The sequence below is a fragment of the Andrographis paniculata genome, unplaced genomic scaffold, assembly GCF_009805555.1.
Source record: "Andrographis paniculata isolate CXL003 unplaced genomic scaffold, ASM980555v1 Contig77END, whole genome shotgun sequence".
Taxonomy (NCBI): Eukaryota; Viridiplantae; Streptophyta; class Magnoliopsida; order Lamiales; family Acanthaceae; genus Andrographis; species Andrographis paniculata.
The window spans coordinates 3654778-3726402 of record NW_026137614.1 but is presented as its reverse complement, the minus strand read 5'-3'; the positions used below and the strand labels follow the sequence as shown (position 1 = coordinate 3726402).

General features: G+C 30.6%; 8 protein-coding genes across 11 annotated transcripts in view; 4 read left to right on the top strand and 4 right to left on the bottom strand.

Moving 5' to 3' along the window:
• Positions 1 to 14387: 14387 nt before the first annotated feature.
• Positions 14388 to 19764, top strand: LOC127239320 (homeobox-leucine zipper protein REVOLUTA-like). 2 transcript variants are annotated; one of them, XM_051257415.1, is made up of 19 exons: positions 14388 to 15009; positions 15276 to 15521; positions 15712 to 15871; positions 16096 to 16181; positions 16308 to 16398; positions 16494 to 16589; positions 16691 to 16804; positions 16892 to 16975; positions 17075 to 17230; positions 17315 to 17389; positions 17478 to 17584; positions 17683 to 17857; positions 17944 to 18129; positions 18238 to 18318; positions 18396 to 18530; positions 18621 to 18946; positions 19023 to 19131; positions 19229 to 19378; positions 19448 to 19764. In XM_051257415.1, the coding sequence occupies exons 2-19, from the start codon at positions 15292 to 15294 to the stop codon at positions 19598 to 19600; spliced, it is 2514 nt and encodes an 837-aa protein (XP_051113372.1). In that variant the 5' UTR covers positions 14388 to 15009; positions 15276 to 15291; the 3' UTR covers positions 19601 to 19764. The 2 variants fall into 2 exon arrangements, with proteins under 2 accessions (XP_051113372.1, XP_051113371.1); XM_051257414.1 differs by having other exon boundaries at positions 15220 to 15521.
• A 2471-nt stretch (positions 19765 to 22235) lies between these two features.
• On the bottom strand, positions 22236 to 26107 carry LOC127266663 (auxin response factor 16-like). Of its 2 annotated transcripts, XM_051297004.1 has the most exons (6): positions 25929 to 26107; positions 24386 to 25483; positions 23269 to 23713; positions 23001 to 23180; positions 22732 to 22772; positions 22236 to 22471 (listed from the first exon to the last, which is right to left on the bottom strand). In XM_051297004.1, exons 2-5 carry the CDS (start codon positions 25466 to 25468, stop codon positions 22762 to 22764), a joined length of 1719 nt encoding a protein of 572 aa, XP_051152961.1. In that variant the 5' UTR covers positions 25469 to 25483; positions 25929 to 26107; the 3' UTR covers positions 22236 to 22471; positions 22732 to 22761. The 2 variants fall into 2 exon arrangements, with proteins under 2 accessions (XP_051152961.1, XP_051152960.1); XM_051297003.1 differs by having other exon boundaries at positions 23001 to 23713.
• Positions 26108 to 30774: 4667 nt separating this feature from the next.
• LOC127239442 (cinnamoyl-CoA reductase 1) lies at positions 30775 to 34444 on the bottom strand. 2 transcript variants are annotated; one of them, XM_051257597.1, is made up of 6 exons: positions 34257 to 34444; positions 34000 to 34172; positions 33729 to 33914; positions 32343 to 32511; positions 31961 to 32147; positions 30775 to 31092 (listed from the first exon to the last, which is right to left on the bottom strand). In XM_051257597.1, the coding sequence occupies exons 1-6, from the start codon at positions 34375 to 34377 to the stop codon at positions 30948 to 30950; spliced, it is 981 nt and encodes a 326-aa protein (XP_051113554.1). In that variant the 5' UTR covers positions 34378 to 34444; the 3' UTR covers positions 30775 to 30947. The 2 variants fall into 2 exon arrangements, with proteins under 2 accessions (XP_051113554.1, XP_051113555.1); XM_051257598.1 differs by having other exon boundaries at positions 32349 to 32511.
• A 2152-nt stretch (positions 34445 to 36596) lies between these two features.
• Positions 36597 to 42088, top strand: LOC127239247 (protein CNGC15b). The gene is made up of 7 exons (XM_051257317.1): positions 36597 to 36767; positions 37423 to 37954; positions 39171 to 39383; positions 39493 to 39785; positions 39850 to 39961; positions 40733 to 40969; positions 41287 to 42088. The coding sequence occupies exons 1-7, from the start codon at positions 36730 to 36732 to the stop codon at positions 41956 to 41958; spliced, it is 2097 nt and encodes a 698-aa protein (XP_051113274.1). The 5' UTR covers positions 36597 to 36729; the 3' UTR covers positions 41959 to 42088.
• Positions 42089 to 43749: 1661 nt separating this feature from the next.
• LOC127239249 (uncharacterized) lies at positions 43750 to 53346 on the bottom strand. The gene is made up of 7 exons (XM_051257319.1): positions 53249 to 53346; positions 53019 to 53072; positions 46345 to 46400; positions 45699 to 45791; positions 44937 to 45059; positions 44143 to 44361; positions 43750 to 44045 (listed from the first exon to the last, which is right to left on the bottom strand). The coding sequence occupies exons 3-7, from the start codon at positions 46387 to 46389 to the stop codon at positions 43944 to 43946; spliced, it is 582 nt and encodes a 193-aa protein (XP_051113276.1). The 5' UTR covers positions 46390 to 46400; positions 53019 to 53072; positions 53249 to 53346; the 3' UTR covers positions 43750 to 43943.
• A 4443-nt stretch (positions 53347 to 57789) lies between these two features.
• On the top strand, positions 57790 to 60622 carry LOC127239248 (proteasome subunit beta type-1). The gene is made up of 7 exons (XM_051257318.1): positions 57790 to 57957; positions 58048 to 58155; positions 58981 to 59062; positions 59256 to 59385; positions 59488 to 59630; positions 59703 to 59789; positions 60308 to 60622. The coding sequence occupies exons 1-7, from the start codon at positions 57911 to 57913 to the stop codon at positions 60380 to 60382; spliced, it is 672 nt and encodes a 223-aa protein (XP_051113275.1). The 5' UTR covers positions 57790 to 57910; the 3' UTR covers positions 60383 to 60622.
• A 2277-nt stretch (positions 60623 to 62899) lies between these two features.
• LOC127239447 (50S ribosomal protein L9, chloroplastic) lies at positions 62900 to 66135 on the top strand. The gene is made up of 6 exons (XM_051257605.1): positions 62900 to 63136; positions 63218 to 63345; positions 64817 to 64862; positions 65314 to 65411; positions 65491 to 65538; positions 65704 to 66135. Exons 1-6 carry the CDS (start codon positions 62999 to 63001, stop codon positions 65822 to 65824), a joined length of 579 nt encoding a protein of 192 aa, XP_051113562.1. The 5' UTR covers positions 62900 to 62998; the 3' UTR covers positions 65825 to 66135.
• Positions 66136 to 71374: 5239 nt separating this feature from the next.
• The window catches only part of LOC127266681 (zinc finger protein ZAT5-like), a 1483-nt gene continuing 1232 nt past the window's right edge, over positions 71375 to 71625 (bottom strand). The window contains exon 1 of the mRNA XM_051297025.1: positions 71375 to 71625. This exon is cut by the window's right edge and continues 1232 nt beyond it. Coding sequence (XP_051152982.1) covers positions 71608 to 71625 — 18 coding nt within the window. The 3' untranslated portion in view covers positions 71375 to 71607.

The following is a 71625-nucleotide window of genomic DNA, read 5'->3' as shown; positions in this document are numbered from 1 at the left end:
TTTAATCCACATAAATAAAATATAAATATAAATTTTCAAATTATATCTAAAACTCTAATTTTCTATTCTACCAAAATACACTACGAATCTCACTCTACCGCTCAACCCCCATTTGTTCAGCCACCGACGCCAGTTGTTGTTCCAGCCGTGCCGTTCATCACTCACTAGACTGCCGCCACGACGTTCTTCATTTTCCTTTTTCCATCGTCGTTCCAACTTTGTGAGATTTTTTTTATTTTTTTAGCTTATTATTTAATTTCTTAGCGCAAATAGCCTTTTCTGCAGAGCAAATCCAAACCGGCCAGAGGAATACATTTTATCTGCTAGGAAGCCGCTGCTGACAATCCGGCATTGCATTCAGATCGCGGTTTGTTATATTTTTTGTTAAAACAGTATTGGTTTTTTTTTTCATTTCTTTTAAGATATAGAAATGCTATTAGTGTTTTTCTCTATCTCTTTTTTTTTTTTAATATAATTGTGCTATGGTTGTTTATTTGCGTTGTGAATAGGCTAATAAGGTGGTGTAATTTTTTAGTTTTTTTTTTTCCTTTCATTGCTATGGTGATTGTTGTTATGTTTTTTTTTTCCCAATAATTGTTGATTTTTTTATTGAACTAAATCAAAGATGGACTCTGTTGATGTGTGATTTTTTAATATAGAAATCAGAACTCTATACTTTATGTATATCTATATTATGAATTTATATCCAACTTATGTTCGAAGAATACATACATATAACATGATACATACATACATATAACATATTGACCTAATGCGTGCATTATCTTTTATGGTTGTGGTTACCTTATTTTCTGTATTTCAATTTTCAATATACTTAGTATAAACTGAGACATTGAAGATATATAATTCAACTTAGGTATGTTGTATATAGTATTAGATTGATATCAACTAAAATTATTAACAGTTATACGTGCATTCTCTTTTATGGTTGTGGTCGGCGTTTATTAAAAAAAAAATAATAATTTAGACAATGTGATTTTTTTAAAAAAAAAAATTCTTTTAAATATTTTTACATTTACCAATGGAATCAGAATCTTCTGCTGACTCCATCTGAAACACCAAAGATAATGGATATTGAAACAAATGATGATTCTACAGGTCGAAAATGACCCCGAATGGATGCGAAACGAAAGCCTCCCCAACATCCAAAACAGATAAATTCATATTGGGAGCACTGCGAGCTGTACTGACTAGTGTGAACGTAGCTATAAACAAGGTACAAAAAACATAGATAAAGCAAGGAAAGACGAAAAAGTCAATTCCATAAGTCAGTGTATAGAGTGTCCAAAAAGTTGAAAAATGAGACTATTCAACAGCTGGCGGTGTGTAAGTACTGTAAATCAAGTATATTATATAAAAAGGGTAGAGTAGAAAAATATCAAATTACATGAACAACTCAGATTATGAGACCGGTAAGCTCTCTAATTTAACATACCTTTAATCAAAAGCGTTGTGAATTGAAGCTTACCGAATTTGTGATTGCTAATGAAATGACTTTTCGAATTGTTGAGGGAAAAGAATTTAAAGGTTTTGTGAAAGAACTTTAACCAAAGTTTAGAATACCATATAGAAAAAAAAAAAGTTGCTGGTATGATTTATGAATTATTTTTAACTAAAAAAGCCAAGATAAAAAGTGTAATTAGTGGTCAAAGAGTAAGTATCACAACTGATACTTCGACATCTATCCAAAATATCAACTATATGGTTATAACAGTCCACTTTTTAGATAGTGATTGAAAATTACATAAAAAAATAATTAATTTCATATAAAAACTAGTTATGTGGGTGAAGAAATTGGTAAGGCAGTTGAGATTTGTCTACGAAAGTGGAGAATAAATAAAGTTTTTTCAATTGTTATTGATATTGCTTCTTCAAATGATACTGCAATTGATTATTTGAATAAAATGATGAAAAGTGAAGATACTTTGTTGTTCGAAGGAAAATATTTGCATTTAAGGTGCATGTCATATTCTTAACTTAATTGTTAAAGATGTTTGAATGAGCTAAATGATTTTATCAAAGTCACAAGGAATGCAGTTATTTTCATTCATTCCTCTTCCTCCAGGTTGAATAAATTTCAGGAGTTTGTTGTTCTAGCAAAGTTTTTTTGGTACGTCAATGGTACCATTGATGTAAAAACTAGGTAGAATTCTACTTACAAAATCTTTGATGTTGCTTTGACATATAGAAGGATGTTTGAAAGGATTTGTAAAGAATAATATCCTTTTATGAATTATTTTCATGAAAATAATAGTAAGGATTAAAAAAAAAAATAGGGCCTCCAAGTGATGAAGATTTGGAGAATGCAAAAGCATTTGTTCATTTTATGAAAAAATTATATGATGCTACTTTAGAGTTAAATGCATCAAAGACTCCTACATCTCAATTGATTTATCAAAGCAATTATTGCCATACAAATTGAGATTGAAAAAAATGTCAATGATTTTTCGGATTTGACACTTCAAAATGTAGCAAGTTCGATGAAGTTGAAGTTTACCAAGTATTGGGGAGATATAAATAATATGAATCATTTGATTTTAATAGCGAATATTTTGAGTGCGAGAAACAAGTTTTAAATTATCAAAGTTGCATAAAAAAAAAAAAAATTGGAAGGCACTAGCAATGAGATTCAAGAACTTATTGATAATGTCAACAGGAACTTGATAAGTTTGTAGTTAGAATACAAATCAATAAATGATGTCTTGCAAATTGAGAAGCAAAATGTGGGTGATTTTGATGAGCAGGATGAGACTACTAAGTTTGGCGGTGGCCTTTATGACAAATTATTCAATAAGGCGTATATTCAAAATGAAGTTGAGCAATTGCAAGTGATATTTAATGAAGTAAAAAAATATTTTTCCAATGAGATGGAAAAAAGATTTAATCAATATTTTTCTCTTTTTGGAATGGTGGAATGAAAGTGAAACAAGGTATCCGATCCTTTCACTTATTGCCAAAGATGTATTTGCAATACCAAGGTCAACCGTTATTAGTGACTCGGCTTTTAGTTTCGACAAAAGGGTTATTGATCCTTTTAGAAGTAATCTAAGTTCGAAAATGGTGGAGGCGTTGGTAGCACTAATGATTTATTTAAAACGGAGGAATTCAACATTTATAAGGATCCACTTAAAAATGACATTACTTTATATAAGGAGATTGAAGAAATTGAGAATTGTAAGTTATTATTATTATTATTATTATTAAGTATAAATTTACAATAATTTATTTTTATTTTTTTGTTAATAATTGATACACTTATACCGATATCGTTCAAATTTTGGTATTTCAGTATAATACAGTATATGCCAATACCGATTAAATTTCGGTATTTCGGTATAATACGGTATATATCAATACCGTTTAAGTTTCAATATTTCGATATAATACGGTACATATCGATACCGTTTAAATTTCGGTATAAATCGGTATCTACCGATATACAGATAGTTTGGCATACAAAATAATCGGTACAGTACAGTATAACATATAAGTCATACCTAATTTTCAGCATATTGATTCTCGATTAGGCAACGGTATGATAAATTACCAATACTTTCAATACGATATACGAGATATCCGACATAAGTTTCGATATACCGTATCGACCCAGCCCTACACATTATTAGATGAAGCCATCCACTGAAATGACGTAATGGGTACGTCTGCAGCCCGTTCAGGCCGTCCAATAATTGATTTGGTTCCGCGACCCGTCCGGACAAACTTTATTTTCTTAAAATAATGAAAAGATTTAAAATAAATAAATAAATAGTGAGTGAATATTCTAATATAAAGTAAAAACAATATTGAGTTATTATATTTTAATAAAATAATCAATCATTGCACTGCCCTTCATCAAAAAGATACATTTTAACTTCACACACCTTTGGTTTTTTGCCTCTTACGAAAAAAATATTTTATTTAATTTGACATTCTTAAAGTGATCTCTGATTATATTAATTATTGCCGATTTATGTTTCCTTTATTGCTTCAAGAAAAGATAAGCAATGTCGTGACTTATTTAATTATTCTGTGTCTTATCATAAAAGCATAATAATGTATTTATTTATTCAATTCAATAGTGTCTCTGGGGCATGTGGACTGAAGCACCTTTTTTATTTTATTTTATTTTTTTTAGTTTAAAAAAGAAAAAGAAAAAGAAAATCCTTGTGCCATTTTGTAATTTGATTAATAAAAAAATTTATGTATGATTGGTACATTATCAATTATTTTCTTGATTATTTAAAATAAAAGAGTGAATTGATTAGGGGAAAGAGTGTGTTTGCCTTATAGAGTGCATTCAATTTATAGCATTTATAAATTTTTATTGAATTTTTAAATTTTAGGTCTATTTAATTTAATTCCTTTAAGAATTTGCGGATATTCAATATTAATTTTAAGTGGTAAAATATTTTTTATTGTATATATTACGTGAAATTTTTTAATAAAAATATAAAATATTTCAATTTAATATAATAAATTTGACATAATAAATAAAAGGAAAAAAATCATTTTTGGTCTCAATATAATCAAAATTCATCAATTTTGCCAAAATTTATTATTTTTGTTCCAATATAAATTTTTTATCAATTTTAGTCTCAATATAATCAAAACTCATCATTTTTTGTCTCAATATAATCAAATTTTATCTTTTTTTTGTCCCACCATTAACAAACCGACGAAAAATGCTGACGTGGACTTGCAAGATTATGCAATTTCTTCAAATATAAATATAAGGTTTGATTTCTTTTCACATCAGCATTTTCCGTTGATTTGTTAACGGTTGGACAAAAAAAAAGATAAAGTTTGATTATATTTAAAATTGATAAAAATTTTATATTGAGACAAAAAAACGATGAATTTTGCTTATATTGTGACCAAAATTGATGAATTTTGATTATATTTACCAAAAATAATTTTTTTCCTAAATAAAATAAATAAAAAAATTGCATATTTTTATTAATGTTATAAGTATAATTTATATTTAAAAAATATAATACATTTTGTTAAAAATATAAATCCCAAAATACCAAATACACCTGTATATAAAACGAAGCCGTCAATCGAATTGGGACGATTAAATTTTGTGTGTCGTGGTAGCACGTGACGCCTCTTTTCACGCATGCACGAAAGTACAGTGCCATTCTATTCCATTCCATATCATTTATTTATCAATTAAATATAATTTAATATAATATTCTCTCCTTCCAAATTTATAACTATCTGATTAGAATTTTTTTATATTAAAATTATTTACTGTATTATTAATAAATAATTAAAATGTATATTAAAAAAATATTGTATAATATAAATAATTAAATAGTATAATTAATATTAAAACAACTATAAATTATAAAATATAAAATATGATTACAGTTAATTATTTAAAGAATATATATATATACATTTTATGTTATACGAAGAAATATATCTCAATAAAAATGTAATAATAATAACCTTATCCTTTCATAATACAAAAATAGTACACTTTAAATCTCACATATTTTACAATATTTTCTATTTTGATTTGTCTTACATATTTATTAATTTTTCTAAACGAAAAAAATACTTAACAATATTTATTTTATTACATCACTCAAATAAATTATCATATCATTTTATTTTAAATTTATCATACTTAATTCTATCCACCTAATTTTTGTACCAAAAATAAAAAATATTATTATTTTATTTTTTATTTTTTTTTTATGACAACTCTAAAAAAAAAATAATTAGAAATTTTGACGAAAGTATATGCTCTCTCACACACATACGAGTTACGACACATGCGTACATACAGATTCCATAGACGGCCGAGCACTATGGTGCGCCGCGCCGCGCCGCGCCGGAAAGAACCGTTCAGCGTTTTTGTTCATTAGTTTAAACCAGCCAGCCCGGCCCACTAACATGCGCATTTCTCGTTTTAAGAATGGTCCCCCCCACCTCCCACCCCCCACCCCACCCCTCTTTATACATACACTATACATATATATATATAGAGAGAGAGAGATAGAGAGAGAGAAAGCCAGTCTGAATTTATTCTGATCTGATCTGATGTGCAAATACATAGATAGGTCGCCTCCATTGAATGACATTACCATCAAAATAAAAATCACCTAATTATTTAATTTAATTAAACTCAATTAAGCCAAATAAATAAATAAATAAATAAATTTTGGCACAAAAGAAGAAGCCTACGAAGCTATTGAAAAATTTTAACCATTTCTGCAAAATCCTCTATCTGCACACAATGATACTTGCAGTTAACGCAGCTACTTCAAATCTCAAGTTATATATCCTATTGTAGTCTACTCTCTCTCGGAGATCCCGGGACTGCGGTGCCATCTCAGGATTTTTCCCTGTCTGGTGTTGTGGTCCACGGAGCTTTCAGCAATTCTTCGTTAATCTCTTGATAAGTCATGTCCTGGAGAAAATATATTTGTTTTTCCTTTTTTTAAAAAAAAAAAAAAAAAAAGGAATGGGACGACGACAGGCATGTAAGAGTTTGAAACAACCATTTAACTAACTAGACATGAGATTTCACTGTCAAAGTTTTTAGGACGTGTTTGGTTGGCTTTTTCATTTTTCCCAAGACCGGCAATATGTTTTCAATTTTTTAAACAAATATTTTGTCCGTTTGATAAATTTCCGTTATGACACTGCAATCCAAAAGATAAATCATACTAGGTGAACTATGTGTGTCAGATTAATACGAATGAACTAGGATAAGATTAATAGGCATCATGAGTTTTGTAGATATGAACTTAATGTAGGGGTTGGTGTCGGATCTACTATTTTTATTTTAGGTATTTTGGATCGGATAATCGAAATTTCTAAGTAGTATTTTATACTATTTGCATCCAATTCAAGATTTGGAGTGCTCAAATTTGACGGGTACCCAATATCTTTGAATTCGGGTACCATTTTTTTTGTATTTAAAAGATAATTTTTATAATTTTTTAATATAATGAAATAGTTTTATCCATGTAAAACTATAAGTATTAAATTTTTTTATCATGAATAACTCCAAAAGTTAATTTTGAGAATTTAAATGTAAGAGAATATTTATGTTTTCACAATTTTAAATTTTAAAAGTAGTAAAAAAATATTTAATAATATTATTAATACGATAGTCATCTATGTATATATATTGTAAAAATAAGAATAAATATAATATATATTATATTAAAATTCATATAATACAACATTTATGATCTATCTCTATAAATTACCATTATTAATAACAATTTAAGTTACAATATATTTTTTTTATTAACAAAAATAATACTCCTTCAGTCTAATGGTAAATTTTCATTTGATATTTGCACGCGAATTAAAGAAAATTAGTATTTTATAGATATATAGTGTAATTAAGTAATGTAATATTTATTTTATCATTGAAAAATATTACTAAAAAAAAAGTAAAAAATAAATATATTTTAATATTAGGTTGAGAGTTACTTTTTCTAAAAGACATAATGAAATGGGAAATTGTGATTTGGACATATTAAAATAGAAAGTGAGAAGTTTAGTAGTGGATGTAAGGAGTATTTCCTTCGTTCAATAAGAATAATACTATTTTTCATTTGTGTCTGTCACAAAATAAGATATCGTTTTTTAATTTAATAATTGTACTATATATTACATAATAAATATTCTTACAATTTACGATATATTACATAAATATCATTATTTATATGATATTTTTATCTTTTTTACTACTTAAATTACAATTTATTTACTTACCACACAGTTAAGTAAAAATACAAAACAATCAATTTTGAATTTGTGTATTGCTTTAGGTCATTAAGTTACTCTTGAATAAAAGATAAATACATGTGTAAATATAAAATATTAATAGTATTTTTTGAGTTATTTTAGATATTCGATTTTAGATTTAGTAGATTTATATTTAGATTTGATCATATTTATAAATTAGATTACTTAGATTTTAGTTTATCGAGTTTGTTTAGTATTACCTATAACCTCTTATTTTATAAAAATTTATGTATAATTTTTTTATTTTAAATAGTTATTTGTCTTGATAGCATTTTATTATTTATTTAAAATTATTTTATTTGTAATAGTTATTAATTATAAATGTTAATTTTAATATATGTAATTTTTAAATAAAATATAAATTATATGTGTATGGATTATAATATAAAAATAATTAAAGTTGGGGTGTAATTTATAAATATGAAAAGTTATATAAAATAATATAAAAGAAGAATATACAGGGAATATACTTTTTGAGTAAAAATTGAAGGTTATGGTTAGAGTAAAAGTACTGTTGATTAACTGCATTTGTACTATAACAACCACAAAAATGGAGCGACGGATTGAAGATGATCTAATAAGACAATTTCATTATTTTTTCTTTAAAATTTCTAACATGGTATCTGTATGACTATATCTAATGAAATTGTCTCACCTCAATCTAATCCAATTTGGAATATAAATTTATTGGACCTTCATTATGATTATTATTTTTTTTAAAAAAAAATCATATTTATTTTTCTTTTACTAAAACTATTAAACAAGTTGAGCGAGCTAGGGTATATGTTGTTTGAGCTCAACTCAAACTTATTGGTACAAGCCGGTTCGACTCAATTCATTAAGAATTCGAGTTAAAATAATAGCTCGAATTTGGCTCGTAAAGCTCAAACTTGAGCTCGAAGTATATATATATATATTATATTTTATATATATAAAAATTAGATATATCTAATTTGATTGATAATTTGTTATGATAAGATATTCAAATTTTATTAATAAATACAAATTATAATATATAAATTATATATATTATATTATTATATAAAGTAATATAAATATATTATTGCTAACAAGCTCAATTGAGCTATCCGCGAATCGAACTCAATCTAGGCTCGCTTATAAAAGTAATATTCTCTCCGTCCCACCTACTATGTCCATGTTTCTGTTTCTATCCGTCCCACATCTTATGTCACTTTTTATTTTTGGAAAATGATTATACACTTTAATCTTATTTTAAATTTTTAATTAAACTAATTAGTTATCTTAACCTTAATCTATAATAATTTATATTATAGAATAATTATTTTTACTAATACATTCTTAATTATCTATTAGTTATACTTATCATAAATTTCTGTATCTATAGTGACTCAGACATCTAATGTGGGACGGAGAGAGTAATATTTTAGCTCGAGATCGGCTTGTTATCACTATAAATGAATTGAATCGAGTTGTTAATGAATCCGATCGAGTTTGGCACGTAAGCTATTCAATTTGTTTAACAATTTTATCTTTGATTTTTCAACAAGATAAAATAGTATATAGATAATAAGCTTATCATGCACCACACATATCAATATTAGTAAATGTTAGAATTAAATCTCACCAATTTTGAATTAAAAGAGACAACAAAAGATGGATGGATAAAAAAAATAGATATAGAAATGTGATAAATATATATATCAATATTTAAAATGAATGAGAATGAGATATCGGACGTATTGAAACGACAACATGGATTCAAGATATAAAATGAAGAGAGTAATATATAAAAAATTATATGTAAAAAAAAAACGGTTAGATAAATAAAAAGACATTGAATATTAGAGTTTGTTGACTGTAATTTGAAATTAATTTGAAATATATATTGATACTTTCTTTGGATCCAAATAAAAGAGGTTATTTGTAGTTTTGTAATAAATTAAAAATAATAATATTTTATTATTTAGTTGAAATGTTAATTGTTTTTGATATTTTTGCCATTTAAATGTAATAATATACTTATAATTTAAGTAAAAATTAAATATATTTTGTATTGGTGTATGATTATTTTTTTAAAAAAATAAAAATTAAGTATTTTGAAATGAATAGAAAAATAGTATTTTAAATTCATAGAGAAAAAAAATATTATTAAAAATTCAATATTAATATATTTTTTATTTATTTAAAATATAGAACACTTTCAATTTAAAAATCATGATTGATGAGTACGTTGAATTCACCTTATTTATAGAAAAAAAAAATTAAAAATATAAAAATTTGAAAAATAATAAGAATTTATTATTCAATATAATATTTTATAAAAAGGTATTGAATATAATATTTTCTAAAAAGTAAATAATTTTAAAATTCCAAAATATGTTGGGTATATAAGCAAAACTAAGATTTTGCAAGAAAAATGAAGGCTTTGTTCTTTTTTATTCTTTTTCATACGTTTTAAAAAAATATCAATATATTATATATATTTATTATTTTTATATTTTTTATATGTCACATAAAATATATTTTTTACATAATTTTTATATTTTATATAAATACTTTTTTATACTTTTTCTGTACCAAAATTATTGTCTTGTTTTTTCTATTTTGACATGTTCCAAAATAATTGTCATATTTTTATATTTAATAACTGTGTTCTCCATTTTATAATAAAATTATTCATATTTTTTTTAAATTATTGCTAATTATTATTAATTTTTTAAATTTTTAACAAAGTAAAAATATTTTAATCTTTTACATTTTATTTTATATTTACTTTTAAATAAATACTCTTAGAGTGTGTTTGGTTGTAGGATTGAGACAAAATTCTACTATTCATCCAAAATTTTCCTCCCAAAAAATCAAATCAAGTACCTATTTTCTATTTTTCATATTATACTAAAAATTAATTTTATATTCAAAATATAACATCAACACCCATTCATATTTGAATAATAAAAATTTTGAATTTGAATAGTTATATAATGTGATATAAATAGATGTTGATGTGATATTTTGAATGTAAAATTAATTTTTAATATAATATAAAAAATAAAAAATAAATATTTAATTTAATATTTTTTAAGAAAAAAATAAAATAAATAGTACATATTAAATTCAATCCCCCAAATAAACACACCCTTATTATTTTTTTATTCTCATGCCTACACCCCACAGGAGAGAGAGAGAGTATTTCACATTTAAATATATCTTGAAATCATTTTTCACGAAACAAACACAAGAGTGCGATATTTCAACGGAAGATAGAACAGAGTGGATGGCGGTCTATTCATCATTCTTCATGCCATGCCGTGCGGTGACTCTAATTTAGGGGTGGCCATTCGTGTTTTTTGTCGTATTTGTGTTGGGTTGAGCTATGGGATAACAAAAAATTATCAGTTCGAACCCGATTTGAACTCAAAATTTGATCTAAAACCTTAGATCCGAACACGATATGAATTCTTTCAGATTTGGTTCATGTTAACCTGAATTAGTTTCAGATCAACTGAAATCCAAACAAACCCAACAAGAAACAGACTCAAACATTTTTAAAAAATTAAATTAACCTAAAAAATATTATTTTTATTTTTATTTTTGTATTATTTTATATTTAAAATAATAAAAAATATTATAAATTAAAATAGTAATAATAAAAATTTCAGGTCAACTCAAAACACGAAACTCAAAACCTAACTTGATTTTTATATTTCAGGTTATTAGGTCAACCCGAAATACGATCCGAACCATACAGAAATTTTTTTCATATCAAGTTCGAATTGATCTGATTTTTTTCAAACCTGAAATATCCAAATTCGAACCTGAAAAATTTCAGATCAAACGGATTTAATTTTTCGGAACAAATTTACTTTTGATACCCCTTCTCTTATTTTACTAAAGAAACCAAAAACATAAATACTAAAAATTAAAAATTAAAAAAATAATAATAATAAAAATGAGGAGGAGCAGATCGGCGGAGATCTCACACATATAGTCATAGACATACACACGTCATTTCACCAATTCAACACTGCTGACCTGACCTGACCTGACCTGACCTGACACTATTAATCCCATCCCATCCCATCTACCCTGCCCTGCCCTGCCCAGTCCCTGCCCTGCTATGCTTTTCTCTCTACTGTGTGTGTGCGCTCACGCTGCTGCCGTTGCTGCTTATTTTCAATAAACTAAAATAAAATAAAATACTACTACTAATATCCATTCATTAGTGTTTAATGGCCTATTAATTAATACTTCCTCCGGCCAAAAAAAAAAAATATATATATATATATAATTATTTTTAACGCAGTATTTAAAAAATAATAATATTTTAATTATAATGAATAATTAAAAGTAATGTAATGATATTTTTGCTTTTACTTTTTGGTGTAAAAATAATAATATGATGTAAAATAAAAGTATTTGTGGAAAAAAGTAAGGTATTTAATAAAATATTTACTTTGTAATTGGACGTCACAAAATAGAAATATGCATACTTTTTAGCTGGACGGAGTATTAAAAGTAAAAAATATTTCCTTCTTTCGAGTCGAATAATCTTTTTGGAGATACAGATAATACAAATTAATAATTTATTAATAATAAATTATATTAATTATACATAAAATATATATATATATATTTTATTTTAGACAATACAAAATATTTTATAAAATAAATAATTTTTCGTTGCAATTTAAAAAACTATTTTTATACATGCTTCAAAATATTTTTTATTTTTAAAAATTAATTATATATTAATATCAAAATTTAATTAAATTACAATTATACTGACGTACAATTATTTTATATACGAAATTAAAAAATAAAAATTATATTCCCTCCGTCCCAAACAATAGAGGTGGGCAAAAAAATCGAACCGAATCGTCGAATCGTTGAACGAAACTGAATTGAACCGAATTTTTGGTTAACCGAACAAATTCGGTTCGAATACAAATACCGCATATTTGATATTTGTTCGGTTCGGTTCGGTTTCGATTTTTCATATTTTTTTTCGGTTCAGTTAACCGAACCGAATATATTTATGTATTTATAATATTATATTTTAAAATTTATATTAATAATTATATACGGTTCGGTTTCGGTTTGGATATTTGAAATATTTGCAAATATTTTTTATTTAATTAGAATTTTAATTTTTTTATATATTTTTTCTTAATTTTGGTTCGGTTCGAGTTATTTGTAAAGACTACAAATATTTTCGGTTAACCGAAATTTTCGGTTCGAATACGGTTCGCGATTTTGGGTATTTATTCGGTTCGGTTCGGTTATCAAATACCTGCATATTTACAAATAACCGAACCATGCACACCCCTACCAAACAAGGTGTTACATTTAAGTTGGGCACGAGATTTTAGGTGAAAAATATTAAGTAAGATAATTGAGTAATTAGGTGATGTGACAGAAAGAGAAATGTACATTTTATTTTATTTATTAGGGTGATGTGATGAGATAAAATATGAAGATATATAAAGTATAATTAATTATTTCATAATTTAGAAATGTTGCAGGGTGTTTGTGATATACCAAAAAAGAAATGTTGCATGGTGCTTGGTGTTTGGGGTGGAGGGAGTAGTAAATAAAATTAAACGGCAAAAGTATAAATTTCTTTTACATATTTTTACTGACTAATAAAATACTATCTCCGATAAAACCAACATCATTTGTCTTTTGCGTCATATACTTAAAATTAAAAATATTTTTATATTTTTACATCCCATAATAATAGTCTCATATTCTCGTTCGTCTTAAAATAATAGTTTTTATTTTTATTTTTTGTAATAAGCTTCCCATATTTTTATAAAACTATCAAACTTTTTCACAATAATTACATAAAATAAAAGTATTTTGATCTTTTGAAAATATTTTTACACTTACTGTCAATATAATATTACTATTATTTTTTAATTTTCATGTCACTATTAAATGTCCCCAAAGAGAATATTCTGGTACTTTTGGGATGGATGAAATATTTTTTAACACACCCTAAACAAGAAACCCAAATGGATATTTTTGGAGGCTTTTGGAATTTTTTAAGTTTGCAAAAAATAAAAAATTATTATTTGATTTGATGTTTTACGAGAAAAAAATGTACTTCATCCGTCCTATTATCGTGTTTACATTGTCTTTTTTTGTCTGTTTCACATCCAATGTTATTTTTTTTTAAAATAATTATACACTTTAATTTCATTTAAATTTTATAATTTTTTTAATTTTAATTAAACTAATTAGTTATATTTAACCTTAATCTATAATTATTTACTCAATTCGTTCTAATAGAATAATATTATTTACAATTTTTGTTCGTTTTAAAATAACAGTCTTATTTTCATAAATCCCGTACAAAATAGATAAAGTATATTATAGGATAATTATTTTTAATAATATATTCTTAATACTTAATCTTCAAAGCTGCAAGGGTTTTAACTATATGTCGAAATATGTTATAGAAAGAAAGATGAATCCAGAGGGCGCTGCCCTGCCGTGCCGCAGCTATAAGCTACCTCTCTCTCTCTCTCTCTCTCTCTCTCACTTTCTCTTTCTCTCTCTGCACTGCGCAGTAACAGTAACAGCAACAGCTGCATAAATTAATCACACTTCTGCCCATTTTCGATTTTCGAGCAAAACCAAACACCACACTCCTCTCTCTCTCTACCTCTCTCTGTCTCTCTGTCTTCTCCTTTTTCTTTAGCTCACCCACCGCTGTCTTCTCCACACTGCTTCCTATCCTTCCTTCCTGCAACGTTCTTGATCGCTCGCACCTCTTCTCCTAATCTTATTTCCTCTTGCAATTTAATCTGCACCAGGTGAGATAGCTACGTAGGTGCTGGTTATGGCGGTGGGGGTGGTGGAATGTGACTCGCCGCCGTCGTTTTTGTTTTAGTTTGCTTGGCTGACCCAGATTGAATCAATCGTTCTCGCCATGTTTGCGGCGTCGTTTTCTCCTTTCCCTTTCTACTCTCGCAGATCTTCCGGATACTCTCTCGTTGTGCCTTGATTAACTACAACAACTACAACCCCCTTCGGCTTCCTCCTTTGAATATCCATTGTTAAAGTTAAAGCTTTTTCACCTTTCTCTTAATATTAGGCTTTTCGCGGCATTTAAGGCGGAAAACGAGAATAAGCCGCGGCGAGGTTGTTGCTGGAAGCTGAAAAGCTAATTGCAGATACCAACAACTTTGCATCAGAGGAAATAATTAAAGCTGAAAGATTCCGCGGGTAAATTCTGCTGCTCTGTCTGTAAATCGTTTTGGGGGTTTTTAATGTGAAGAATTTTGTAGGAGATGGATTTTATGCGTGAATTCGAAAAAAGTGCAAGTATGATTTGTGATTTATAGGCTACAGCTCACAATCAACGCTGCTGCGTGCACACTTTCGTTGCGCCATTTTTTTGTTGTTTCCATTTTTGACGAAGTTTGTGTTCCTCAGCCATTTCAGTTTCTCTAGAATCCTTTCCGCTCAATCGTGACCGTCCATCTCTTCAGGAAGGTGTTAGGAGAAATGGCGATGATGTTGCATCAGCACAGGGACGGCAGCAGTGAGAGCATCGATAAGCATCTCGACGCCGGGAAATACGTCCGGTACACGGCGGAGCAGGTTGAGGCTTTGGAGAGAGTGTACGCCGAGTGCCCTAAGCCAAGCTCTCTTCGTCGGCAGCAGCTCATTAGAGAATTCCCGATTCTGTCCAACATCGAGCCCAAGCAGATCAAAGTCTGGTTCCAAAACCGCAGGTGCTCTAGAAAATTCCATTTTAGACTGTAACTGAATACCTTTTTTCTCTTCGTTGATACTTGAATTTCGAACTTGCTTCTGCTGTTCATCATTGATTCGATAATAGCTAAGAGATATGAACCCTAGCTGAATTAGAATTTGTGCATTTAGTAACTATAGAATCAATTAATCATCTGTTGATGAATGTAGGTGCCGGGAGAAGCAGCGAAAAGAGTCCGTTAGACTTCAGAGTGTGAACAGAAAATTAACTGCCATGAACAAGCTACTGATGGAGGAGAATGATCGTCTCCAGAAGCAGGTTTCCCACCTCGTTTGCGAGAACGGCTATATGCGCCAACAACTGCATACTGTAATTTTCCTTCCTCCTTACCTGTAGAATTTCGATTCCTAGTTGAAGGAAAGCTGTGGATCATTCTTAGATTAAACTACGTAACAATGCATCGTATCATAATCATATCCGCTGATATAATCGATCTATTGATACTATCATTTCACAAAAATTCTGTTGATGATAGCTTGCATTATAACTTTTGGATTTTGAAATGGATTTCTGTCTTGTTGAATCTTGTGAAGGCACCTGCCCCGGCTAACGATGCTAGTTGCGAGTCAGCAGTGACGACTCCCCAGAATTCTCTTCGAGACGCCAGTAACCCTGCAGGGTACTTAAGCTCTTCATACTTTTATTATCCCTAGTGTTCTTGCTCGTGTTGAGAGACGTGACGTAATTGAGCGTATATGTGTGATGATGATGTCTCTTGTAATATTATCGATACTGCCTTCGGCAGACTCCTTTCAATTGCCGAGGAGTGCTTGGCGGAGTTCCTAACGAAGGCTACAGGAACTGCTGTCGATTGGGTCCAAATGCCTGGGATGAAGGTCTGATTTATCCGAAAGCGAATGCTGCTGCTTTTATTGTCGTTTTTAAGTGAAACAGTTATGTATTGAGGCAAATTTTGATTTTCTGTTGTCAGCCTGGTCCGGGTTCGGTTGGGATCTTTGCCATTTCTCAAACCTGTAGTGGAGTGGCAGCTCGAGCCTGTGGTCTTGTAAGTTTAGAACCTACTAAGGTAAGCATACACATCAGTTTTTACCTTATTCCGAAGCATTGGGGCTTGTAATTCTGCTGTGTGGTCAAATTAAAATGTCTCGAATCATTTCATCTAAGCAGATTGCAGAGATCCTTAAAGATCGGCCATCTTGGTTCCGTGAGTGTCGCAGCATTGAGATTTTCACTATGTTCCCTGCTGGAAATGGAGGAACCATAGAACTACTGTATACACAGGTTGTAATGTGTTGGCAAATTCATTATTAGTTTGTCCTCGATTGTGTCTACTGTTTAAAGAACTTAATAAGCATTTGTTACTTTCAGTTGTATGGTCCGACTACTTTAGCTCCTGCTCGTGATTTTTGGACCCTCAGATATACAACCACCTTGGAAAATGGCAGTCTTGTGGTGAGTACAACTTTAGGATCAACCTTTGTGGTGTTAGGATATTTTTATTTGGTAAATGGATTGAAGAGTTTCTGATATTTGTCTCCATTCTTTGTGTAGGTATGCGAGAGGTCGTTGTCTGGTACAGGGGCTGGGCCAAATGCAGTTGCTGCTACACAATTCGTGAGAGCCGAAATGCTTCCATCGGGGTATTTGATCAGGCCATGTGATGGTGGAAGTTCGATCATTCATATTGTGGATCATGTTAATCTGGAGGTAGCAAGCACCCTCTTTAACCACGCCGTAATATAATTCTTGTCCGGCTGAGATTTTACGTACATTTCTTTTTATTTTCTCCAGGCATGGAGTGTGCCTGAGGTGCTACGGCCACTCTACGAGTCTTCGAAAATTATGGCACAGAAAATGACTTTTGCTGTAAGTGCAATGTGTTATGCTCAGCTTGTGCAATTTAATCGCTCCACTGTGATTCGTGGGTAATTAATCTCGCTTGAAAATTCGATAGGCCTTAAAATATATTCGTCAGATAGCCCAGGAAACATGCGGTGAGGTAGTCTATGGTCTTGGCCGGCAGCCGGCAGTTCTCCGCACATTTAGTCAGAGGTTAAGCAGGTATTCTCAGCACTTATATTTTTTTGTTGAATCCGTAAGTTAATATGGCATGTTATTGTCGACAACAGTTTTTAATAGTTCCGTTTGTTTTACTTCAGAGGCTTTAATGATGCTATCAATGGGTTCAACGACGGTGGGTGGTCCCTGTTGAGCTGTGATGGTGCTGAAGATGTTGTGGTTTCCGTAAACTTGGCTAAGAATCTCAGCGCCAGTTCGAATTTGATTTCTGTTCTTGGAGGTGTTCTCTGTGCCAAAGCATCTATGCTTATTCAGGTACACTTGTCAATGTTGCTTCGAATTTAAGCTTATATTAGTGATCATTTTTTGTAAATTAATGCGATGTTTCATTTCTACCTTAGAATATCCTTCCGGCAGTGCTGGTTCGCTTTCTTAGGGAGCACCGATCCGAGTGGGCCGATTTCAACGTCGATGCTTATAATGCCATGGCTCTAAAAAACACATATACACATCCGGGAATGAGGCTGACTAGATTTACCGGAAGCCAAATCATCATGCCATTAGGTCACACAATTGAACACGAGGAGGTGAGATTTATAGATTGATCCGCGACTGTATTTTGTGTGGGATTGAAATCGACGTTACAGATGCAAAGCTAATAATGTATGCTGTTATCCTGTCGTAATTCACTCCAGATGCTCGAAGTTATTCGACTAGAAGGACATCCCCTTGGTCACGAAGATGCCTTCATGTCGCGGGACATCCATCTTTTGCAGGTACTTTTCCTCATTTCGATTCCCATTTTGACGATTTTCGTGTCTTTTAAGTTTATACTCTGAAATGAGCTCTGCAGATGTGCACCGGAATTGATGAGAGTACGGTTAGCACGTGCGCGGAACTTGTGTTTGCGCCAATCGACGAGATGTTTCCAGACGACGCACAGCTTCTTCCTTCCGGGTTTCGTGTAATTCCGTTGGATTCGAAACCAGTTGAGTCTGCCGATCGATCACCCGATTTAGCGCGATTCTTTTACCTTATTTATCGTATAGTTGTGTCTAACTGGCGATACATTTGGCAGGGAGACCTACAAGAAGGTCCAACTGCACATAAGACGCTTGATTTGACGGCAAATTTCGAAACAGGCAACGACGGCGGGAAAAATGCGGTAGCATCATACTGTGCTCGATCGATCTTGACCATTGCGTTCCAATTCCCATTCGAGAGCACTCTACAAGATAATGTTGCGATGATGGCACGGCAGTATGTTCGCAGTGTGATTTCCTCCGTGCAGAGAGTTGCAATGGCCATATCCCCTTCGGGTTCGAGTCCCGCAGTCGGCTCGAGATTATCTCCTGCATCTCCCGAAGCTCTGACACTCGCGCATTGGATCTGCCAGAGTTACAGGTGACATTCTTGAGGCTCTGCTGGATTTATTCGAACTCTCGAAAATTTTACGAGATTTTTATCAAATCGATTGTAGGTACCATTCGGGAGCCGAGCTGCTTAGAGATGATTGTTTGGGCGGTAATGTAGGAGTGTTGAAGACACTTTGGCATCACCCGGACGCCATTTTATGCTGCTCGTTGAAGGTAAGCAATCTTGTGTTGAATTATGCGGTATTGAAATGATGAATGTACCGCATCAAATATCGTTCGATTTTTAAATTTTTTATTTTTTTACTTTCAGGCTTTGCCGGTTTTTACATTTGCAAATCAGGCGGGGCTGGATATGCTGGAGACGAATCTAGTTGCGCTGCAAGACATCACATTAGAAAAAATTTTCGACGATTCCGGGCGCAAGACGCTGTTTTCCGAATTCGCCAACATCATGCAACAGGTAGTACGGAATCAATCAAACTGCATTCATCCGTCGATCGAATGTAAAAATCTTGAATTTTTCTTCCAGGGGTTCACTCAATTGGCGAGCGGCGTGTGCCTGTCGACCATGGGTCGACAAATCTCTTACGAACAAGCGACAGTGTGGAAAGTTTTTTCGGGGGACGAAAGCACCATTCACTGCCTGGCGTTTGTGTTCGCAAACTGGTCGTTCGACGAATGAACGGAATCAAATCTGAGTGTGCAAGTAAGTAAAGCAAAGCTTGAGTGTGTGTTGTTTGTGGGTAATGTAGTTGAAATCTTCATCTTCTTGTTCTTCCATTGATTGATCATCTATTATGTACATTCTATTTTCTCTGCTTAAGATTTCTTTCCATGGCTTTGTCACTTCAAATTTGTCATTTAATTTGGTGTCATAATTGGTCTATGCTATTTGTTATTTAAAACATAAGAATATCATTACCAAACCAAAATGGTACAAATTAATTGCTAGATTGGCTATAATGGTGATTCTTGTTACAAAATTAAAAAGGGGTTTTTAGGTAAAATTTTGATTTTTGTGATGTAGTAGTAGGTGAGTTGTTAATTACACTCCATTCCCTCTTTTAAAGTCACCACTTAACATTAAATATTTTTATATAATTTTTTTTACAAATGTTTTTTTATTTATGTTATAAGACACTGATGGAAGTATTTTTATAATTTTTTTTTTTAATTTGTATTATATTTTTATATGATAATTAATATTTAAAAATTTATACGTAAAAAAAATATAAATGAAAAAAGTAAATGTGAGCATTAATTGTAGTGTTTGGTCGAAATTTGTAGGCACATATCTGAGTTATGTCGCTGCTCCCTCATTTCCATTCAAAACTAGGCCTAAAACAATCATTACTTTTACACGAGTAGTCAATGCATTTAATATTTTGATATTGAAAAATAACCAACCTTGAATACGGTGAATAGAATTGGTAATGATTCGATTTGTGTCGGGTTAAATATTTTAAATGGGTTAAATTATTCTATTCTAATCAGATTCGTTTATAATCGTGTCGGGTTCGGGTTGATTCGTGTTCATCCGTATACATAATTAAGTTGAATTTTTTTATTCAAATTAAATAATTTTTTGTTATATTGTCGTATTATGTTAATTTTTATTGATTTAAGCTTAAATTAGGTTGAATTATTTAAAATTGAACTTAGTTTAAATTAATTTATGAAAAAATTATGAAATTATAATTATTTTACATATATAATAAATATATTAATCAATATTAAAATATTATAATTGAGTTATCGTGTCGGGTTCGAGTTGAGAGCTTCAATCCTAAATCGTATCGGGTTCGTGTCAATTCGTATAGATAATCGCGTTGAAATTTTTGATCTAAACTCAATTATTTCGTGTCGGGTCGTGTCGGTTTGTCGGGTTGGATCGGTTTTTGCTAGTGAATGATTATTTGCTCATTGATGTACTTATATATGTCATGTGTGAATGCTTTTAGGTAGGGTTTTGGGAACAATGATTAGTGTTAAAATAAATGTTTAATATGGAGTATTATATATTAAATAGATAGATAATAGTTTGTTCTTATTATATTAAATTTATACACAGTAAATTTTTTTATATATATTTAAATATAAAATAAGTGTTATTTTTTATTGTTCACTTTTACTATATATTTTAGTTGTCCATAAAAAGATGTAATCATATGTATTTTTTTAACCTATTATATTTAAGTTGTTTACACACTAGTCATCAATGGAGATTTCAATGTTTAAAAATTTAAAATTTTTATATACATTTGAGTTATTTGTTTGCTGTGGTTTCAAATTGATTCAACATGAATTTAATTTTTTATTTAAATGATTAGTATTTAAATAATGTTATTTATTTATGACATTTTTTATTAGTGATATTTATGACAATAATGTTTAGTTATGATATTATTTTATTATTATTTATTTAATTAATAATATTTGTAATTTTAAAATGAATTTAATGTATATATGATTTAAATAATTAAAATATATATTTACATATTTTAACAATTATATCATAATAAAAAGTAATATGCAGAATGCTTATTGTCTTATGGCGTTGGATACAAAATTTAAGGAATATTAATATTATATTTTTATAAAAGGATAAATAATTTTTTTGCCCCGAGTATATTAGTATAAAAAATAATGACAATTGTGTAATAATAATGAAAAAATATGGCTAATTAAGATGAGACTATTATTTTGAGAGTGACAAAAATAATAAAAAATTATTGAATTAGGATGGAGAGAGTATAAATTAATTTTATAAAAAAATAAATTTTAAAGATGATAAAAATATTTATATTTTTAAGAAGAAAGATAAACTTTGAAATGATCATAGGGTTTGAAGTGGTCATAGGGCCGGATAGAGTATTTTATATAATATAAAAATAAAAATAGTAGTATTTTATTGAAAATTACAAAATAAATAATTTTAATTTTAATTTAAAATTACAATCAAACACAAATTTTCAGCTTTTAAATGGCCAGAGTTACTGATTTGTCAAAAAATCGATTTTTATCTTAGTTTTTGTTTCTTTAATTCTTCAAACCACAAAATTTTACTATTTAATTTTGTTTTTCAAGAAAAAATATAAATATATATATATTTTTTTCACAAAATATTCTATTATACATTATTTTATCATCAAACACAAATCAATTTTTTCAAACTCATCACAACACCAGTAAAGTAAATGTATCTCCTAGCACCAAACCAAAGCAACTCCAAAATCAAAAGCACATCCAACTTCATAAATATATGTATGTATGTATGTATATATATATAGAGAGAGAGATTGTGAGACATCTATGAGTGATGCAGAGCAAAACATAGTAACTACAATAACTATAACTGTCCATGAAATCAATCCATCCACAAAAAGAAAGGACAAGCTCAAGCTAGTTCATAAAAAACTTCAACATAATGATGAGAAAAACTAACCACATAATATTCCCTCTTCTGGAAAATACATACATAGCTCTCCTCCCGCCTGCTTCGACGATTCCAGACCGACCGACCTCCTCGCTCGCCAAACCCGTCATTAATTTACTGAAAAAAATACAAACAAACACATCACATCTTCCCTTATATATATAATCTTACAATTCTTTTTAAGGTAAGAAATTGGTTCAACTTCATTTCTATTACTCGCTTGGTGCTCATTTGATCAGATACGATTTTAAAAGAAAAGTGGGTAAAAATATAAAAGCAAAATAGAAAAGTGGTATTTTTTCACTAAAAATAAAAACGGAAATAAATTTGAATGAAAAAAAAAAAAAATAAATAAATTTGAATGACAGAGGAAATACCTCTTTGTACGCCCAGTCTTTCGGCTGCTTTCACAAATTCACTGTCCAATAACATAGCCACCAATTAATTCATTAAATACAGATTTGGACTATCAAGACTTGTAGTTACTGTGCTAAATTTCGTAATTCAATCCCAATATAATAGACAATAGACAACATAGAATCTACATTAATATAATACAAATATAACGCATGAACTAACAATAATTTACACATATATATATAACACTATAAATATGAACAGACAATAATCTGTATTGCCTTTTTACCTGAAGGGTTCGCGGCCAGTTTGTTTAACAGCGCCGGATGCATCACTATAAAACACACGCTTCGGCATCTGTACACTTTCAATCCCAAACATTTCTTGTAATTTTTCATACAGCTCTTCATACGAGCCAAGTGTAGATAGATCAAGAGACCGGCCTTCATGTTCCGACTCCAGGAAAACCCTACAGTGTCCAGTGCCGAGAGTAAGTTCAGAAGAATGACAGTGCAAAAACAGCTCAGAAATCTGCTGTTCTGTGAGTATCCGCTGACCAAAGATAAAGAATGGACTGTTTTTCGTCTTCTGACTAGAACTTCCATTGGTCAATAGACAGGATATATTTCCCTTATCCTCGACAACATCCTTCTCCATTGTATTGGGAATATTGGGCTTCAGAAGTCCTCCGATCGGCTGTTTGTTGTTAAGGTGGAGATCCAATGACTGGACTCCAATTTGAGATTGCCTGGCGCTCTGTATGCCTGCGGAAAAGCTGTTGGAAATGCAGGTTAAGGAACTGCTCGAACTTAGGGGGATGCCTGAGAATGATGGCATTGGAAATTGGGGATCAAGCAGGAAATCCGAGTGGTGCTGCAAACGCATCCTCTTTCTTGGTCCGAAGGGGGGAACACTGATAAGCGGAATAATTGGATTTGTCTCGACAAGCCAAGGGTTGATGTATTTCATGTTTTGCAACTGGTCATTGTCATCCCATGTCACCTGCAGAAGTTTCAGAAACTATCCGTTAGAGAGAGTTTGGAAGAGTTCTCTTGTGTTTCATTGTTTTCTCCGGAAGCAGGGATTATAACACTAAAACTAGAGTAAACAAGATTATAACAAATTGACAATAGTCACATTCAACCAATTTTCAACAACACAAGTCACATTTTTTAATGCAGGGTTAACAATAGCCTTCTTATCGATTCACTCCTAGTTATAAATAGCACGAACACAATGTGCAGTATCATTGTAACAGGCAAACAAATGCAAATACTAATCTAGAATTAACAAATTGTGCTTAAATCAAATATATATGCGACGTAGCGTAGGCCTAAAAGACAGGATCTTAGCCATTGATCATTATTTGTAAGCTAACATGATGTGATTGAAAGCACAATAAGAGATTTCAGAGTTCAATTTATCATAGCAAACAAATAAAGTTAGCAATGCCTTCTTATTGACCCATTCCTAGTTATAAATCGAATAACAAATGCAAATGCTAATCTAGAATAACAAATTGTGCTTAAATCAAATATATGTGCGACGTAGCGTATCATTATTCATAAGCTAGCATGATGTGATTGGAAAAATAAAAAGAGATTTCAGAGTTCAATTATCATAGAAAACCAATAAAGTTAGGAATAAGGAACCTACTAATAAAAAATCGATTACCTGAACCGATCGCCAAAATGAAACAGGCCAATGGACGGGATCAAGAACCTGAACAGCATTTACAGTTCCAACATGGCAAGTTATTTTGGCTCCATCCTCACTTTCCAATGGCATCTTGACCCTAAGTCCAGTGCACCAGGAGATCCTTGTAGCATGATCCACTAACGAAGCCTTCACACAAAACTCGGGCGTGCCTGCACGTGGATAGAAGACAACCTCAAAAGGGCTGCCATTAGCAGCCAAGAATGCAGCTTCGAGCACCATCTCAGGCTTCACTTTACCCTTATCCCTCGTATTTACACTACCAACACTTGTATCATCGAGGTTCTTCTCATCCTCCTCCAAAAAGGAGGAAAACCCTCCAAAAACCCCCGAGTTCCATGGAGAAGAGGACTCATTCCCACCAAACAATCCAATCTTCTTCGACCTTCGAATCCCAACAAGAATCTCCCCATTCTCATCCTTCACAAACACAACTGAGTCTCCAGCCGTCAGTTTCTTTTTATTCACAAAAGAGCTCCATCCAGTCGTCAACAAGTGCCTCCTCGGAGTTCCCCGGAAGATATGCCTGAAGTTCCATTCCATCCCATGAACATCCCTCGCTTTCAAATTCTGGACAGGCGGATCGACATTGTAATCCAACGGCGGGAAGATTGTTTCCGCACAGTGGCGAGGAACAGAGAACCCTCCACCATTGTTGGCATCCGACTGAGTCAGTGTCTTCACATAGGAAGACGATTTCTTTTTAGTACTAGAAGATCCTCTCTCTCCGACGCCATCGCTACCATCATTACCAAAGACACACTCGTTTTTCTCAAGAGGAATCAGCTTCATCTTAGCGTAGACTTCATCAGTTTCAGAATCGGCCAAATGTTTCACACTAATCACTCTGCAGGGAATCATAGATGCAATTTTGGGGAAATTCCCAAAATCCATTGTAGTAAGAGTGTGCTCAGCATGGCCTTGGGGGAAATAATATACCTTCGAATCCTCCGGCGGCAATTGGGCCAAGGTGCCGGCGCATGCCTTCCACATCTCTAAACTCACCTCCGCCATAGGTACTCCTCTTCTACTGTTTTCCATTCCTCTCAACAATTTCTGCAAGAAATTGAAACAATCGCAATTACTGATAACATTCATTCAACCTAAAACTAAAACAGATAAAACACACAATTCAATTAGTTTCCATCAAAATGTAAACTGAAAATCAAACAGATAATTGAATTGACAGAAACCTTGCTCATTTGGACGAAACAAAATCATAGAAACACGATAAGTGTATGTCGAACTGCGAAGGTTATCTGTCCACACCAACACTGACAGAACCAAAAAAAAAAACAAGCCACATTCGACGCATTCCATTTACTCGAATTTATACAGCAAATGTAGATTCTTGTTAGATAACAAAGTCGATTATTCCGCAAGCGGTTAACAAGGCAAGCAAATCTCGATTCCAGTACTCAGATACATAAAAAACCTAACGATAAACACAACTACTTCGCAAAAATAGGTGCTCAGTCATAGAATATGTGTACTCTGTTACCAAAATTTGACTCCATCCATCACCCTCAGAGCTCTATCAGCAGTCCACGCTCACTCACAGCACCCTGAAAAATATCCGGAGAATCGTTATAGAGCGAATCCGCCGCCAACGGTTGCAGCGGAGAGAGAGAGCGGAGAGAGGAAGGAAGGCGGTGGCGCTGCCGAGGACAAATACGTAAATTATAAATTAATTAATTACACGCACACGTATAAAATTATACTTACACAACATTTTTTCTGTTGTTGCTTTCTAGTCATATTTATTTTTTTATGGTATTTTAGAGATTTTTTTTTTTTTTTTTGTCTGTTTGTTTGTGTTTTTTTACCGTATAAAACAACAAAAAAAACAGTCCACGAGGATCGAAATGCCAAAAATATTATAAATTCAAGTATAATATGATATTTATAAAATAAATTGTTATTTTGGTATTCAATATAACAAATTATCAGAGATCGGCATATATAATATGTCGTATCGAATTTTTGATATGACATTGATACGACAAAATATCATATCAAAATTTTCAGTATATAAAATAAATTGTTATTTTGGTATTCAATATAACAAATTATCAGTACTGTTTACATAATATGTCAGTATCTAATTTTTGATACTATATTGATATAACACAATATCATAGCAAAATTTTCAGTATATCGGCAAAATCCTATATCAAATAAATTGTTATTTTGGTATTTAATATAACAAATTATCAGTACAATATATATATGTCCTATCGAATACCATAGCAAAAATTTCAGTATATCAGTATGCCAAAATACTATATTGTATATGATATACTGTATAAATTCCGTATACTGACTTATTCCTAATCTTCGATATTTTTAAATTTTTTTTGTTACATATGATTTGTTACTAAAAATAAGCGCGACAGAGCTAAAAATTATACTATATAATTTATTTTAATATAATACAATTGTAATGTTTAAATAATAAGTTTGTTAGATATTGACCGGAACCAATTAACATATTAATTTTCGGATAAATATTTTTTAAAAATAAGTGTGTTATATAATTATTCTATAAAAAGACAATACCTTTTCGGTAACCTACAATTATGTTCATTTTTTTTTGTTATAAAAATGTTTTTGTTTTATAATAAAAAATTAATATTTTTTTCGTCCTATTGAAAAGTATTTTCGTCCGATCCAAAACAAGGTTACTGTTTCCTAATTTAGTAATTATACTATCTACTTAACATAATAAATATCATTTCAAGTTACAATATATTACACAAATCCCATTACTTTTATATTAAACCATACTTATAAGGATATTTTTGTCTTTTTTACTACAATCCAATATAATACTAATATTAAAAAATCTACATATAAATATTAAAAAATCTACATACAAAAAGCAAACGCCCCCCTTATAACGGGACTGAGAGAGTACTATTTTTCAGTTATTTTTATTTTTATTTTTTTTTTGTTTTATACTATAGATGGTAGAAAATACCAAAAAAAAAAAAAAAAATTAATTAAAATGTCGCATATTAAAATTCGTACTATTACGTGTTATCTATGCTATGCATTTGTAACCAATCCTTAAATAAAATATTTTATGTTAATATCATTATGTGTGGTGCTGTCACTATTAGGTTAGAATATATTCAATTTATTCACTCCATATTAATTAATGGAACAATTTTTTATAAATATTATTAAAATATAAATATACATATATTAATATTATATATATTATTTATTCATAAAAGTCAATCATTCAACATAAAATATTACTTTTTCCCTCCTCTATAAAATATACATATTTTTATTTTGGAATGTCCAATTACAAAATAAACATTTAATTAAATACTTTATTTTTTTTTACAAATACTCTTATTTTATTTTTATATATTTGTATATAGTATTAATGTGTGTATATATTATATTTTAAATAATATTTATAAAAGAATTGTGTAATTTAAAAACACAATATGAACAAACCCATATTGTTTACATACTTGATTTATTTAATTTTTTATAAAAAATTAATATAAAAAGAATTTAATAAATAAAAAAATAATAACATTGCATTATTTTAAAGTTTTTTTTTATATGAATACAGTAATATTTTAGGTATGATCCTTTTATACATAAAAATGTATTTTTATTTTTTTTTTAATAGAAAATTTATGATTGCGTTGTTTTGGTATTTATAGTTTTATATCTTTTATCGTAAAATATTGTGAAATTTTTATAAAGAAAAATGATGTTTTGGATATTTTCATTATTAGGCATATATATATATATATATGATATTAATTATCGTATTTATTTTATAATATTGTGAGAAAATGGTGTATCTAATACATACTAAACAAACACACTCTAGGACTATGATTACACATTAAAAATTTGAAATAAAACATCTACTATTATAATTTTTAAAAGAGATTATAATATTGATTTTATATCTAGCATATGAAATAAAATAAATTAATTATAAATATATATTTTTTTCAAATATATATACTATTTGAGATTTTTTCTTGCAATAAAACTATTTTTTCCACTATATTTTTCAATATTAACTATTTTGAACGTGTTTTTTTAGTAGTATATTTTATTTACTTACTTAGGGCATTTTTTGTTTGTGTTTTGGATTAATGAATATTTTGATATGAGATTTTGCTTCAAATTATTAATTGCAACAATTATCAATATATTGTAAAATTCAGGCTGAAACACAAAATTCATTTTTAAGGGTAAATTATATAACACCTCCTTGTATTTTAAGTAAAAATGCATAAAACATTCTATATTTTATTTATTGCGTAAAACCCTTTTGTTAATATAATTTTTTGTCCAAAGCTGATGTCTAAATAAAGACCTAAATTATATAAATTTTATACAAATAAAAAACATAAAATATTATAAATACTTTTTTAATAAAATAAATAATATATTATTTATTTTATTAAAAAAGTATTTATAATATTTTATACTATTTATTTGTATAAAACAGTCTTTATTTAAAACCAAACATCAACTTTAGATAAAGAAGATGTTTTATGCAATTTTTATATTAACACAACCGTGGTTTTACGCAATACATAAAATACAGAGAGTTTTATGCATTTTTACTAAAATACAAGATGATGTTATATAATTTACCATGTTTATATCCTAAGGACATAAGTTTTCTACGTTGAAAACAAAAAATGCAAGTAAAAATGCAAGAAATATAAAGAATAATCTTCAAATAAATTTTTCAAAAAATTTCATTTTAATGTGATTAAATTTTAAGCGATCAATAGAGGCATCTGATTGATTCTCAAATACTTATACTTTATATCACAATAAATCAAATAATAATATATTCACTAAAATTTATATCCAACTCAAATGAACTCAGATTTTGTGAACGGAGAGAGTATTATTTTTCTACACAAATCTATGAAATTTCGTGGACGGGATAGTATAATGTATTTTATTTTAGAAAAAAAAAAATTAATTTTAGTCCTAATATAACTAAAATTTATCAATTTTGGTCACAATATAAATTATTCATCAATGTTAGTCAAAGTTATAAACAATTTTAATCAATTTTGATTTTACGGTTAAAAAACTAACGAAAATTGTTGACGTGACAACTGACTTGAAAATTACACGACCATATACAATTATACACGATCATATTGTCACACGACCGCGTGTATAATTCAGTGTACAATTATACACGACCATATTTTCACACGGTCATGTTTAATTCTACGTGGCCGTGTATCTTTCTATTTTATTCTAAAATTTTATCTTTTTATTATATATTTTTTTAAAAATAAAATTTGAATTTAGAATAAATGAAAAAAAAAAACTAATAATAATTCTAATGTAATTAAAATGTATCAAATTTAGTTCAAATATAAAAATTGATAGAGTATGTTCTTTTGAAAATTTTTACCTAAAATTCTACTACTTACCAAAAATTTCTCTTAAAAATATTCAATTACAAAACTATTTTTTATTTTTGTATATTATAGTATTAAAAATTAATTTTACATTTCAATACAATTATATCTAAGTTGAAATTGTATTGAAATGTAAAATAAAATTTTAATATAATATAAAAAATAAAAAATAGTTGTATAATTAAATATTTGCAAGAAGAAAATTTTTATGAACAGTAGAACTTCTAGGCAAAATTTTTCAAAAGAACATATCCTATAAATTTTTATATTTGAATTAAAATTAATACATTTTAATTATATTAGGATTACTATTGATTTTTTCCATTTTAGTTTTATAACTATTCTAAATTCAAATTTTATATATTTTTTAAAAAATATAACAAAATAATAAAAATTTAGATCAAAACAAAAAGGTACATGGCCACTTAGAAATTAAACATAGCCGTGTGAAAACATGATCGTATATAATTGTACATGAACAATTATAATTGTATTTTCTAGATCAGCTGCTACATCAACAATTTTCGTTAATTTTTTTTAACAGTGAGATCAAAATTGATTGAAATTATTTATAACGATACTAAAATCAATAATTTTTTTTTATGTTATGACCAAAATTGATAAATTTTACATTGAAACCAAAATTGATTTTTTTCCTTTATTTCATATTTTAGTTTTAATAGAGTAAATTATATAACATCCCTTGTTTTAGTAAAAATACACAATATACCTTGTATTTATTTTATTTATTGAGTATCATTTTACTAAAATACAAGGGATGTTATATAATTTACTTTTTTTTTTTTTTTCTTTTTTTTTTTTTAAACTTCAACTGCTACCACTACTTAATGCAGATCTACTTCTACGGTTTCATTCAGACATTTTATGCAAACAAATTGCTGACCACATAAATTTTAGACAAGAAAAATCACATCCATGCCTCTTATTATCATTATTATGAATAAGCCATATAAAGGGTGTGGTAAATATGCATCATATAATATCATATCATTCATAACAAGAACAACATTTCCTACTGGTAATAGCATGCATACCTTAGATTGGATAGAACCAGACAAGCCTTTTCAAGGAAGATATCCTTTGCTTTTCAGACTTTCCACAGCATCCTTAATGATTTGATCCATGGGAATGAATTCCAAACCCAAATCCATCAGCTTCTTCGACGCATTCTTCGCCCTTAATAGTCCCGGGGTGGTATCCTCTGGCAACCTACAAAATGTAAATAATAAACACACACATTGAAAGCAGATTTTTCATCCGACTATGAGATTGGGGTATAGCCTCTAATAGAACTGTTAAACGAATCGAGGAGCTCAGCTCGGCTCATTTATAGAGATAAAAAGCTCAAAAATTATTATTTCTATAAACGAGCCAAGAGCTCGGCTCACGGGAAGCTTTATTGAGATCGCTAGTGATGATAAATTTATATTATTTTATATATTAATATAATATACTATCTTTGTCCAACTCTAAGGGTTACATTTATTTTCTGCGTATCGATATTTGAATATCAATTATTATAATCAAGGAAAACTGACAAAAAAATACTTCAATTAGTGCTTTATAGTACTAATAGAATATTTCTACAAATAATTATACCAATATAAGAATATTTTTAATGTTATATAATGACGCATAAGGTAAAAGTAACCCTTAGAAACGGAGGAAGTATTATTTTTTATAACAAAATTTGTATTTATTAATAAAAATTAAATATTTTATTATAACAAATTATGAATAAAATTAGAATATTAAAAAACTTATAAAATATGTATAAAATTTGAGCCGAATCAAGCTCAAGTTTGAGCCTTATGAGTCATGCTTGAGCTTAACAAGCCGAGTTCGAGCCACTATTTTAGCTTGAACTCTTAATGAGTCGAGCCGAGCTTGTACTGTTAACAAGTTCGAATAAAGTTCGAACAACAAATACTTAAACTCGCCCGACTTATTTACCAGCTCTAGCTGCTAATTGCACAAACAATGAATGTAAAAAACGAAGTACATGAAAATAAACAGAATAACTTTCTTGTCTTCTTCAAATATTTGAATAAGTGTACTAAGTGCATCTAATTCTTACCGGGGCAAATTGTACTCGGGATAAAGTTCAGCCACCTTAGCAGCAAAATCACCATAATGAGAAATAGCTTCAACACACAAGTGCCTTCCTGCAGCTGATTTGTTTTCGTAAACCAGTAGATGCGCAAGAGCCACATCCTTAAAGTGCACAGATCCCATGAAGACATCTTCGTAAATGTCAGTACAGCCTATACATATACAAACATATGCATAAATATACATCCACAAAGAGCCCCAAATAAATATAAGCCCTGGATAGTGTTAATAGAACATTCAAACACATTAGCTGTGGAAAAAATATTCAATAACAAACTTTAGACTACCAGGGATATGAACAGAGGCTATGTATAGAAATTTGTGTAACATGGCTTAAGTTGAATTACCTTTACCTTTTAGAAGGCGGAGTATCATCTCCATGCTTGCGTTAATTGTAGGATTGATAACAGGACCCATCACGGTTCCAGGATTCACCACAACGATATCCAGACCTGTTTCCTCGGCAAATTTCCAAGCAGCCTTTTCAGCCAAGGTTTTAGAGACTGAATACCAAAGCTAACACAGTGAAGGAAACATGGTATTGTTAACTCATAATATACAGAAGACAATTCAGTGATTCAAAAATACACTAGTCTCAAACATTGAAATTGGAATGAATTTTTTGAGACAGGAAAGGAAAAAACTCATCCTAAACTGTATCAGTAACAATCAATTGTGTAACGAATGGACAGTTTGTCCCATTGTTCCAGTAACAATCAATTTAAAAAGCAGTTTGTCCCATTGTGGCAAAATAAAAGCATTGACTTACATTAATGCATTTTGGTCACAAATAAAATATCCGTAAATTGTGACCAACAAAAAAATTACATATGTGTATTTTATTGTGGGATTAGAATTGAAATAAGTTGTTTCTTGTAGGAACAAGCATGCTATGGTGCCAATTGCCATTACTTCATCATTCTACTTTAAACCCTTTCAAATCCATCAAATGAAAACTTCATCTTTTTTGCACTATCATTATCTTTACTTTCTCATTTGAGTAAAAGAGAAGTAAACTTCAAAGTTCAGTTTTGTCGCTAACTACTGAAGTATCATAACTTTACTTTCATATTTAAATGTCATTTAGGGAGTTAGTAACTTAAACAATTAAGTCATATACACGTAAAATGATGATGACGATGATAGACATGTACGAGCATGCACACACTTTAGATAGCAACTACATTGAAAAAAAAAAAAAAAACTACATTGAAGGATGTGGAAAATCTAATCAACTTCTTCAAATCATTTGAGAGATCTAATTTGCAGAGCTGATGAGAAGAAGTCACTAACTTATCAGACTCGGATAGCCTACTTGCTTAATGATTCGCTCCTTCTGGACTAACTTAGCATATATAGCCGAATTTTACTGCACAATTTAGATTCTTGGCCTACCATCAGACACCCTTAGTTCATAATTTAGATGAGAAAACTCATCACACAAGCTTACATCATTTCAAACTTGAATAATATCCTAAATTAATTTTGAAAATTTAGCACCATGATTGAAACGGCAAAAATATGTGCTAACATGACAAGGAGTAAAGTTCCCGTCTTGGACATTACATACTCCTGTCCTAACTGAAAATGCAAAGTACCTCTTAGAACAACTAATTTTGCATCTTAAACATGGTGCATACATATATATATATATATATATGTATGTAACGAATCTATCAACCATTCAAAAAAAAAAAAAACAAAAGATACGATTGATTTAAGAAATTTTTAACCTCATTTTGCTTGCAGTATTCCTCATCAGTCCAGCACTCTTCATCCTTGACCTTATCAGCCGGCCAATTAGGGCTAGGAATGATGGCCGAAATTGAGGAAGTGACAACAACGCGGCGAACCCCGAGCTCTTTGGCCACAGTCAGCACATTAATGGTTCCCTTAATGGCCGGATCTAAGAGTTGCCGCTGGTTTCACAGATACAGCCAGAAATCGATACGTACTTTCTCAAAACCTAGAGAATTTGGGGGATCTATTAGTTAGGGCATTCACCTGAGGATCGTCGACTCGGTCGACAATGCACGGCGAGGCGAGGTGGAAAACACCGGCCGCACCCTTCACTGCGGCGGAAATGGAGGCGCGGTCGAGCAAATCCATCTGGAAAAGACGGAGGCGAGATTCAGCGCCTTCCATGGCTTCCAAGTGCTTGGTTTGTTTGTCATCCTCTAAAAAATCAGAAAAAATAGTTAGATGCAGAAGCTGAATCGTAATCGGGGGCTGAGAAAGGGAGAAGTAGAGAGAGAACCGACCAAGGCTTGTGACGGTGGCGTGGACAGTATAGCCGCGGTGGAGGAGGAGCTGAACAAGCCATGAGCCAATACAGCCGCTAGCGCCTGTGACGCAAACCACTTCCGATTGTGCGTCCGCCATTATCGAAGTCGAAGATGACAGAGGAAGAGGAAGTAGACGGAAACAAGTGATAGCATCGCACCATCTGTTTATGGTAATGTAAGGAAAACGTGTAGGTATTAGTTTTCTAAAATCGATTTTTTTATTTTTATTAATTTTTTTAAAATAATATGAAAATTCGCAGTCGCTGCCGAAAATGCTAATATCTTGGCCGAACTTAATAACTGTAAACTAGGACTAACAGACATTAGTAGAGCTGTTAAATGAACCGACCTGTGCGTGAACTCAGCTTGGTTCGGTTCAATTCGACTTAGTTAAAGCTCGTTCGCGAATGCTAACGAGCTGAGACGAACATCATAAACAAGTTCGTTTGGTTAACGAACGAGCACGAGCTTTGTTCATAAACGTTCGTTTAAATAATAAATTTATTATATATATTATATATACATATAAAATTATAATTTATAAATAAATAATATATAGATAAAATAATTTTAATTTTTTTTTATAATTTTATATATAAACTAAAAAAGAATAAATGAGTTCGAACGAACTAGAACGAGCTTAATCGAACCTAAATGAGCCGAACACGAACACGAGCTCAAACAACAAAAATTCTTAACGAGTCGAGCTCGAACACTACGAACGAGCTCGAAAGCTTAACGAACGAACACGAGCCTTATTCGCGAACGTTAACGAACACTTAACATTTGGCTCGGCTCGGACCTCTAAGAGCTCTAGCATTAGTATGTGTTTTGTCTGTTTGTTAAAGTAAAATTATTATTATAGGGTGTGTTTGTTTGAAGGTTTTTGCAACAACTATATTATTCATCCAAAATTTTTTCCTAAAAATATCAAATTAAACACCTAATTTTTATTTTTTATATTACTATAAAAATTAATTTTACATTCAAAACATCACATCATACAACTATTGATATAACACAGTGAAATTAAAAATGCATAAAGTGCATTTGATTATGATTTCAAACTGTAACTAATTCTTTATTCGTCCCAAAATTATAGTCTTAATTGGATTAATTACGATATTTAAAAAATATTGATATTATATTGATAGTTTATAAAAAATATAGATAAAAGACTTTTTGTCATTGTGAGTGTATTAATGCAAATAGTAGTGGCAATTGTGTAATAAAATTAAAAAAGTAGCGTTAGTTTTATGGTGATATAATTATTTATGGAAATAAGACTATTGTTTGAGACATATAAAAATAATAAACAAAGACTATTATATTGAGACGAAAGAAGTATTATTTTCAATGAAAATACAATTATTATTTTTTTTCCACAAAATATCATATGAAAATAGTATTTAAACAAAAATCTCTAATCAATACTCAAATTCAAACTAATTTCAAACAACAATCAAATAAACCATTAAAAACTCAAAACACTTATTTATTTAATATTTTTAATTTGATGTATTTTTTATATTTGATATGTGAAAATATTCTATATTAAATTATCAATTTTTTATAACTGTGTAAAGTTTATAATGTTTTTATAGTAATGTAAAAAATATTGATATAACACAGTGAAATTAAAAAATTCACATTTTATTTGAATCAAATACAATTGTATTAGCTACGAATCAACAAAACAAAAATGCTTGTATTGTATCCATATCAGGCCGTATAGTTTTTATTTTATTTTATTATAAAATTAAAATTAATTATTTAATTATTTTCTTTTGTCCGTCGGACTTTTTTAATTTTTAATTTTTTATTTTTTTTACCAATATACAAATAAGATTCTATAAGTTGGTATGGTATGTTTTCAGATTACACACAGCACAACAAATCCTTCATTTTCTTGCAAGAATCCGATCAGATTTATATATAGAACAAAGGAACAGTCGATTATCATGCATGTAACCTTGTAATAAGAGTTCGATGTAATGTAAATAGATATTGATTTGATATTTATAATGTAAAATAAATTTAAAATATAATATATAAAAAATTACTTATTTGATTTAATATTTCTTAAAAAAAAAACAGAATTTAAATAATAAAAATATCTGATAAAACTCACAAAAGAACCGAACCGTTCTAAAATTGCAGTGTTAAAAGGGTTTAAGAATCGACAGACATCATATGAATCAGTCACATGTTCTACCTGACTTCCCAATCCCCAAACAGATACATACTAAAAAAGCTATGATCCTCCATAGCCATACTTTATCTCCCTCACAGGATTTCTAACCCACATCTGTTATGTCTTTTTTTTTTAATGTTCAGACCACTGTCATTTTCTATCTTCCCTGACAGCTGATTATTCATAGCTAATCTCTTTACTTATTTTTGTAGCAACGCCAACAAGCTGTTTCTGTTTCTGTATATCTGATCTTCAATGGCGGCTTATAGCAGCAGCAGTTCAAGATCAGTGAGGTATGTCCTAACATTACATTGTCCTAATTCTATACCTTCTGTGTTACAAGTATTTTGAGAAAATTGCGAAACCATGTATATTCATTATCACATTTTTTTTTTTGTATTTATCTCTGTCATAATATATTTAAATGTTCGCAAAAGTCGTTATTTCTGTCATTTGGCCATGCGTGGCCAATGGATAGAAATAGCGCGTTTTGCGAACATGTGAGATATATTTTTTGCCAGCAAGATAAATACATGACCAAAGTAGTAACGGGGTATACACGGGATATTTTTTGTAATTTTCCCCAAGTATTTAGGATATGTTTGTTTGAGAGTTTGGATTTTGAGTTAAGATTTGAATAGTAAAAATTTTGAATTGAAATAGTTGTATGATGTGATATAAATAAGTGTCAGATGTGTGATGTTTTGAACGCAAAATTTGATTTTCAGTACAATATAAAAAATAACAAATAGGTGTTTAATTCGATGTTTTTGAAGAGAAACTATTCGATAAATAGTAGATTTTTGGAAAAATCCCATAATCGAACACACCAATTTTTTCTTTGATTTTGACTTTAACTTATATTGATAAAATTAAGTTCGATCTTCAATAGACGAATCTTATCTTGTTCCTTTATATCAATTTCAATCGACATAGTAATATTCGCAGATTTCACGATGATGTTGATTTTTCCGAATTCCCTATGTCAAATAAGGACAATTCGATCGAAATAATTAAGTACGAGGAAGACAACGACGGTGACGACCGGAAACAAGACATCGACAAGTCATTAAGAGCCAAAGTGTTGTCCCGAGTGTTCTCCGAGGATTATGAGCAAGTAAAGAAAAAGATATACGATCCTCGAGGACCTATCATTCGGCGATGGAATAAGATCTTTCTAGTAGCTTCTCTAGTATCCCTATTTGTTGACCCGTTGTTCTTCTTCTTACCTCTCGTGCATAATCGAAACCTATGCATCGAAATAGGATTCGATCTTGAGGTTGTCCTGACCATCATAAGATCGATAGCTGATGTCTTCTATGTAACACAAATTTACATTCGGTTTCACACCGCCTACGTGGCTCCTTCTTCTCGAGTTTTCGGTAGAGGCGAGCTTGTCATCGACGCTTCCAAAATAGCGTCGAGGTACTTCCGTAACTACTTCTTCGTCGATGCCATTGCCGCGCTTCCTCTGCCTCAGGTTCGTCTTCGTCGACATTTATTTGCATGTTGTTATATAAAATGTATCATTACATATTACTCTTTCTGTTCCAGAACATATAAATTAGTAAATTATTAATAATAAGTTATTATAATATTTTATTATTTTTTTATAATAATAGAGTTGTTGCTATTTTAAAAATATGAATTAATATATATAATTAAAAAAAATTAGAATATATATTTAAATATTTTTAGCATAATATATAGGGATATTAATAGGGATATTAATAAAATATTATATAATACAAAAATAAAAATATATATATTTATTTATAATTAATTTAAATTAATTTTATAAAAAAATATTTGTTTATAGAGAAGAAATAAAAATAAAGGATTTCAAGTGGTTACTACAGATATTAAAAATTTAATTTAATTAATTTATATTTAATAATTGTGTTTATAATGAATAAATTTATTAAAAATAAAAATAGGTTATGAGATGGACAAAAATAATTAAACTAGTTATTTGTGACGGGACAGATGAAATATTATTACAAATTCTCATGCTTTGATATATTGTGTATCGACCATCTCACTTAAAAATTTAATTTGTAAGGATATGCATGATTAACTATATACTACCTCCATTTGACTCTAAGGGTTCTATATTTATTTTTTTGCGTGTTGATATTTAAATATTAATTGTTATATCAAAATATATTACTAAGAAAAAATTGCAAAAATACTTCAATTAGTTTCTTATAATACTAATAGAAAGACATTTGTATAAAAAATTATACAAATATAAAAATATTTTTAATGTTTAATACAATGACGTAAAAGGTAAATATGACTATTCGAGACGGACGGATGGAGTATTATATAATTTTTCAACACATGCAATTAATATACTCAGGAATGGTTAGAGTATTGAATTGGAATTGATACCAACTATGTTTACTATTTCAATCAGCATATGAAAATATAGCAGATAATATATATATTGTGTAAATATACTTTATGTTATTAGATCGATTCTAGTATGTGTTGAATGGACTATTGTCATACGATACTAGTTAATGTACTTTATTTATATTATATATTAACATATATTTTTATTGTTAGTTTTATATATTGTGTTATCACTACTCTGGTAGTGATAACCCATTGTAGTTAGTACAGTAACAACTGTTTAATGCACTCTTACTATTTTTCGCGATTCTATCAATAACTTTGCGATTAAAGTGTAGGTGTTGATTTGGGCCGTCATCCCGACCCTACACGGCTCGACGATGATGAACACGAAAAATGTCCTTCGGTTCATCATCATCTTCCAATACATCCCTCGATTTTTTCTTATTTTCCCGCTTTCCTCACAAATTGTTAAGGCGACCGGCGTTGTTACAGAGACGGCGTGGGCTGGAGCCGCGTATAATCTCATGCTCTACATGTTAGCGAGCCATGTAAGGTTTCGATTTTGCCGTAAAAAAAAAAAAAAAAAAAAAAAAAAAAACTCTCCATTCATTACAACCTTAAATTCTTTCTACTGTTGCTGCTGTCTTAAACATCCAGATTCTCGGCGCTTGCTGGTATCTCCTCTCGATCGAGCGGCAAGAAGCTTGCTGGCGACACGGCTGCGATCGCGAGAATTTTCTGTGTCGGTACGAGTACTTCGACTGTCACAGAGTTCGCGACGTTAGCAGAAATGCGTGGTTTGAGTCGAGCACGATTTCCGAACAATGCGATCCCCGTCGAGGGTTATATCCGTTCGGCATTTACGGCGATGCCGTCACTTCAGACGCGACGTCGGCGGCGTTTTTCAACAAATACTTCTACTGCCTGTGGTGGGGGTTGAAGAACCTCAGGTACGAACTTTTACGCGATTTTTATCGGAGTTTCGAATGTGCTAATGATCGATGCCTTTTGCAGTTCCCTCGGACAAAATCTCGCGGCGACTACTTATGTCGGAGAAATTAGTTTTGCTATCGTTGTAGCGACGCTCGGCCTCGTTCTGTTCGCCCTTCTCATCGGGAACATGCAGGTAAGTTCGAAATCCCGGGCTCGATCGATGTTGTTGATTACCAGTTGCGATCATCCCTTTACGACCAAAAAAAAAAAAAAAATAAAATACTGTCTGCAAAAATTAGCATATTCGGATTTGGTGAGAAAATTAAAAAAATAATATTTTATTGAAAAAGTAAAAAAAAATAAAAAAATAGTTGAGAATATTTTTAAAAATTTAGTTAATAATTAAAAGAAATAAAGAGATAGAATGTAATAAAAGTAATGACAATTATGGTAAATAAGTGTTGAATGAATGATACTCTCTCCGTCGTATGTAAACTTATGCTCATTTGATCGAGCACGAATTTAAAAAAAGAAAAAAATGGGTAAAAATAGAAATTTTTTTTTTTTTATAGTAAAGAAAAAGAAGAAAAAAATGGTATGTTTTCACTGAAAATGAAAAAAGAAACGGAAATAAATTTAAATGACAAAAAAAAAAAAGAGAGAGAGAAAAAGTAGAAATAAATTTGGATGACTGAGGGAATAATAGTTAAATATTCAATATTTGACTTTACAAAAATTAGTAATAGATGAACAAAAAAGAAAAGTGATAGTAAATTTAGCGAACTGATGGAGTAACATACTTGTAACAAAAATTAGGAATATATGACGTTAGCTATGTGAACTTTAAATTTCGTCAATAATGTCATTAGTAACGGAAAAAGTGGATTTAGGGACAAAAAATTTCGTTATCAAAATGATATTTTCTTGTAGTAGAACATATTACAGAGTATTCACATGTTCGCAGACGTATCTTCAATCGACAACCGTTCGATTAGAGGAGTGGCGAATCCGGAGAATGGACACCGAGCAATGGATGCACCACCGTCAGCTGCCGCAAGAGCTAAGGCAATTGGTACGAAAATATGACCAATACAAATGGGTGGCGACACGAGGCGTCGATGAGGAAGCTCTCCTCGAAGGACTTCCGTTGGACCTCCGTCGGGACATCAAACGCCATCTCTGCTACGATCTCGTCCGACGGGTCTGTCTTAACCCATACCATCATCTTAAAGTTTCAGTCTTTTTGAAAAAAAATTACTACATTCGTCCAGCTCTAAAGTTCCATTTACTTTTTGCGTGTTGATTTTTAAATATTAATTATTATATAAAAACGTAGTACAAATCAAGGAAAAATGACAAAAATACTTCTATCAGTGTCTTATAATACTATTATAATGATATTTGTGCATAAAAAAAATTTTATACAAATGATATTTTTAATGTTAAATATAATGACGTAAAAGGTAAACGAGACCTTTAAAGCATGTAATAACATAGTCCGTCCGATCGAAAAAACAGGTACCGTTGTTCGACCAAATGGACGAAAGAATGCTTGACGCCATATGCGAGAGGCTCAAACCCGCGCTATGCACGCCGAAAACTTGCCTCGTCCGCGAGGGCGATCCGGTCGATGAAATGCTGTTCGTAATTCGCGGGAACCTCGATTCTTACACGACAAACGGAGGGCGGACGGGGTTTTTTAACTCGTGCAGGATAGGCTCCGGCGACTTCTGCGGGGAGGAGCTGCTGACGTGGGCCCTCGACCCTCGGCCGAGCGTCGTCCTGCCGTCGTCGACGCGGACAGTGCGCGCGATTTCGGAAGTCGAAGCATTCGCGCTGAGCGCGGAGGATCTCAAGTTCGTTGCGGGGCAGTTCCGGCGGCTGCACAGCAAACGGCTGCGGCAAAAATTCCGGTTCTACTCGCACCATTGGCGAGCTTGGGCCGTGTGTTTTATACAGGCGGCGTGGCGGCGGCGTAAGCGGCGGCGGAGCGCGGCGGAGCTCCGAGAATCGGAGAGCGTCGCCGCGGATTGGCTGGCCGACGGTAAGGAGCTTTTGCGGCCGGTTTCGGGTTCAGGTTCAGGCTCCGGAGTTAGGAAAGGGCGTGGCGGAGGGAGTAATAAACATAGGGAGCCGGCGAGGTCTCTGCCGAAGCCGGCTGAGCCGGATTTTTTTTCAGTGGATGATTAGACTCTGATAGTATTGACTCTATTTATTAGTAAGATTTTACGGATTTTATTATTTCAAATTATTTTTTGTTTCAAATCAAATTAAACATCTAATTTTTATTTATTTTATTACACTAAAATACTCTTTACGTTCCAAACAGGTGCAATATTTTGTTTTGGGCACCGATTTTTAGGTGGGTAGTATTAAGTAAAATATTCTCTCCGTCCCAAACAAAGTGCAACATTTGTTTTGGGCACCGTTTTTAGGTGAGTAGTGTTAAGTAGGATAATTTAAAAATTAAGTGATATAATGGAGAGAAAAATGTATATTTTATTTTTTTATTTGAGTAGTGTGATGGGATAACGAGTGAGATAGAGATTAAATATAATTAATTATTTTCTATTTTAAAAATATTGAATGATTTTTGAGACATACCAAAAAGAAAATATTGCAGGGTTTTGAGACAGAAGAGTATAATGTTATATTAAAAAACATCACATCAAATAACTATTTCAATTAAAAATTTTACTATTTAAAATTAAAACCCAAAATCAAAATATCAAAAGTAAACATACTCATATATATATATATATATCATCATATGTATTTCTACTTTCATAAAATATTTGATCAAATATTAATTTTTTTATTTACAAAATATTTTCAAAATTCTAAAATTTAAAAAATCTCCGTCTGAATGAAGCCATTTGTTCGCTTATCAATTATCTTTGTTTATGCTATTTTTCCAAAAAATTTACTATTAATCAAATTTTTTTTAAAATAATATCATATCAAATATTTATTTTTAATTTTCTTATATTATATTAAAAATAAATTTAATATTCAAAATATCACATTAACTCCTATTTAAACCACATCATACAATTCTTCCAATTCAAATTTTTTTACTATTCAAATATCAACTAAAAATCCAAATACCCCAACAAACACACCCTATATATATTTTTGTTTAACCCCATATGGGTGTGTTCGTTTACCAATTTTTTTTACAAATTTCTAATATTCATCATAATTATTTTTTTCTCCAAAAAAATATCAAATCAACACCTATTTAAATCACATCATACAACTATTTCAATTCAAAATTTTTAATATTCAAATCCCAACTCAAAATCCAAACCCTCAAACAAACACATTCTATTTTTTTTTATTTTTTATTTAAAACCCCATATGGGTGAGTTCATCTACCAAAGTTTTACAAATTTCTATTATTTCTCAAATTTTTTTTTCTAAAAATACCAAGTCAAACATTTATTTTTTATTTTTTTTATATCATATTAAAAAATTAATTTTACATTCAAAATATCATGTCAATACATATTTATATTACATTATACAACTATTCAAATTTAAAATTTTTAATTTTCTCAAACTAAAATCCAAACCCTGAACAAACACACCCATAATATATAAATGGTTCGATGACCTGTCCCAGTAGTTTACGTACGCTATATTTGCTCAAACTCTAATTTTTAAAAGTACAATCAATTAATTTTACCAAGATAATGCAAAAAATATATATATAAAAAAAAAAACTCCAATTTCATTTAAATAAGTTCTACCCTCATTCCCATTCTTATAGATAGTATGTTTCTTTTGTCCAAAAATTCTAGATTTTTACTATTTAGATTCTGCGTTCTCTGAAAAAATATATATTTTTTCTTTCACAAAACATCTTATCATACATTATTTTAATACCAAATCCAAACTAAATTTTTTTCAAACCCATCTAAAGAAACATACCCTCGTCCTACCAACATTGTAAAATAAATAAATAAATAAAAACCTCAAATTTCATATAACAAAGATGATGAAAAAAACAACATCAAATGAGTTCTACCCTCATTCACATTCTTAAACATCATTAATAGTCATCATGTCAACATTGTAAAGCAATAAGAGAAAAAAAAAAAAAAAAACAATGCAAGTTTTATAGCAAGTCAAAGCAAGGCCAAATTCATGAAAGAGATCTTTTATGGTTTACCTTATCCCATCCTCAAATCTTCAGGAAAGACATCGCACATTATAAATGTCATTACTTCGTCTATCGAACAAAATGTCTCCCCGAAAATAGTATGCTTGTAACACTACAACAGAATTTTCACAAAATCGACTATTAGGCCAAATATGATGCACATTATAATATGTTCAATTTCATGTAAGAAAGCGCAATAAATTGATTACCTTGTCTCCGGATTCTGAATCATTTGACTTGTACTGCTCGACTATCCAGTTCCCTAATCGTTTGCTGATGGTTAAGTAGCTTCTTCTCTCAAGATGGACGGGATTGAAAATCTGAACCATTGGCATTTTTGCGACATGTTCATCCACTGGGAGAATCCTAGTACTCACTTCAAATTCACGCACCGTTGATTCATATCTCGTTATGTTTCCGCTATCAACCTATTGCACCATTATTAGAACATATAATAATAATAAGCTAGAACAGTATAAAATAATTCACCCATGGTTTATGAAAATTACACGGAACCCTCTGGTCGTGTTCTTTTGTGAATTTTACCGCATGTTTTTACTATTCAGATTTTTTTTTTCTCCAAAAATATCATATCAAACAATTACTTTTATTTTTTTTATATTATACTACGAATTTATTTTATATTTAAAACATCACATCAACCTCTATTTATATCACATCAAACAAATATTCAAATTTAACTTTTTACTATTAAAAAATCCAAACCCAAAATCTAAAACCCACAAACGAACATTGTTTAAAACTTATGTCAGACTTTTTTATGATTTCAAAAATCACCCCTTTTCATTATCACTATTAACTAATGGTGGAAAAAAGGTTAAATGCAAAATTTTTGAAATTATAAGAAAATTGACACAATTTTTAAATATAATAGGGATTTTCGTACAATTTTTATAAACCACAGATGGATTTTATGATGTTTTGCCTAATAATAATAATAATAATATTAACTTGTATATATTATATGTAGTGAAGTATGTACCTCGGTCATCTCTAGTATATAGCAATTCAGAGGTTCAGTACGTTGGAAAAGTCGAAAAAATATTCTCCACGTTTTTTCAACTTCGGGCGAGGATGAGTTTGTATCAAAAGAACCATGGACCTCCTACAAAATAAATATGTGACAGATATAAATCATTAGGTACTTCATTGGTAAAGAAAGAGAATCTAATGAAAGAAAAAAAAAAATTATATTATCTCTAAATTTTTGTTTATCCTTTTATCCAGCTGATCATATTGGCTATGATAACAATTTGGAGTATACTAAAATAAAAATTCTATGTTTAAACATCATACTAAAATGAAAATTCAACATCTATGCTTATATGTTCTTTTGAGTAAAAGAACATATCCTAAGACATGCCAAGCATTTCATATAATATATTTCATTGGATTAAAGTAACTAAAATGTAAGATGGAATTTAGAATAAAACTTTTAACCTATTCTTATACCATCATATGTCTATCATATGTTAAATTGTGTCCTAGTTATTTATTTATTTATTTATTTATTTATTTATTATTATTATTATTATTATTATTATTATTATTATTATTATTATTGTTATTATTATTATTATTATATTTTCCTTTCTTGTTTAGAATAAATATAGAAAGTTGGGCACTCGTTATTTTTGGTTTCAACATTAAACATGAATATTTTTTAGAGAAATTAATGGAAAATAATAGAGAGAATATAGTTAGATAAATTTAGTTGCTCGTAATAAGGATAAAAATTACATACCAAAGGTTCAATTACTTGCGTGGGGAACAAACTCGTATATGGCCAATCATTGAGATAGGTAGCAGAATCTCCCGATGGCATATTGTCTTCGGTCTTTCACAATACATCGAAATTTACATAGTTATTCATAGGAAATTTTGATAAGTACACAACTTCTCATTTTTCAAATATTTATAGGTAAAACGGATAATTGTTCACCCAAATTTCAAATCAACATGATTTGTGTTTAAAGTTTTACCAAACGAAAAATAAAAAAAAAATATGTAAATGATTCAATTTAAATTCCATACCAATATATTTGTATAATAAAAATTTAGAAAACTATAATGAAAGAACATTAGATTCAATAAAAATATTATAATATACTACCTCCGTCCCAAAAGAAGAGTATCATTAGCTTTTTGCGTAATAATATTTGAATATAAATTATTATATCAATACGTAGTACAAATTAAGAGAGAAAGACAAAAACACCTCTATTAGTCTCTTATAATACAAATACAATGACATTGTTGAGTAAATTATACAAATATAATGATATTTTTAATATTAAATATAATGACGTAAAAGACAAATGGAAGGAAAATAATATATTTGACATAAATATTGAAAACAATCAACCAAAGAAAGATAGAAGATGACAAACCCAAGAATTTGCCGATGAGAAAGCTGGAGATCGAGGCGAGCCCATTGTTGTTGTTTCTACAATGAAACAAGATCATCTACATTATTACATATTCATCATGTTGGGAAAATACCGGAAAAAGACCAAATGGAAACAAAAGTCAGATTCGATGTATTCCTTAAGTGTGTTCACGCCTAAGCAGGGTGTTCAAATTGTTCCACTAAAACCTTTCTCTTCAATCAATTCTCTTTTGTGCCAAAGTACGATAATGATAACCACCAATAAACAAAGGAAATAATAAGATGAGACACCAAAACTTTTAACGTGGAAAACTCCTTCAAAGTGAAGGATAAATCCACTATATCAAAAAGTTCGTACAATCAAAGATAATCACAACCAAAAGGGCTATCAAATTCCACACCCAATTACAAGAATCGAACCCCAATCACAAGAGATCTCCCAACTACTAACAATCCATTCTAATCCCCAACCAATAAGATTTAAAATCGAATCCAAACAAACAGTGAGAAATCAACGATACTAAAAGGAACATCCGAAGATGACGAGACCGTTGATCGGAACCGAGTTGAAGAAACTTTCTCTTACTTGCCAATTCTCTCGCGTGCGTGGATAACGATTGTCTCTCTCAAACTCTGCGCCCAATTGACCCCTCTCCAAACTATGACGGTTATGGCAACAATTGGCAAAAATGGACTCTTAATTTTTTTTGGGCTAACTTGAATTGTTGGGCTTCCTACACATAGAAGGAACCAAAACCCAACAATTCTCCTAATTCTAACTATGTGGAGGAGGCAACCAACCCTGCAGCCATCATGCAGAATTCGAACTTGTCTCTTGGAAGACTTTTTTAGTGCATATATCCGCACCATTTTCATCTGTGTGGATTTTATCAACTTCAATCAACTTAGAATCCAAAATCTCTCGAATCCATTGATATCTTGTATCAATATGTTTCGATCTCTCATGAAATGTCGGATTTTTGCTAAGATGAATCACACTTTGATTGTCGCAATACAAAATGTACTTTTGTTGAGCGAAACCGATTTCACTCACAAACGTCTTCAACCATAATAACTCATTGTAAGCTTCGGTAGCAGCAATAAACTCCGCCTCGGTGGAAGAGAATGCAACACATTTCTGCAATTGGGACTGCCATGAAATAGCTCCCCCTGTATTAGTTATCAAGTATCCAGAAGTAGACTTCTATTATCAAGATCTTCGGCCATATCAGAATCTGTATAACCAACAAGCTCCCGTTTATCAGTACCAAAGCACAACCTCATACTTGAAGTTCCCCGAAGATATTTCAGAATCCACTTCAATGCACTCCAATGCTCTTTGCCAGGATTCGACATGAATCGACTGACAGCACCAACTGCGTGAGCTATGTCCGGCCGAGTACACACCACCATGGCGTACATCAAACTTCGAACTGCTGAGGCATAAGGAATCCGTTGCATATCTTCCTAATCTTTCTAAGTAGAAGGACACTGCTTCACACTCAATTTAAACGAAGCAGCAAGCAGGGTAGAAGTAGCTTTGGCCTTGTCCATGTTGAACGCTGCAACACTTTTTTGATATATTTTTCTTGGGATAACCATAACTTTTTCTCTTCCCTATTCCGAGAAATATACATCCCAAGAACACTTCTAGCTGGCCACAAATCCTTTATGGCAAAATGCTTGCTCAACTATTTCTTCAAAATATTTATTTTCGAGGTTGAAGAGCCTACTGTGAGCATATAATCTACATAAATAAGTAAGATGATAACATCAGTACCTGAGAACCACTGCACGAAGACACAAGGGTCGGCATCAGTTTTCTTGTACTCTTGTTGAATCATAACAGATTCGAATTTCTTGTACCACTGCCTCGGGGCCTGTTTAAGCCCATACAAACTCTTTTTCAATCAACATACATGGTTCTCCTTCCATTTCACCACAAAATCTCTAGGTTGCTCCATATAAATTTCTTCTTCTAGGTTACCGTGAAGAAAAACCGTCTTGACATCCATTTGCTCCACTTCTAAGTCAAGACAAGCAGCCAGACCCAATATAACACGAATAGAATTCATCTTGAAAACCGGTGAAAAAATCTTTTCAAAACCAACACCATATTTCTGACTAAAGCCCTTCACAACAAGTCTGACTTTGTATCGATGAGAGGATGAGCGTTCTTCATGCTTCACCTTATAGATCCACCTATTTTTCAAGGTCCTTCTATCACTTGGAAGCTCAACCAACTCATACGTGTCATCAGCATATAGGGATTGCATTTCATCTTTCATAGCAACAATCCATTTTTCTTTTTCAGGACTCTGAACGACTTCTTCATAATCCTCAGGCTCTCCATTCTCGGTCAAGAGCACATACTCCGTAGATGAATACCTAGTGGAGAGTTGTCTATCCCGGGTAGACCTTCTCAATGAAGATTCTGGCATATCCATCAAATTCTCAGAGTAATCCGGACAAACATCAACACCATCAATAGCATCATCGCCGACAAACTGATTTTCATCACCACCCAATTTTGGTGTAAGAACTCGATCCAAATAAATCAAGTCTTTATTTTGAACATTTGACTTATGGTTTGTCTCAATGTCCTCAATCGTTTGATCCTCCATGAATACAACATCACGGCTTCTGACAAGTTTTTTCTCAATAGGATCGTAACACCTATAGCCAAATTCATCATCACCATAACCAATAAAAATGCACTGTCGAGTCTTAGCATCCAACTTGGATCCTCATCCTTAGGCAGATGAACAAAACACTTGTATCTGAAAATTCTGATGTGATCATAAAATACTCTTTTTCCATACCAAACTCTCTCAAGTACATCTGTCTGCAAAGCCACTGTAGGAATCAGATTAATAATGCGAGCAACTAAATATAAAGCCTCACCCCAAAAATGTTGAGGCAATTTAGCATTCGTCGCACACATCTGACTCTCTCTATCAATGTTCTATTCATCTTTTATGCCAAGCCATTTAGTTGCGGAGTTTTAGGAGCCGTCTTCTGATGTCGAATACATTGCTTTTGACAATAAGCATCAAACGGTCCACGATATTCACCTTCATTATCGGTCCTGATGTACTTCAATTTCTTACCTATTTTTCTCTAAACAAAAAACATGAAACTCAACAAAAGCATCAAGAACGTGATCCTTCGATTTCAACACTCGAACACATAATTTTCTTGAGTGATCATCAATGAAGGTAACAAAATAAACTGCACCTCCGAAAGATTTTATCTTCAAAGGACCGCACACATCTGAATGGATCAATTCAAGAATATCTCTTTTCCTCGTAGGAGGGTGATGGACAAAGGAAACCCGTCTTTGCTTTCCCATAAGGCAATGTGAACACTTATCAAGCTGAGCACGTCTAACACCAGGGATTAGATTCTTTCTCGCCAAAGTATTGAGTCTTTTCTCACTAATGTGACTCAATCTCCTATGCCATAAGCTCGAAGAACTTCCATTCTGAACTGCTTTAATACCATTCACATAAATAATAGCATGAAACCAATATAAATTGGACTTTTTCTTACCCTAAGCAATTATCATAGAACCTTTGGTAATCTTCCATTTTTCATCACTGAAATGGCAAGAATATCCATCATCATCCAACCTACCAGTGGAGACTAGATTCAGTCGAACATCGGGAGCATGCCTCACATCCTTCAGCACTAGTGTGTATCCACTACTAGTATCCAGACACACTGTTCCTGTGTCTACTACTTTCGCCTAGCCATCATTTCCTATCTTCAAGACTCCAAAGTCTCCCAGAGTATATGATGTGAATAAATCCCTATTGGCAATCACATGGAATGCAACTCCAACATCCATAAGCCAACTAGTCTCATTTTGGGTAAGATGAATTCCCTCTTCCTCATACACAATGACGAGATCCTCCGGCATTGTCGTATTCACACGGTCATTGCTCCTATCATCATATTTCTGCTCATACTTGTTGTCCTTGCCTTTCTGCTCTTTTTTCAACTTGAAATAATACCTTTTGATGTATCCCCATTTGCCACAATAATGACACTCAAGGTCTCTGTATTTTGGCTTCGACTTACTTCTTCTTCGACTCTTTTCTCGATTCCCATGATCTCGGCCTATATTCCAACTTCTCCCCCTATTATTCGTAACTAGGATCTCCGAATAAGAAGATGAAGTGCCAAGAGTCTTTCTCCTCACCTCTTCATTCAAAATGACACTTTTGATAAACTCCCAAGTGACTATCTCATCGGGCGCATAATTAGGCAAAGAGACTCTAAAACCTTCCAATGAATCTGGAATAGTATTAAGTAGCCACAAACCAAGTACCTCATAATCAAACTTCACTCCCATGCCTAACAGATGATCAAAACATCCTTGAAACTCATTTATGTGATCGGAAATGGACTTGCTCTCATGATAACTCAATCACATAGCCTGCTTGAGTAGAAACAACTTAATGTTTTGGCATTGTTCTCATTCACAATGTGATTCAAAACATTGTCTTCTACCCATTGCCTTATGAAACCTTGTACTTGTCGATGCTCCAATTTTCAATCTGCATCACTAGTTTCAGTATCAGGCTTTGCCGCAGAAAACATTGGCCCGTGTAACTTCTTCACATATAGAAGATCAATTATCTTCCATTTTCCAAACATGATAGTTTGTTCCATCTAAGCAAACCATTCTTCCCAAGTTCACATCCATCTTTCAATAGTAAATAACACTCCCAAACAACCTTGCTCTGATACCACTTTATGTTGGGAGAATACCGGAAGAAGACCAAATGGAAACAAAAATCAGATTCGATGTATTCCTTAAGCGTGGTCACGCCTAAGCAGGGTGTTCAAACTGTTCCCAAAACCTTTCTCTTCAATCTATTCTCCTTTGTGCCAAAGTACGATAATGATAACCACCAATAAACAACGGAAATAATAAGATGAGACACCAAAACTTTTAACGTGGAAAACTCCTTCAAAGTAAAGGATAAAAACCACGAGGTCTATCACCCAACCCAAGGCAAAATCCACTATATCAAAAAGTTCGTACAATCAAAGATAACCACAACCAGAAGGGCTATCAAACTCCACACCCAATTACAAGAATCGAACCCCAATCACAAGAGATCTCCCAACTACTAACAACTCATTCCAATCCCCAACCAATAAGATTCAAAATCGAATCCCAACAAATAGTGAGAAATCAACGATACCAAAAAGAACATCCGAAGATGACGAGACCGTTGATCGGAACCGAGTTGAACAAACTCTCTTTTGCTTACCGATTCTCTCGCGTGCGTGGATAACGATTGTCTCTCTCAAATCCTACGCCTAATTGACCCCTCTCCCAACTATGATGGCTAGGGCAACAATTGACAAAAGTGAGCTCTTAATTCTTTTTTGGCTAACTTAAATTGTTGGACTTCTTACATATAGAAGGAACCCAAACCTAACAATTCTCCCACTTCTGACTATGTGGAGGAGGCAACCAACCCTGCAGCCATCATGCAGAACTCGAACTTGTCTCTTGAAAGACTTTTAGTGCACATATCCGCACCATTCATTGGCTACCGATGTATTTCTTTTGTGTGCGACTGTTTGTTTAAATTCAATTTACAATGAATGACAACATATTCTTCTTTTATCAACAATTATGGGCAATGAAAACTACATATGTTGTGCCTATTGCAAAATGTTGTGACAATTGAAAATTTTCACATTGACAAATTAAATAAGAATCAAATACTCTTTTTCTTTTTTTTTTTTTTGTCAATTTTCTTTTAGATTCTTAATTACTTCTCATTTGTCAAAGTGTTCTAGAAAATGGGGTAACGGGTGTTTGAGTAATTTATAGTAAGGGACGTTTGGTATAGAGAATGAAATTGTAAAAAAATGAGACTAGAGAATGAAATTGCAAAGAGAAAAAAGATTTGACATAGAATGAGAATTAATTCTTTACTTTGGTAAAACAAATAATTCAGTTGAAAAATGTAAAAAGATGCAGCTATCAAGAGAAGTTTTAACAATTGAGAATCTATGAGAAGTATTTTTTGTCACCTTTTTTTTTTTGTTTAGATAATAAATTAGTTACAATATTTGTAAGATTAAATTTTAGTGTAATTTTTAAAAAATCGTAAGAATTAAATATTTAAAATATAAATTAAATATAATATTTTGTAAAATCGAAATAATATAATTTTAAAAAATATTAAAATAATTAAATATACTGCATCAATATTCAATTCTCTGCATTTTCTGTTTGTGACAGAGAAATGAAATAAGAGAATAAGAAATGATTTATTTCTCAACGGTCAATTCTCTTGCTCAACCAGACAAACGAAATGAGACTTTTCATTTCTCTAATCTCATTTATTTGTACCAAACACACTCTGACTATCTGAAAAGAATATAATTTGAAGCAAATTATTGTTTTCCTTTGTGTTTGATGACAAAAGAAAACAATAATTATAATCAGTGGTTTTTTTTTTTTTCTTAACAGATGGTAGTGTGTATTGAGGAATCTCATTATTCTATAGCCGAAGTTAAAAAATATGTAACTAAAATGTCGACACCTTAAAATAATAAGATGATATAAATTATGCAAAGGATCTCGTATGAATTCAATTTAGCTCTTAATATTTAAAATATGAAAGATAGATAAACCAAATTCACCGTAAGTCCTTCGTTTGTTCGGGCTCCACCACAACAACTGTTTCACTCTACCACCTTCAAATTGCCACAAACAAAAAATCTATAAATATTCTCAAAAAAAAAAAAAATAGTCTCGATGTCTTGAACGCACGCCAAATGAATACCAACAAAATTTCTTCTCACGCTAGAAGAAGAAATTGAAACAGCTAGAAGAAGAAATTGAAATGATTATCGTCTCCACACATGCTTACCTTTGAGATCTAGGTTTCTCGGTTTGAATCGGCGCAGAGGCAGCCAAGTTGATTTATAAAGGGGTAGGGTTTGGTTGTGTTGGGCCGAAATATATTTTGGGCTCTTGAGACAACTCTACATAAATAAATTTTACATTTTGCATTTTGTTGAAATCACGTATGACCATTTAACTACCTTACCATATCATTGCTATTTCATAATGTATAGACACATTTTTGTATTTCATTAAAGACAATGAATAAAGAAAAAAAATAAATGTTATATCATAACTTAGTGAAAGAAGTAATAGTACTACTAATAATACGACACACACATAGATACTGAGAGTCAATGTGAATAAGTTCTTCCATTTTTTTTCCGAATATTTATGTTAAATAACTCAAGTGTGAACATGGAATTACATATAAATCAAATGAACAAAGAAGAGTACTAATACTTTATTTCTAAGAAAAGTCGTAAAACTATTCTACATTAATTCCAAGCAAAACAAAGTAACATATCACTGTAAAGGAATTCCGATGGTGGAGATAGGTGGACAGGGATGGAAAACCTTCATATAACTCGATGACCACCACACTAAACTATTGAAAAGAGCTTATTACGATTTGAGTTCTGAATCAAAGTAAAGCATTAAAAGAGTTTATAACGATTTGAGTTCCTAAAAGCAAGAATTCACGCGACATCAAGCCACCACCATAAGCATTGATAGACTTAACGGTCTGTTTAAATCTCCAACAAGGGGTGACACTAGAGCATTCCAACAACTCGTAGATATGCATCTTAATAAAAACACTCAATATGGTAAAGTAGTGCCACTTGCGTAACATTTATCATTTGATCAAGTGGTTATTCATCGGGTGTTTGATATAAACCTCATTGATCCTAACATTTTTTCATTAAAATCTATGGAACAAATGGAAGATATTATGATATGAAGCCCGCTATCATCAATAATATCTTTGTACATATGGTTTAAAGGTTACCTATTGGGACTCCCGTTTGCAGATAAATAATTAATTACTACGTTTCCCTAAAAGTTTGAGCTTTTAGGTGAGACGGTCATTCTGAATCCGACATGATATACTAGCTAGGTTAGGTCTCGAGTTCGAGTCCCGCCGCCCCCATTTGCGGCATATGCATGTGCAAGTTTTGTATACTTCCACTTGCACCTGAGGGGGCGTATTGGAGACTTCTGTTTGGGGATAAATAATTAATGACTACGTTTTCCTAAAAGTTCGAGTTTTTAGGTGAAACGGGATAATCTAACCTTATAATTGTGATTTGTGAAGATGTAATGAGAATATTGAAATAGTCATATTTATCTAAATTTTTTGTTCCCGAACTTGCTCTGATAAATGGACAATCTTCACAATATAAATGGTTCCATGACCCATGCTAGTATTTACATACACTATATTGCTCAAAATCTATTTTCTAAAAGTAGAATGTGTTAATTGTACCAAGAGAATCCAAAATAAATAAATAAATAACTTCAATTTCGTTTAGAAAGGATGTAAATAACAAAATTAAATAAGTTTTACCCTTGTTCCTATGCTTCTGCATCTTTAATATCCGTCACAACAAATAAAAATACGATAAAATAGCTACCCCCAAAACATGCAATGTCTACAAGTTTGATAACCTGTAAAATAAAGAATGAAATAAGTGTTACATTATATGATATAACAGGTGAACGCTACGCCAAAATCATAAAAGGGATCTTTATTGTTTACCTTAACTCATCTTCAAATCTTTGATAAAGACGTTGCACAATATAAATGTTACGACTTCATCTATGGATCTAAACTTAGTATCCATATGACTATGTTTGTAGCATTGCAATAATTTTCAAAAATTCTGACTATTAGGCCAAATATTATGTAAAGTTTGTTCAAATAAATGCAAGAATGTGCAATATGTTGTGTACTATTGTGTAGTGTTTATTAATTTGACTCTTGAATATCGGTTTTATGATATGAATAAATAGTTTTTGCTTTAATATACTTCATATGTTCCAATTCAAAGTAACAATTTTACTATTTTCGTCCGTCCCACTCAAAAGTATCTATTATGCATTTGAAAATTTTGCTAGTAAAAATTGTGATTATAAATTAAAATTTAAAAAGTTCAGGTTATACATAGTAGATTCAAGTTGACCCGATTAATAAAAAGTCAATTTAAAGTTGCAAATATCAAGTCATTCAATTTAAATAGGTCATGTTTAGGTCAAATATTTTATAACCCGTTTATAGCTTACAAACATGAACCTGATCTGACCTGATTTGTTTGCCGGCCCTACTTACAGGGCTATGTTTCTCCAATTGTCCTACTAAATCTCAATGTTCAAGTGATTATACTTCTAGACACTCACGTGGTTCTATTTCAAGACATCAGGAGACTGGCGGGTTTTCTTCAACTGCTACTTCCTTAGTCATAGTTGTTGCTAGTGGTGGTGAGCCTCAGTACTCGTTTTACACCCTCAAGGACTTAAAAGTCATCATTAAACATGTTATCTATTCAAATTATGTTTTGTCCGTCAACCGAGCTACATATTATTGGTATTTCAATTTTGGTTATTGTAACCACATGATCTCAAATCCTTATAATTTGTTTTCTATATCTCTTGTTTTCCTATTACCATCTATCCGTACAACCAATGGTACTTTCATGCATATTAGTCACACCGGTTGCGTCTTCCGCTTCGTTATACCTTTTTGACACATACTACATCCCTAATTTAACATTAAATCTTATATTTATTGGTCAATTAGTTGAATAAGATTTTAATGTTAGATTATTCTTTTATGGTGTATATGTTTAGAATTCACGGATAGGTCAAATTCTCAGGACAAGCCGCAAGATGGGGCGAATATTTAAGCTAGAGTTTCTTCGTACCTCTCACTATTATCCCCACTTTGCAGCTCTCACCTCCGATCATTCTAGCATTCACTGACATATTTGTCTTGGTCATGCATCTTCTAGTAAAATTAAGTTATATATAATAGAAGTCTTTTAGGCCCAACGTTTCTGCTCTTATACGTCCCAACAAAATAGAAATGTAGTATGCAAACACCGTCTAAACCTAGATATTATTCGCGCAATTTCTGTCAAGTCTTTGCGTTAGGTTCTTATATCTACTAATTTATGTATTGTAACACCCAGGATCGCAAGGATTAGGCTAGCCCCACGTATCAACACAAGTCATTTCAATGGGGGTTCCAAAAAAGAATCTGCATATTATTGACATAAGTAGTCTACTTAATCCATTTAATTTTCATTCAATCATAGATGGTCTAGCCTTAACTCATCTATACACGAAAGTTGGCCTACCACCGGCCCAACTCTGGGTATCACACATATCTCACATCATGTCACATTTTGGGTACACTCTCATTTTTTTAGTATAGAAAACCTAAATCCAAAAATCAAAACTTACTTTTTTTTTTCTTTTATTCTTTTGTTCTTTAAAAAAAAAATGATTTGAAACACCGTCTAGAAACAAAATGTGTATAACTTGTGTTTATATTTAATTTTTGTATTTAACTTTAAATTTTAATAATATTCCTCCGTCGTATCTTAATTGACACATTTTTTTTTATTTTTGTTTATCACATAACAATTGACGTATTTCTATTTTGTATAAAACTTACTAAATTAAAATATATTTAACAAATATAAATCAATTTAATTAACTATCAAACATATAATATCATAAATTATATAGGACTTTTATAAAATTATATTTAAATTCTATATCTTTTATAAAATTAGTTTATGTTAATTATAAATAAATTAACATATCTTTTATTTCATTTACTTGTATCATAGAAAATTTTATTCTTTACAAAATTGTATTCATATTGCATATTTTTTTATTTATTTTGAAATAATTTTGAAAATATTTAAATACATATTCTAATTTTTTAATCATATATACTAAATTTATTTTAAAATTATTAATATAATTAATTGCATAAAAAATAAAAAAATATTATAGCTTAAGGTTATTAACAAATTAAATATCTTTATCATAAATATCGTGTTAATAAAATAAATCAATTATGATCGAATGGAGTATTAAATAAAATATTTTTATTAAAATCAAATAAATTAAATACTCCATATGATCTTAGATATCATGTCATAATTATCGTAGATACTAAAATTTAGGAAGTATATGATAGATAAAGTATTAAAAATATGTATTAATAAAATTAATTATAATATAATATAAATAATTATAAATTAAAATTAAAATAATTAATAAATTTAATAAAAATTAAAAAAAATATATGAATTTTAAATTTAAAATATAATTACAATATAAAAGATTTTTTCAAAAAAATATAACATGATATAAATAAAAAGTATTACATTGTAAATATAATAATATAATAGAACATGGGTAATAAAAAATTTGATTATATTTTTTTTAAAAAGTGAAATATTTGTCATCTGGGTATCTGTTGATTTTGTGATAGTCTATATCGGGTCGGTGCCCCGAATCCGATCCATTGCGTCTGCCTGTCTGTCAAAGTCATTTCTTGGAAGAAAAGCCAGCCCAGAACAAAACAGCCTCGTCGCGATTCGATCTTCTTCCTAATCAAATTGGTTTCTCTTTGGAATTCAGCGGCGGTTGTTTCTTTTTATTCGAAATCTCCATGGCTAAGCAGCAGGCAAATTGGTCTCCGTACGACAACAATGGGGGGTGGGTGCGCACCCTAATTTAACCCAGCGAAAGCTTTTTTCCTACTTTGAATGCTGATATTATATCTATATGTGCTGGTATTTGTTGCAGAACGGTCGTCGCGATCGCTGGAGCTGATTACTGTGTGATTGCGGCCGATACTCGGATGTCCACTGGCTACAATATTCTTACTCGCGATTACTCCAAAATTACTCAGCTGTAAATATAAGTTTCCTCTTCTCGCTTTTTTTTTTGTTTATTTTTTGTATTTGGCTAATTTTTTGTCTAGGGTTCAGTAGCGAATTGCCTTAAAAAAAAAAAATTAAAATAAAAAAATAAACGAATTGCATTTTGTTAAACGTGTTTTTAAAGTTTATTGAGAGAGATTTCAATCATGGCTGATGATGATTGTTTACTTAAAGAAAGTTTAATTTCAGTTTACATTAGGCGTGAAGGTGGAATATCCAACACAAGTTTAAAGTTTAGGGGAATATATTGTGAAAGTTTTTATGTGACTTCCTCCCTCGAGAGGTTTAAACTAGAAAATGAAAATGAAACTGAATTGTATGTTCAAATCTTTGAAAATATTCACTTGTGTGAGTTATTTTCTAATTTTCAGTTTGGTGTTGCAATATTTTTTTCTTTTATATGTATGATGTTGTTGAGATACAATATGGTGCTGTTATCTTTTAAGAAACTAACAACAATCGAAAAGGGTGAGAAGTTTCTTGCAGGAGTTTATGGGCAGAAAGATCTGTTTTTCCTAATTCAACGTTCTCCAGAAGTTGTATATGTTTATGTTGTCTGCATAGGAAAGTTGTCTTTTTTCTCATAACATCCTTTGATTTGTTTTTAGCACTTTTCGTCTTTGTCCTGTTTTATTATGTTAGCTAAACAGGGATTTTTCTTTCTTTCTTTCTTTACTTTTTTTTTTGTTGTTTGCTCATTTTCTTGTTATGTCTATTTGATGTGCATTCGAGTTTCTCTACATTAGCTCATTTTTCTATTGTGAATTTGTTATGAGTCGTCTGTTGGTCTATGTAGAGCTGGTAAGGCTCTGATGGCCTCTTCAGGATTTCAGGCTGATGTGAGAGCTCTGCAGAAGGTCTTGGCTGCAAGACACTTGGTGAGTTATTTAAACATTGCTGCTACCTCTCTTGAATGTTGTCTTCCACCATTGGTTGATACACGTTACCATTAAATCAATTTTCCTATCCATCAACATATATAGGGCATTATAATTCCATTTGTTCACTGAGTACTTATAGTGTTTGACTGAACTATTGTGTGAAAGTTCGACACTTGTTTTTTATTTCTAGATATATCAGCACCAACATAACAAACAGATGAGCTGTCCTGGAATGGCTCAATTGCTATCTAACACATTGTACTACAAACGCTTCTTCCCATATTATGCGTTCAATGTATTGGGTGGCCTTGACAGTGAGGGTAAATTGCTGCTTTCGATCCACTACTCATTATTACTCAACATTCAGCAACTTATTTTTATTTTGTCTTTTTAAATCTTTACCTTTCTTTTCTGTGCTAAAGGTAAGGGCTGTGTCTTCACTTATGATGCTGTGGGATCTTATGAAAGGGTCGGATACAGCTCCCAAGGCTCTGGTGCTACACTCATCACTCCCTTTTTGGACAACCAACTGAAGTCTCCCAGTCCTCTCTTATTACCTGCAAAGGTTTAGGATTTAGCCATTTTTTGAGCCTATAGTCTATCGACAGTATATCTAGATAATAAGTTATTTATGCAGGATGCAGTGACTCCACTCTCGGAGTTGGAAGCTATTGACTTGGTGAAAACTTGTTTTGCATCAGCTACAGAAAGAGACATATACACTGTAGGTTTTCTCGTTCTTGTCTATCCCTTAGTGCAGAAAATTGCTCTGACATCTTCTACTTACATAGTACAAGAAGCTTAGGCTATTTTCCAAGTTTTATACTCTTTCTTATTGCGGAAAATTTAGCCAATTGTTACGTTTATTTGAGTTTAACGCATTACTCTATAACCTAATGTTGCACTGAGTTACTATCATTGTGTTTATTTTCTTATATAACATTATATACTAATGTATAAAACCAAAAGTGTTGAAATATATCCACCCAAAACTTACTTGGTATTGATGAGTTTTCAAATTGTCAATATAATACTAATAAATTGTCTTCCAAATCTAATACCATCAGTCCTAAGTATGCCGAAGTTTAAATGAGTGTTGTTATGCAGACTTATGTACTTTTTTATTTACAGATATTTAGGTATGTCATTTCTAAAACTATCGTTGTTAGTATGTTCAAGAAACTCCCTTTAGAACGACTACCTTTTCTGATTCTTACGTACTTGGGTGGCTTGTGTTTACAGGGAGACAAGCTGGAGATCGTCGTACTGAACTCTGGTGGAATACGGCGCGAGTATGTAGAACTCAGGAAAGATTGAGCTCCCGTAACTTTAGTGTTTTATTTCACCCCAACTTTTCTTGAAACGGGAGATAAGACAGCATATTCAGGTCTGCTGTAATTCACAAAATTCCTCATCTTCTCAGGGAATTGCAGGTGTGGCCTTTTTGTTTATTTGCAACAGGTCGCTGCTTATGCTTGAATCTTAGTATATCTATGAATTACTTGTTGACAATGGCGTGCTGTTACAATTTTAATGAATCGCTCTTATGAACCTTCATTTTTAACCTGCAGTTTATCGTTTGTCCTCCATTTTTTCCTCTTGAAAATTATAAACTAGGTAGATTGATAATCGTTGTGATTGTTATTTGTTGGATTTAGCTGACAGTTTCGATTATTATATGTTCTGTATAGTATTCAGGATGGAAAAGAATCCTAACTAGTTTAGTTAAAAGTATTGCATTGGCTTACGACTCTTTTTTTTTTTTGTTTTTGATAATGTGAGAACCCGCAACAGCTACTCTTTGGGTGCTCTCTGGGTAAAGTATTGCATTGGCTTACGACTCTATTTTTGTGTAATGGTATCTTGATTTACTTATTATTCAGTACAGAAAATAAAAATATGGAATATGATGTTTTCCTACTATAGCGATGAAAATAATTAGTAGACTTAATTTGGTTTTGCATTTCTTTGTTTGTTCTTCCACAAAGCCCTGGTGATAAAACGACCATAATGCCTTGTGATAATAATTTCCTTCGACCTGGAATATGTAGTGTGTGTTTGTTTTGTGAAATAGTTTGCAGGGGTTTTTTTTTTTTCTTTTATATGATATATAAAAAATTAGGTAAGGAATATAAAAATAATTAATGTGTGTACTATATTAATTTTTTTGAAGAAAATGTAGGGTAATTTTACAAAACGAACACACCTGTGATTCTTTGTAATTTTATTTGTGTTTATCATCGAAGTAAGATTTAAACTTTTAATCCATCTATTGAAGTTTAGGATACAATAGTAGAATATAAGAATTAAGTAAATATTGTTCTGTCGCTTAGCCTGATTTTAATATCAAATTTAAATCAAAATTTTGTATATTTCACTCTCAGTGAATTGAGTTACATAAACAATCTACTGTACAGAAGCTCCACCACTTGTGTTTTTTTTGGTTTAAAATTAATTTGAAATAAAATATTATTTGAGTTTTTGTTTAAATACATTTGTGTTCTTTTGTAGTTTAAAATTGATTTGAAATAAAGTATTATCGGAATTTTTATTTAAATAATATTTTGATATAATATTTTGTGAAAAAAATAATGTATTTTATTGGAAACTATGTCAAATTAACAAAACTAGTGTACAAAAGAAAATACATTTAGCCCAATCTCTTACTGCATTTCTTTTTCTTCATTTGCTTCTTCCTTACATTCATCTTTGATTAGAGCTTGAGTCGAATCGAATTTTGAGTGTTCGTGTTGGTTTGTTAACGTTTGCGAGCAAGGTTTGTGTTCGTTCGTTAAGCTTTCGAGTTTGTTCGTAATGTTCCGGGCTTGGCTCGTTAAGAATTTTTATTGTTTGAGCTCGTGTTCGTATTCGGTTCGTTTATGCTCGATTAAGCTCGTTCAAGCTCGTTTGTCTCACTTTTTTTTAATTTATATATAAATTAAAAAGAAAATTTAAAATTATTTTATTTTATTTATTTTAAATTGATATTTTATTTATTTATAAATTATAATTTTATATGTATATATAATATTTATAATAAATATAGTACTATATTTTAACGAACTGTCGTGAACAAAGCCTAACCAAACGAGCCTGTTTATGTTGTTCGACTCGGCTCGTTAACGTTCGCGAACAAGCTTTAACCGAGTCGAATTGAGCCTAATTGATCCGAGTTCACGAACGACTAGGTTAGTTTAACCGTTCTATCTTTGATAGATAGAATGGATGTCTTTTTTTCTTTACCGTAATTTTGTTATCATTGAGGGAGCTTGTTTTGCGATTTAAATAGTGAAAATATAATTTAAATATTTATATGATATGATATAAATAAATATTAATATGATATTATAAATGTAAAAATAATTATTATATAATATATTTTTCTCCCAATCTGAAGTAATATTTTTATTGTGGGTTCCACTTAAAATATTTTTTTTTTCATATTTTAACCAAAATAATTATATATTAATGTCCAAATATATTTAATTTTTATTTAATTTACTCCTATATTATTACACATATATTTATTTCATAGTAAAGTCAAAGTAAAAAAGAAAAATATCAAAACTCCTTTCGTACATTCATGAGCCAATAAAATATGATTTTTATTTTTTTTTAAATATTTGAAATTTTGGAAAAATCATTCAAAAGAACAAACTCTCAGACTAATTTTGATTTTTGAAATTTATATAATTAAACGAAACAAAAAATCGAAAATAGAAATGCAAAACAACACAAGCTTAGATGGAGGTCGATTAAGCAACGGGCAAATACAAAATGGCGGACTCAAATTAATGGAAATAACAATTAACAAACAAGCCTTAACCGAACCGAGTGACGTCACTGCTGAAAAAAGGATAAGATTGAGTTTTACGTGGGGGGTTTCGGAGCAAGCAGAAATCGATCACCCAAGAGAATTGAAAGTCACTGAAAATGGCTTCCACGAGCCTTTCATGGACCTCGTCTTCCTGCCTTCAAAATCAAATGCGAACAGGTGGTGCCACGAGGGACATTGACAGAGCCCGAGGTTTTACGGTTGTGGCACAGAAGAAGGCGAAGAAAATACGCAAGGTATTATATGCCGATTTCTCGGTTGAGTGCTGGATTAGGGTTCATGATTCTTATATATATTTTTTGTTTGAATTTATGCAGGTCATATTGAAGGAGGATGTGTCCGATTTGGGGAAGAAAGGGCAGCTGATGGATGTGAAGGCTGGGTATTTCAGGAATTTTCTGCTGCCGATGGGCATGGCGCAGATTGTGACTCCCACGTTGCTAAAGTAATTGCTCTGTTATTCGATTCTGATTCTGTGCTTTCCTTTTTGTTTTACAATTTTGAAATTGTTCCTGCGAATGAACTGTTTTTTAGCTATCACATTATTGGAAAATTAGGTTTTAGGTTAGAGTGTATGAGCAGAATTGATCTACGGGGAAAATAGTTGATATTGGAGGGGAATTGATAAGTAAATGATATGATAGATTGACGTTTTTCTCATGGATGATTATGTGCTTTGGAAGTAATTAGATTTTATGATCAAAATGAGTTTAGGCTCGTTCGATGGATTTGGATTTCAGAGTGGATTTTAAACGAATGAACTTGAATTACTTCGAGTTTAAAATGTTTTATAGTTAAAATGGGAGGGGATCACCGCCCCCTTTTTCCAGCCCCTTACCCGAAGTGATATACATACACATGTATATGTGATATATAAATATATACAATATTATATACATACACATATATACATACATTATATATTTATATATCACATATATATAAACTCAGTGTATTAGACAGGGTTGGGTGGTGTTAGGCAAAAAGGGGGCCGGTGATCCCCTCTTAGTTAAAATCCATCATTTGATTGCATGAAGTATTTGAAATGACAGTATAAAGAGTATTCGAAATATTAAAAAAGTGGATTTCAAATCCACAACAAACTTTGGGTGTGTTTGTTTGGGGATTTGGATTTTGAGTTGGGATTTGAATAGTAAAAATTTTGAATTTAAATGGTTGTATGATGTGATATAAATAGGTGTTGATGTGATGTTTTGAATGTAAAATTGATTTTTAGTATAATATAAAAATGAAAAATAGATGTTTGATTCGATATTTTTGGGGGAAAAAAATTGTATGAATAGTGAAAATTAAATCCAATCCCCCAAACAAACACACCCAAATTTGTAGATTTGAGATCGGTTGAAATCGGTGTCTTGCCAAATGAAACTAATGGATTTGATGAAATCATTTGAAATATCTTTAAGCCAAATCCCTCCAACCAAACGGGACCTTAGTGTGTTTGCCTTCTCAAGCATACCCTATATGAGAATCACTTGTGTGTTTGTTTGAGGATTTGGGTTTTGGGTTTGAATATTTTTATAATAAAATTTTGAATTTTAATAGTGATTTGATGTGATATAAATAAACGTTGATATTATATTTTGAATGTAAAATTAATTTTAGTATAATAAAAAAAATGTAAAATAGGTGTTTGATTTGATATTTTTGGAAGGAAATTTTTTATGAATAGTCCAAAATCTCTAAAATTCCACAAGAGAACACAAGCAGTTTTCCATCGACATAATTCAGATGGTGATTACTTTGATGGATAAATGTCTTCGATTAGATAAAGACAAGTGATTAATTAGATGAACTATGATATAAGTGATTGCGTCTCGTGGATGAGATGAAATAATCGATTAAAGTAGTCGTATGGAATATGTCCTGATTGATAGTTTCTGGTTTTTCATCAGGGAAATGAAGATGGAAGAGGAAAGAATCGAGGCTGAAAAGATACGAGTAATAACTTCTGCACAATTTCCTCTTTTTTTCTTAGCTATATACAGCATTCGAATACGATCTTTGATAGTAACTTGGAAGTGTAGATACATTTTTGTTCCTACTTTCCTATGCATTTTTTCAGAAAAAAAATCTGAATTCTTCTTGGTGTGCATTGCTGGTTTTGTACTTTCTTCCATGTCAGTATTTCCAGTCAAAATATCTAAAAGAATTCACCTGTTTACCATTGAAAAGTTGGATAAAATTGGTATTACAACTCTTCTATTAATTTCTTCGAAAATTTTTCCACCATACCCAGAGAAACCATTGCTGGCTTGGACTCTTAATGTGATCCACACAAACATGTGAAACTTTTATTTTAATTGCCAGTCCTGCTTGAACTATGCAATTGTATGTAGCATAAATAGATGTATAATTCAACGACAGTTACACTCTCGTTGTTTAATTCTAGGTAAAAGAAGAAGCACAGCAGCTTGCACTAGTTTTCGAGACAGTTGGAGGTTTCAAAGTGAAGCGTAAGGGCGGGAAAGGCAAACAAATATTTGGATCGTAAGTTGGGCCGAATTTTATTAGTTGTAATGATAATGATGTCCGCATTGCTTATCCGCATTCATATGATATTCTACAGTGTGACTGCTCAAGATGTTGTTGATATAATCAAGGCCCAGCTCCGAAGGTACTTTTTTTTTTACCAAATCAAAATTACGGCATTAAGTCACTCTGCGGCGTGCTGTTACAAATATCTTGTATTAGAAGAGTTTTTTTAACATTTATTTTTACCATCTCATTCTAGCATTTCGGCTTTGTACATTGAGCTTTCTTTTCGTGAACTCTTTTGCAGGGATATCGACAAAAGAATTGTCTCTGTTCCAGATATTAGAGAAATCGGAGAATACATTGCAGAGCTAAAGCTCCACCCTGAAGTTACTGCTCGAGTAAGGTTGATTGTTTACGCCAACTGAGGAGATGCACATTCTAAATCAACCGACACAAAATTTATCAATGGCGGCGATTTTGTGTGAGGTGTGTTGTTTATTTTTTATTAATCAGAGCAGTTTTTTTTTTTTTTTAATCGACTAGTATGTTTTTCTAGCAATATTTGGTTAAAGAGAAATGAAAAGGCATGTTCATGTGTTACTTATATCTCGTTCTATGCCTGACCGGATTCCATTCTTGACATATATCTCACCTTGATATTAGTTTACTTGAAATGTATGACAAATATTTAGACACAAATTTCAATAAGAATGAGTAATAATTGTTGTTTTTTGTCTATTATAGTAAAAATATTTTTTACTGAAAATAAAAACGGGAACATATTCTGATGATGGTCTAAAAAGAAGAATGAGTATAGATTTGGAGTAATTTATTTGAGCCCGGAATTAACGAACTCTAGTGCATTTAACATCAAAAGGCTTGTTGTTCGTAGAAGATGAAAATTATTTACAAGGCGAAAACGGATAGTTCATTTTAATAGATATTGGTGTTGTCGAGCATGTCATACAGAACTGTTAAAAATAGTTTTACCTCTTCATTTTTTAAGCCATATGTACAGTGATTTGCCTGAAGATTTAGTTAAAGTTGTTACGGCACGAATCTTTGTATGTTACATTAAACACTGTTTTAGTCCGCTGTTTGTTGTTTTCTTGCCGGATTTTGTCGGAAACTTGGAATTATCTGTAGGAAGGGCAGGCAGATGAAGTTGCAGGTCTAAATCAGTTGTTCTTAGTTATGTTGTAAGGGAAAATGGCTGGCCAGTCGATTTTGGTGTCTGCATTTTGGTAGCTGAGTGGTTTTAGAGAAGGTTGAATCGAGTTCCATTTAGACAGAGGTTTTCGGAGACTTTTGGAATTTTGAAATTTTAAAAAATAAATAAATAAAAAGTTAGTATTTGATATAATATTTTTAAAAAGTAAATATTATTTGGTTATGTAATGGGGAAGCTGTAACATCTTTGTCCTACTGAGTTGTTGCATAATCAAGTTCACTCAAATATTGTGTTTGCTTTGATTGAGTTGTACATACTTCGATGATGATTATTACTCCCTCCGTCCCACGTATCATGTCCAACGGCCGCCCACGTACCATGTTACTTTCCTTTTTTGGAAAATGATTATATATTTTAATTTCATTTTAAATTTTATTTTTTTTAATTTTAATTAAACTAATTAGTTATTTTAATCTTAATTTATAATTATTTATATTATAGGATAATTATTTTTACTATTACATTCGTAATTATCTACTAATTACACCCTACGGTGCCTGGGACCGAGGGAGTATTATTATTTCCCATTTTATAACAATAGATATGGAAGAGATGGGCTTCATTTAGATAAAGATTTTTTAAGTTTTGAGAAAAAAGATTAAAAAAAATAAAAATTGAGAATGGTAAAAAATTAAGGGTATGTGTAGTTTGTGTTTTAAAATACAAATCAATATTAGAGTTTTTGATTAAAAAAAATATATTATTTTTTATCATAAGATATTATATCAGAATATTATTTAAATTAAATTCTAAATTAAAAATTCAATTTCAAATAATAAAAAGAAAAAACTAAATAAATTTGTTGTGGAGTTTGAACAGCGACATTTTGAATTGAAATAATTATTTGATGTGATATAAATATACATTAAATATAATATTTTGAATGTAAATTAAAATTTAAGTCTAAATAAGAGTTTCACTTTATATATTTGGAGACAAATTTTTTTGCGATAGTAAAACCTAACTAAAACTCCCCAAACAAACACGTGATGTTTTGCTAGAAGAAAATTTATATTTGTTGTGATTTTCTTAAAAAAACACTGTAGATAAATGCCAAAATTTTAAAAAATATATGTATAAACATTGTCATGAGCTCTATTCTTTAAATACTATTTCATTTGTCGGTCTCATTTAAATGAGACCCTTAGAGTCAAACGGAGGAAATATTATAAATAATATTAACAATAACAAATATGTCATGTTTCATGTCAAATTATGAAAAATTTATTAAATAATTGACAAAAAAAAGTAGTGAATTAAATAGAAAAAATAGTACTTCCCTGGTCTCGGCTACTGTGTCTCCTTTACCATATACAGGATAATTTAAAAGAGATATATTTAGTAAATAATTAGAAATATATTAGTGAAAATAATTATGCGTATAATAAAAGTAATTTTAGATTAAAATTTGAGATAATAAATTAGTCTAATTAAAATTAAAAAAATTAAAATGAGATTTAAAGTATATAATCTTTTTTTTTAAAAAAAAAAGTAGAGAATAAGTGGACAGACAATAAAAAAATGAATATGATAACTGAGGCAAACGGAATATCAATTTTAATGAAATATTTTCAATTCAATATTGAGTTGGAATAAATGAATGTTAAGACTATATTTTTCTATAGAGAATTGAGAGAAAAACTTTTATAAAGTAGCCACATAGTTATATTGAATAAGGAACTGAACACCTTATGTATAAATTGGAGATATGAATAAAAAGTTTGGAAACTTCATGTTGAATTTGAGATACACTTGGAGCATATTCCAAGAGTATATCTACTTTAAAAAAATCTTTATAAGTCTATCATCTATATATTATTGTACTTGGATCCAGGAGCGGAACTACACGAAGGTTTGGGGGTCAACTGATCTCAGCTCTCAAAATATATATATATTTTTTTATGTAAAATATAATAAAATTATTTATTTTATAGTAATTTGTTCCTCCTAATTTTTTTATTTTTTAATGTAAAAAATCATAAAAATTTTATTCTTTTGTTGATTTATATTTTTAGTCTTTCAATTTTTTTTATAGTAAAAAAAGTATTAAATGTTGTTGAGTTTTTTTTAAAACATATAAATTTTTTTAATTTTTTTTGTCAGGGTGTAATATGAATAAAAAAAACAACATTGAATCAATAAAAAGAAAAGATTCAATTTTACCCTCCGAACTTTTACCATTGGTTCCGTCACTGCTTGGATGATATGTTTATCATCTCCAACGATGTCAAATTGATCAACAAACTAAAGAAATCTCTCAACAATGAGTTTGAAACAAAGGAATTTGGCGTGACTAAAGTTTTTGAACTGGAGTATGAGAAATCCAAGGGATAATTTATTTTTATCCCAATATAAATATTTATATAAAATTATCAAGACATTCCATACGAATTGTCACCACTTCATTAGTTGTGCATTTTAGATAGTATGATGAAAAATGTCGAAAGATAGAAAAATAATTCAAGGAGATAATAAAATGTTCCACACTCGAGTGTAATTGTTAACCTTGAATGTACACTCGACCTAACCTTTCTCATACCGTGAGTGTCACGAGCAAATATACACACAATAATGGCAAAAACTACTAAAACACAATAAAGTGAATTTAAGGTATTCCCTACGAGGGTCTTATGATAAATGTTCGATGTCTGTCAAGGAAGATGAAGAAGCTAATTTGTATATGAATTTGTTAATGCTTATTTTCTTGATGACCTTATTAGAGCGATGATCGTTTTTCAGCTTTGTCTTTAAATGGTTGTGTCATTAGTTGAAATGTATCTTACATTCTATTACAACCTTATCAACTAATGAAGCCAAAGTACATTGCCGCCACCAAAGCTTGGTATGTTTCTTTAGATGAGTTTGAAAAAAATTTGGTTTGAGTTTAATATTAAAATAATGTATAATGGGATGTTTTGTGAGTGAAAAAAATTATTTTTTTCGAGAAACGCATAGTCCAAATAGTAAAAAGCTGGAATTTTGGCCAAAAGAAACATACCCTTAGAAAGCCATATAGCTTTGTAGTTTTGTTTTTGAAACTCGAAATTCTCATAGACAACTCACCAATTTATTGTAATTTCTAGGTGCTATTCATCTCGCAAAGAACAATAGTAGGTGATTTTTTTTTTTATTTTCGGCTACTAAGATTTCGGAAGAATTACTCATAATTAGTGTAAAGATAAAGATTGTTTGATTTGATGATATTAATTATGCGTACTAGTTAGATAGGGAGTGTATGGTTAGACAAATTCCTCGGCATTTGTAATTGCTATCCGATTTTTTTTTTTTTTCCAAAAAATTTAGTGAGTACGAAGATATTTAGTTTAGCGATCAAATAAATTTTGCTATTCTTGTCGTCAATCGTTTGTCTTCTCATTGATGCGAATCATTTGCTGACAGTTTATACAAAGTTTCTTGCAACGACGACTTCCTTATCTCGATATATGTATATTGATCCTACTAACATTCCATTATAGTATATTACTACCATATTGATAGAATTTGTTCCTTATCTTACAATATATCATATCCATCGATAACTCAATACATTCTTATATTCGCATGGAAATGAATCTCTTATATACATAGATAGTTTAAGTATGAGTATAATTTGAGTTTCTTTTTTTTTTTTACTTCTTAACAATGAAGTTGTCTTTTGTGCCTTATATTTTATGTGTCGCATATTTTTGCATCAAATTACATTTTTTTTTAACCATTTCAAATTTAAATTAATATTATTCATTTCCATAGCGTTTTCAATAAAATTATATTATTTTCTCTCATAAAATATCACATCAAAAATACTATTTAAACAAAAAAAAAAAAAACTCAAATCAACGCTCTATTTTAAATTAATCTCAAACCATACCAAACAAAATGTTTGACATTAGCTCACCAAATTGAGCATATCCACCACCAAAAGCTATTTTATGTGTAGGTTGGAGGATTATCTAATTAATATATGATCATGATATTATAAATTAAAAGTATAATCTCATAAATAATTATTTGTAAACATGAAATGATAGCATTAGCATCTATCTATACATGACTTTCCCCGTGAATATGGGAATTTTGATCATCACTCAATTGCCACCATGTGCTTTTTTTTTTTTTTTTTTTTTTTTTATATTTCCTCTATTATTATTATATATATATTTTATTGCTAATCATTAACATTATGTTTTTATCACATTACTAATTTAAAATAATTAGATGAAAAATAATCAAATAAATAATGGAGCTTATATATATATATATATATATGTATGTATACACATGGGAATGGCGGTTGCCAACCCATCATTTTCCAATTGGTTTTATTGGTTGTCATAATTTAATGTAGAAAACAGATAATTCTCTACTCCTAAAAATTTAATAATTATAAATGATTTTGGCCACCCAATTAATAATACATGTAATTAATTTAATTGAATACAATTGTGTATCACTAAATGTAGAGCCTAATTTTTAGTTGGCCAATCTATCTATGCTAACCAAAACCTAAAATTGTGTCCAATTTTGTGATTTAAAATTACCAAAGTTACCTAATCTAATTTAATTTAATTGAAGACGTGTGTGTAGTGCTGTGTTGTGTAGTTGTGGTTCTGGTTCTGGTTTTTGGCTTTGCCTATACATGTATCTTACTCATAAATAAATAAATAAATAATTATTAAAATAATGGGAAAAGTAATTCTGAAAAAGATGCCATGTTGGTGGCTTTTTCGTGAACACAAGGCAACCATGAATAGAAACCACTTAAATTCAATCACTCACTCAAAGAATACAATTAATTAATTAGTTTTTGATTAATTACTTGAAACTGAAACAACAACAGTTGGGATGAGAGTGTAGATTCAATGAATTCATTAGAACAATAATGATAATAATAAGGATAATAAAATTTGTGAATTATTGAAATTGAGATTGAGATTGAGATTTGTTTGCCTTGATTTAATGCAGTTTTGCTGTAGTAGCTCAGTAGTGGCAGTCTAC

Bases quoted from the DNA above. Each gene is read 5' to 3' on its own strand.
- LOC127266663 (XM_051297003.1), bottom strand. From the start codon at position 25,468: ATGGAAAACAGTAGAAGAGGAGTACCTATGGCGGAGGTGAGTTTAGAG. The intron at 23,714-24,385 runs GTAATCGATTTT...AAACTTCTGCAG, and splicing joins CATTTTGGCGATCGGTTCAG to GTGACATGGGATGACAATGA. The intron at 22,773-23,000 runs GTAAAAAGGCAA...GTTATTGGACAG, and splicing joins ACTGGCCGCGAACCCTTCAG to TGAATTTGTGAAAGCAGCCG.
- LOC127239247 (XM_051257317.1), top strand. From the start codon at position 36,730: ATGGCGGCTTATAGCAGCAGCAGTTCAAGATCAGTGAG. The intron at 39,384-39,492 runs GTAAGGTTTCGA...TTAAACATCCAG, and splicing joins TCTACATGTTAGCGAGCCAT to ATTCTCGGCGCTTGCTGGTA. The intron at 39,786-39,849 runs GTACGAACTTTT...TGCCTTTTGCAG, and splicing joins TGGGGGTTGAAGAACCTCAG to TTCCCTCGGACAAAATCTCG.
- LOC127239447 (XM_051257605.1), top strand. From the start codon at position 62,999: ATGGCTTCCACGAGCCTTTCATGGACCTCGTCTTCCTGCCTTCAAAAT. The intron at 63,346-64,816 runs GTAATTGCTCTG...GTTTTTCATCAG, and splicing joins GTGACTCCCACGTTGCTAAA to GGAAATGAAGATGGAAGAGG. The intron at 65,412-65,490 runs GTAAGTTGGGCC...GATATTCTACAG, and splicing joins GGCAAACAAATATTTGGATC to TGTGACTGCTCAAGATGTTG.
- LOC127239442 (XM_051257597.1), bottom strand. From the start codon at position 34,377: ATGGCGGACGCACAATCGGAAGTGGTTTGCGTCACAGGCGCTAGCGGC. The intron at 34,173-34,256 runs GTCGGTTCTCTC...CTGATTTTTTAG, and splicing joins CGCCACCGTCACAAGCCTTG to AGGATGACAAACAAACCAAG. The intron at 32,512-33,728 runs GTTAAAAATTTC...TCACTGTGTTAG, and splicing joins AATACTGCAAGCAAAATGAG to CTTTGGTATTCAGTCTCTAA.
- LOC127239249 (XM_051257319.1), bottom strand. From the start codon at position 46,389: ATGGGCTCGCCTCGATCTCCAGCTTTCTCATCGGCAAATTCTTGG. The intron at 45,060-45,698 runs GTATGTAATTTT...TTTATTTTGTAG, and splicing joins CGCAAGTAATTGAACCTTTG to GAGGTCCATGGTTCTTTTGA. The intron at 44,362-44,936 runs GTACATACTTCA...ATGGTGCAATAG, and splicing joins ATATACTAGAGATGACCGAG to GTTGATAGCGGAAACATAAC.
- LOC127239320 (XM_051257415.1), top strand. From the start codon at position 15,292: ATGGCGATGATGTTGCATCAGCACAGGGACGGCAGCAGTGAGAGCATC. The intron at 15,872-16,095 runs GTAATTTTCCTT...AATCTTGTGAAG, and splicing joins TGCGCCAACAACTGCATACT to GCACCTGCCCCGGCTAACGA. The intron at 17,231-17,314 runs GTAGCAAGCACC...TATTTTCTCCAG, and splicing joins TGGATCATGTTAATCTGGAG to GCATGGAGTGTGCCTGAGGT.
- LOC127239248 (XM_051257318.1), top strand. From the start codon at position 57,911: ATGGCTAAGCAGCAGGCAAATTGGTCTCCGTACGACAACAATGGGGG. The intron at 57,958-58,047 runs GTGGGTGCGCAC...TATTTGTTGCAG, and splicing joins CCGTACGACAACAATGGGGG to AACGGTCGTCGCGATCGCTG. The intron at 59,386-59,487 runs GTAAATTGCTGC...TCTGTGCTAAAG, and splicing joins GGGTGGCCTTGACAGTGAGG to GTAAGGGCTGTGTCTTCACT.